At 42.3% G+C, this 61,507-nt stretch overlaps 2 long non-coding RNA genes across 3 annotated transcripts; one reads left to right on the forward strand and one right to left on the reverse strand.

Moving 5' to 3' along the window:
- Nucleotides 1-19,820: 19,820 nt before the first annotated feature.
- LOC132007476 (uncharacterized) lies at nt 19,821-42,073 on the reverse strand. The gene is made up of 4 exons (XR_009401367.1): nt 41,920-42,073; nt 36,973-37,013; nt 31,083-31,245; nt 19,821-19,874 (listed from the first exon to the last, which is right to left on the reverse strand). It is a non-coding gene; the product is annotated as an uncharacterized LOC132007476 (long non-coding RNA).
- LOC132007475 (uncharacterized) lies at nt 26,342-36,500 on the forward strand. Of its 2 annotated transcripts, none has more exons than XR_009401365.1 (3): nt 26,342-26,513; nt 26,966-27,117; nt 36,117-36,500. It is a non-coding gene; the product is annotated as an uncharacterized LOC132007475 (long non-coding RNA). The 2 variants fall into 2 exon arrangements; XR_009401366.1 differs by lacking the exon at nt 36,117-36,500 and adding an exon at nt 27,193-27,291.
- Nucleotides 42,074-61,507: the final 19,434 nt, after the last annotated feature.

A 61,507-nucleotide genomic window follows, 5' to 3' on the forward strand; every position in this document is an offset into this window, starting at 1 on the left:
ACAAATCCGTGGGACTGAGGGAGGCAAAAGGAAAGGGGGGGGGGGGGCAGGAGGGCGGGGCTCCCAGGAGAGGGAGGAGCCCCAGACACTTGGTACCAAGGAAGGGTTAAGAGTGGGACAGTGGGCTGGGGTGGGAGGGAGGGGGTAGCCTCTCTGGAGCTCTGGGATGCCAGAGGAAAGCTGCTCAATGGGGGATAAGAGGCAGAAGTGACCCACCAACAGTAACAATTAAACCTGGGATGCAGGAGGAAAAAGGCATTTTTTAAATGTTTTAATATCTAAGGAATGCCAAGTACTGTTCTTTACTTCTAGAACAGTTTTTTTAATAAAAGAAATGGTTATCAAACTTCAGAGTAAACACAGGTAAGAATGTAATAACTAGAAACACTCATATCCCTTAAGGATGACAGGAAACAAGAGTGTTTTAGAAGAGAATTTCTTTTTACTTTTTACAGTTCTAAACTTCCACACTTGTTTGGGCTCATCATGGCTAGAGAGGCCAGAATGATAATATAGTTGGCCTTTAAACAAGGCAGGGGGTAGGCGTACCAACCCCCATGCACTAGAAAATACATGTCTAACTTTTGGTCTTCTGCAACATAACTAGAAGTCTTATAGAGAGCAAACTCGGTTGATTAACATACATTTTGTACATGTATTATATTCTATATTCTTACAATAAACTAATCTAGAAAAAAAGTGCTATTAAGAAAATCATAGGAGGGAGCACCTGGGTGGCTCAGTCCTTAAGCGTCTGCCTTTGTCTCAGGTCTTGATCCCAGGGCCCTGGGATCAAGACCCCCATCAGGGGCGGGGGGGGGGGGGGGGTGCTGCTTCTCCCTCTCTCACTCCCTCTGCTTGCGTTCCCTCTCTGGCTGTGTCTCTCTCTGTCAAATAAATAAAATCTTTTTTAAAAAAAGAAAATCATAAGAGAGAATACGATTTAAGTACTACACTGTATTTATGGCGGGGGGGAAATCCATGTATAAGTGGACCAGCACAGTTCAAACCTGTGTTGTTTAAAAGTCAACTGTATATTCAGGAACAGCCAAGACAGAGTCTTTTTCTTTTTTTAAACCAAGAATATGTTTTGTTTTGTTTTGTTTTAAAAATTATTTATTTGACAGAGAGAGAGAGATCACAAGTAGGCAGAGAGAAAGGGAGAAGCAGGCTCCCTGCTGAGCAGAGAGCCTGATGAGGGGCTTGATTCCAGGACCCTGAGATCATGACCTGAGCCAAAGGCAGAGGCTTAACCCACTGAGCCACCCAGGTGCCCCAGCCAAGACAGAGTCTTTAAGTTTTGCTTTTTTACTTTTAAATCCAGCCTCAGTGCCCTGCATAAAGACAACTGAACAAACTCAGAACAAGGTGCTAGTTACCTGAGGGGAAGAGTTTCTTTCCTAAAGCAGGGGTTGGAAAACTAGCACCAGTTGTCTGGTTTTATTTGTCTTTTATTTTATTTTTGGAGAGAAAGAGAGCGTGGAGAGGGACGGAGAGAGAGAGAGAGAGAATCCCAAACAGGCTCCACGCTCAGTACAGAGTCCGATGCGGGCCTTGATCCCACAACCCTGAGATCATGACCTGAGCTGAAATCGAGAGTCAGAAATTTAACCAACTGAGCTACCCAGGTGCCTCAGTTATCTGGTTTTGTATGGCTCACGAGCTAAGAACGGGTTGTACTTTTTTTTTTTTTTTTAGTAGACTCCACACCACACATGGGGTTTGAACTCACAACCCTGTGATCAAGAGTCATGTGTTCTACTGACAGAGACAGCCAGGTGCCCAGGTTGTACTTTTTTTTTTTTTTTAAGTAGGCTCCTCGCTCAGCAAGGAGCCTAGCTCAGGACTCTAACTCACTGATCTGAGATCAAAGCCTGACCTGAAATCAAGAGTCAGATACTTGGGTTCCTGGGTGGCTCAGTAGGTTCACCAACTCACTCTTGATTTCAGCTCAGATCATGATCTCAGGGTCCTGGGATTGCGCCCCAGCTCAGGCTCTGCACTTAGCAGGGAGTCTACTTGAGATTTTCTCTACCCCTCCCCAAAATAAATAAATAAACCTTAAAAAAAAAAAAAGAGTCAGAGGCTTAACTGCCTGAGCCACTCAGGCGCCCCCTGGGTTGTACATTTTTTAATGGTTGAAAAATATGGCTTTCTATAGACTGAATAATATTTCAGGACATGTGAAAATTATATGAAATTCACATCCCAGTATTCATAAGATGAGTTTTACTGGAACACATCCAGGCCCCTTCACTTATGCATTGCCTATGGCTGTTTTCGAACTAGAAAGGCAGAGTTGAGTCATTGCTTAAGGTCTCTGGACATTTACAGGAAAAATTTACTGATCCCTGTTTTATAGTACGGAAACCTAATCTTTTCTTTTCTTTTCATTTTTGAGACCTAATATTTTCTTATACCTACAGCCAATTCATATGTTACCTAGGCAGGGGATATACACAGAATTCTATCCAACTTCTCTGAGCTTCAGAATTTTCATTGAGATTCTTGAGATCATATTTCAAAGATTGTGAACTTTAAAAATTACTTGGTGAGGGACTAACCAATGTAAACACTAAAGAATCACCTGTTTGGCTGATTTTTTTTTCTGGAAGTGAAGAAAGATCTTTGACAGTGTGAGAGGGAATCCTATTCCCTTGGCCACATTTTTTCTTGAGAAATTTCCTCTCCACTCCCCAGGAGGGAGTATGATGTAGTAACATTGGCGCTTCTCCCAGCTCCTCTCATTTTATCTTCTCTACAGAAGAAGTGATGGAAAGGAGAAGAAACTGATCATTCCTGATTTTTAACAATGTCTGTTTCTATCCCTCCCTGTCTCTTTCTGTCTCTCTCTATCTCTGTTTCCTTCTGTCTTTCCTGACCCCATGCCTCTCTTTCTCTTTCAACCTCTCTCCCCACCACCAAGACCCTTGAATTCTGTTGCCCTCAGGGAGGACTCGACTCTACCGGATTTCACATAGAAAGCACGCCGAGTTTGGGGCCACTCTCCATGTCCACTTGTAGGATTCGATGGGTGTAAGACAGCAGTGTCCTTGGGGCTTGTCAGGTAAAGGTCTGCTTTCTAGACTCTCTCTGAGCTGGAGAAGGACGTGGGTATGGAAAGTAAGAAGACTGCTTATGGTCCCAAACCAATCTGAATTTCCAATTCAACTCCAGGAAAAGGAAAGCTGATGTGGGCCACATGGACCCACCCAATTCACTGGAGTTCTTGGCCCCCTGCATGCTCTGTAAACCACTAATGACAATGAAATCCTACAAACTATTGTGTCCCATAAGCCAGGTTTTTTTAAAAAAGATTTTTATTTATTTATTTGACAGAGACAGCGCAAGAGAAAACACAGGGAGAATGGGAGAGGGAGAAGCAGGATCCCTGCTGAGCAAGGAGTCAGATGCGGGGCTCGATCCCAGGACCCTGAGACCATGACCTGAGCCTAAGGCAGATGCTTAACCTACTGAGCTACCCAGGCACCACCCCATAAACCAGTTTCGAGCATTGATGAATTTATATACTACGTCCACCCTAGTGTATGTGTATGTGTGTGTGTGTGTGTGTGCGAGCGCGCAAGAGAGAGAGAGAGAGAGAGAGAGAGAGAATGTGCCCTCTTCCTTCCTGTAGCAACTCCATCTTCTGAAGCAAAAGCTTGACAAATTGAGAACGTGCTTGTTCCCAAACAACAAATAGTTTGTTCTCAGTAGCCCTGCTGGCCTCTTAGGTAATCAGGTAGCTCACCTCTCTCCATGGTAGCCCTGGGAACAGCTGAACAGAAACATTAAAGAGCTTTCTATGCACTAGGCAAGTCCAATAGTTATGTCAGACAGACATAACAACAGTTGTCACCACTTGTTAACAATAGCAAGCTGTCGGGGCTCCAGTGGTGCAATCGGTTAGCGCGCGGTACTTATACAATAGCAAGCTGTCTAACCTTGAGAAAGCAGCTTCCTGCTTGGTTTCTCTGAACAGGATTTTGGATAAGAATGATCCTAACCAAAATAAATAAATAAATAAAAAGAATGATCCTAACCATATATTTTCATGGCCCATTTAAATTTCACCCATAATGGGGCACCTGGGTGGCTCAGTGGGTTAAGCTGCTGCCTTCGGCTCAGGTCATGATCTCAGGGTCCTGGGATCGAGTCCCGCATCGGGCTCTCTGCTCAGCAGGGAGCCTGCTTCCTTCTCTCTCTGCCTGCCTCTCAGTGTATTTGTGATTTCTCTCTGTCAAATAAATAAATAAAATCTTTAAAAAAAAAAAAAATTTCACCCATAATACTGGAGCATACTGTCAGAGCTTTATTCAGGTTTGAAGGAATAAGAAAAAAAATCAAATTTTAGGTCTTCAGCCCTTTGGTCACCACAGATTTGAGCAAGGATTATTATCAATGAAATGGATAGAATTTGGAAAATAAAGTTTTCAGAAGCTATTCAGGTTTCTGAAAAATAGAGCGTCCACTAAATGAGTCATGGTAGACTAGCTACTAAAACAAACAACTTGAAAAATCTCAGCGGGTTAACATAATAATGATTTATTTCTTGCTCCGGTCACCGTCCAGCAAGGGTCTGTGCAAAGGGTGGGTCTCTTCGTGTTCATTCAAGGAACTAGCAAGTAAGTCCTTCATCCCATGGGACCTCACAGTCTTCCACTAGATGGTCTACATCTGGCAGTTATAAAAAGAAAGAGAGAACTCAACAGAGCCAGAAAGAGAGAGAGAGAGCATGGAAGATGGCTTACACATGGGGCTTTATGGGCCGGGGCCAGAAGCGGCCCATATCACTTCTCCCTGCTTTCCATTGGTTATAACTGAGCCATGGGGTTGCAGCAAACTGCAAGGGAGTCTGGGAAATATAGTCGATGTACATAGCCAGGAAGAAGAAACGGGTTGGGGAACATCTACCTAGATTCTGATACAATGACCATGTAAAAATTTCAAACCTGTTGTAGACACTGTTGGTTCCTTGCCAAGATTCCTGTCACATGGGAGCAATGCACCCATCAGGGAGTGTTGTCGGTTAATGGCTCATAGCTGTTCCCTTCTTTAGAGACTTCTCCTCAGCCAAGCTGGAGCCACCTCATGGAGGTTATACCTCTATACCCCACCACCCCCCCACACAGACCGGCCCAGAGCCAAGGGCTGACTGAAATAAGGTATAATTTGCCTGAAGGTGAGACTACCTCTGTGGTACAAATTGTGCTCTGTAGTGCCTGTGGGATCAGACTGAAACAAGCCCTCAGCTGAGATGGCCTCCCTGCTTACCTCCTTCTCCAGTCCCCCTGCTGCTTCCTTCACTTCCCTTCTCCTGAGAGCATTCCCTCAATGAGGCACTTACGTAAGAATTCCCAACTCAGTTTCTGCACCCAGAGATCCCAAATCCCATCACAGGATTTTACATCACAGAGTTACACGACCCATGTCTCATGGAAAAAGCATGCACAGCGCAAGTCAATCTATAAATATTTAAGTGCTCTCAGAACAGTATGTATAGTCTTTTTTTTTTAAAGATTTTATTTATTTATCAGAGAGAGAGAGGGAGAGAGCGAGCACAGGCAGACAGAATGGCAGACAGAGGCAGAGGGAGAAGCAGGCTCCCCGCCCAGCAAGGAGCCCGATGTGGGACTCGATCCCAGGATGCCGGGATCATGACCTGAGCCGAAGGCAGCTGCCCAACCAACTGAGCCACCCAGGCGTCCCCAGTATGTATAGTCTTATTCTCCATAAACAAAGACCACTTTTCCTGCACTGCAAATCGAATCCTTTTATGGTGAATATGGATTATGGCCTCATTTTTCATTTTTCTTTCCTGCCCTTTCTACTTTAACTAAGTTGATGTGACTACTGGATCATCTCAGACCTGAGTCTCAGCCTTGCAAGGCCAGAAATGTGTTTATCGCTTTGTTGGAGGTATGGCAACACATAGGAGACAGCAGGTACACAAATCACAATTCCTATTAACCAATTTACATCCACAGCGATATCTGTTCTGTGAAACATAACTCCCCTCCTCTCCAGAGATAAATTTTAAATAAGAAAACTCTTTCTCAAATATAGAACCACAGAAGCAAAGGAACTAAAGAAAGACAATGAGCCTAAAACAACATGGTTCACAGCCAAAAATGTTTCCAAGTAGCATTTCAAGGACAAAGAGCACATCTGAGTCATCTGGTGCTCAGTAAGTAATTGATTTATTTTTTTTTCTTTATTTTAGAGAGAGAAGCAGCATGAGTGGAAGAGGCAAAGGGAGAGGGAGAGAGAGAGAGAGAGAAACTCTCAAGTAGACTCCGTGCTCAGTACTGAGCCCAACGTGGAGCTTCATACGAGAACCCTGAGATCATGACCTGAGTCAAAACCAAAAGTCAGACACTTAACAGACTGTGCCACCCAGGTGCCCATTGATTTATATTTTTTAAGATTGTATTTATTTGAGAGAGAGAGAGAAAGAGGGAGCACATGAGCTGGGGGAGGGGCAGAGAGAGGAGGAGCCTTCCCCACCCCTCAACCTGGCCTCAGAGCCTGACTCGGGGCTCCATTCCATGACCCTGAGATGATGACCTGAACCAAAACAAAGAGTTGGGTACTTAACCAACTGAACCACCCAGGCTCCCAATAATTGATTTAAATCAAGGGAGAAATCAGAACCACCCGGAAAGTACTAGAAATACAATGGAAAAGTATCCTTCTAAGATTTCCTCTCATGAGAGGTTTATGTTTCCTTTGCCTTTTCTAGTGGCAAATCTCCTCCTAGTTTATTTTTTTTTTAAAGATTTTATTTATTAATTTGACAGAGAGAAATCACAAGTAGACGGAGAGGCAGCCAGAGAGAGAGGGAAGCAGGCTCTCCGCTGAGCAGAGAGCCCGATGCGGGACTCGATCCCAGGACCCTGAGATCATGACCTGAGCCGAAGGCAGCGGCTTAACCCACTGAGCCACCCAGGCGCCCTCTCCTCCTAGTTTAAAACCTACTTTCATAACATGATTTTATTCTCAATTTCATGTCTTATTTACATTCTAACTCATGTCTTAAATTCTCTTCCTAGGAGTTCCAATCAGTCAGTAAAAGCTTACATTTTAGTTTAGCTATTTCCTCATGACTTCTGAGTAAGTACCATAATCTCAATAATAGTTTTCAAAATAATAATGTACATTTGGTTATGTCTTGGAAATGTTCCTTTCTACATCTACTCTCATTTACAGATTATATCAGACTCTGGTGGAAAAGATCAGTTTTATATGTAAGCCGCTGTCCAGGCAGCATGATTTCACGGTGCTTAAGATATGGAATGATAAGCGCACCTGGGTGGTTCAGTCAGTTGAGCATCTGACTCTCGATTTTAGCTCAGGTCATGATCTCAGGACTGTGAGATCGAGCCCTACATCCAGCTCCATGCTCAGCGGTGACTCTGTTTGGGATTCTCCCTCTCCCTCTGCCCCTCCCCTGCCCTCTCTCTGTCAAATAAATGAATAAATCTCTTTTAAAAAGATACAGAATTGTATCAGCCATCTATCGCTGCGTAACAGTAGCCTGACCAACAGACATTTATTATTTCACCGTTTCTGCGAATCAGGAATGCAGGAGTGACTTAGCTGAGTGGTTCTGGCTCACAGCCTCTCAGGAGGTTGCAGCCAAGCTGTTGGCCAGGGCCACTGTTATCCGAAGGCTGAACTGGAGCTGGAGAATTCACTTCCAAGATGGCACATTGGCCTCAGTTGCACCTATGTGGGTGTCTCCACAAGGCTGCCTGAGTGGCTTCTTCCAGAGCCAGGGATCTAAGACTACTTATGCAAACACAGTGTTTTTTATGACCTGGTCTTAGAAAGTGATGTACCACTTCTACCGTTCTACTTATTAGAAGCAAGTCACTAAGTCCAACTCACACTCAAAAAGAGGGGACTTGACCTCCAGCTTTTGAAAGATTGTCAAAGAACTTATGGACACATTTTAAACCACTACACAACTCTTCTCAGAACTGGTTTTAAACTACTCTCTTGTTCTTCACACAGTCCCTCTCAAATTTGCAAAGTACGTTTTAATATGGTTTTGAGTTCAAATTGAAATCAACCTATTTATAATCTTGCGATGAGAACAGGCAGGATTTTTAAATTCATATGCATTATTTTAGTTTATTAACTTTTTTGCAGCAATTTCAGATTCATAGAAAATTGCAAAAACGGAACAAAGAATTCCTATATATATCTCACTCAAATCCCCCAAATGTTTCCACATTTGGTTTATCCTTTCTTTCTCCATATGTATATTTTCTTAATAATTTGAGAATTCTTTGCAGATATAATTTCCCTTTACCCTTGAATAATTTAGTGTACATTTCATAAAAATAAGGATATTCTCTTTATAACCACTGTACAATTATCAAAATCAGAAAAGTAGCTAATCTACAAACTTTACTCAATTGTCACCAATTGTCTCACTAAAGACCATTACAGTAAAAGGGGAAAAAATTGTTTTTTCTCATCCAGGATCCAGTCCAGGATCACAAGTTGCATTTAACTGTCATGTCTCCTTGGTCTCCTTTCTTCTGGAGCAATTCCTCAGTCTTTGTCTTTCATGACCTTGACATTTTAGAAGACTTCCTCTTATTATCCCAGTTTGGGATCAGATAGTATTCAATTTCCTTACATACCTGCATCTTCATTCATATGTAAGCTCTGTAAATCATTCTAAGAAGCACAGAAAAATAAGCACCCCTAAATATTTTTAATCTATCAATGGTTTCTGAACCAACTGATAATTCTGAGAAGTAATAAATAAAGGGAGAGAATCAAATATTGATCTCGCCTTCCCTACCGAGCTGTACTACTAAGGAACCAAACAGTGGATGAGGTAGAATTACAGAAGAAATGACAAAATTAAAATATCAGTATTTTGCAACCCCTAATTAATAAATAAACTTTAAAAACCGATCATCAACAACTTGTAACATCACAAGAAGAGTGTGACATTATGTGCTTCTAGCTAGACATATGCAACATAACCTATGACATACAACTTGCCAAAAAAGCAAAACTGAATTTCATCAAGTCTAATGCAGCACCGCCCAATAGAAATAATAATTCAAGCCACTATGTATTTAAAATCTTCCAGTTGCCACATAAAAAGCAACCATAAAGTGGCTAACTGAATTTAAGTTTTTTAAAAATTACATAGCTAAAGGAAAATACAGCTTAATGTAAACATTAACATTCAAAATAAGTCATTCAATGGAAATATGTCCATGATACGTCCTGTGAATGAGGCAGACGGCAAAACAGTATGTATTACTTGATTCCCATTTCTGAAAGAAGAAAACTCTGTGCATTTCAATAGTAATTCTGGCGAGCAATTAATCCTGAGGAGTAAAAGAAATGAAGAACTTGAAAAAAAAAAAACCTTATGTAGACATATCAGGAACAAATCAGGAACACGGCAGGGATGTCCACTATCACCACTGCTATTCAACATAGTACTAGAAGCCCTAAAAGAAACAAAAAGAAAGAAAAGGCATCCGAATCAGCAAAGAAGTCAAACTCTCACTCTTTGCAGATGATAGGATTCTTTATATGGAACACCCAAAAGTCTCCACCCGAAAACTGCTAGAACTCATACAGAAATTCAGTAAAGTGTCAGGATATAAAATCACAGCACAGAAATCAGTTGCATTCCTATACACCAACAACGAGACAGAAGAAAGAGAAATTAAGGAGTTGATCCCATTTACAATTGCACTCAAGATTAATAAGATTTTATTTTAATAAGATTTTTATTTTTATTAATAAGATTAGTAAAGTAAATCTAACCAGAGAGGCAAAGAACCTGTACTCATAAAACTATAGAATACTCATGAAAGAAATTGAGGAAGACACAAAGAAATGGAAAAACGTTCCACGCTCATGGATTAGAAGAACAAATATTGTAAAAATGTCTATGCCATCAACTTTTTTCACAGAAATGGAACAAATAATCCTAAAATTTGTATGGAACCAGAAAAGACCCTGAATAGTCAGAGGAATGTTGAAAAAGAAAAAGCAAAGCTGGGTGCATCACAATTCCAGACTTCAAGCTCTATTTCAAAGCTGTAATCATCAAGACAGTGTGGTACTGGAACAAAAACAGACACATAGATCAATGGAACAGAATAGAGAGACAAGAAATGGACCTTCATCTCTATGGTCCGCTAATCTTTGACAAAGCAGGAAAGAATGTCCAATGGAAAAAAAGAAAGTCTCTTCAACAAATGGTGTTGGGGAAATTGGACAGCCACATGCAGAAGAATGAAACTGGACCATTTCCTTACACTACACTCAAAAATACACTCAAAATGGATGAAAGACCTCAATGTGAGACAGGAATCCATCCAAATCCTTGAGGAGAACACAGGCAGCAACCTCTTTGACCTCACCCGCAGCAACTTCTTCCTAGAAACATCACGAAAGGCAAGGGAAGCAAGGGCAAAAATAAACTACTGGGACTTCATCAAGATCAGAAGCTTTTGCACAGCAAAGGAAACAGCCAACAAAACCAAAAGACAACTGACAGAATGGGAGAAGATATTTGCAAATGACATATCAGATAAGCGGCTAGTATCCAAAATCTGTAAAGAACTTATCAAACTCAACACCCAAAGAACAAATAATCCAATCAGGAAATGGGCAGAAGATATGAACAGACATTTCTGCAAAGAAGACATCCAGATTGCCAACAGACACATGAAAAAATGCCCAACATCTCTTGGCATCAGGGAAATACAAATCAAAACCACAATGAGATACCACCTCACACCAGTCAGAATGGCTAAAATTAACAAGTCAGGTAACAACAGATGTCGGCGAGGATGCAAGAGAAAGGGGAACCCTCCTACACTGTTGGTGGGAATGCAAGCTGGTGCAGCCACTTTGGAAAACAGCATGGAGGTTCTTCAAAAAGTTGAAAATAGAGCTACCGTATGACCCAGCAATCTCACTACTGGGTTTTTACCCCAAAGATACAAAAATGTAGTGATCTGAAGGGACACGTGCACCCAAGTGTTTATACCAGCAATGTCCACAATAGCCAAACTATGGAAAAAGCCTAGATGTCCATCAACAGATGAGTAGATAAAGAAGATGTTACACACACACACACACACACACACACACACACACACACACGGAATATTATGCAGCCATCAAAAATTGAAATCTTGCCCTTTTTGCAACAATGTGAATGGAACTGGAGAGTATTATGCTAAGTGAAATAAGTCAGTCAGAGAAAGACAATTATCATATGGTCTCACTGATATGTGGAATTTGAAAAACAAGGCAGAGTATCATGAGGGAAGAGTGGAAAAAATGAAACTGGATTAAACCAGAGAGGGAGACAAACCATAAGAGACTCAAACCCAAGAAACAAACTGAGTGTTGCTGGAGTGGAAGGAGGTGGGAGGGATGGGGGTGCTGGGGGATGGACACTGGGGAGGGTCTGTGCTATGGTGAGTGCCGTGAATTGTGTAAGACTGTTGAATCACAAACCTGTACCCCTGAAACAAATAATATATTTTATGTTAATAAAAAATAATTTTAATTTTAAAATCTCTTAAAAATTTTAAAAACCATTATATAGACATATCACTAAATTAGATTATTTTCTATTATTACTCAATTTAAAGTTTTTTCCTCAAATTGTTTATGATTTAAATAATGCTGCATTAAACATAGTTTTCCATATTAAAAAAAATAATAAATAATAATGATAAAAGCAACTAGAAAGAAATAAGTGAATTTAAGTTTATTAGCATATTTAACCCAATGTAGTCAAAACATTATGTCAACATGAAATCAATATAAAAAGTATTAAAGAGATAGTTTACATTTCTTTTTTACGTTAAATCTTTGAAATCTGGTATGTAATTTACACTCACCACACATCCCAGTTTGGACTAGTGTTAAAGAAAATAATTACTCAGACACTTGTTAAAGATATTAAGGCAAATCTTCCTTACTCAGGTCATGGTCCCAGGGTCCTGGGATCGAGTCCTGCATCAGGCTCTCTGCTCAGAGGGGAGCCTACTTCCCCATCTCTCTCTCTGCCTGCCTCTCTGCCTACTTGTGATGTCTGTCAAACAAATAAATAAAAGTTTAATAAATAAAGAAATAATAAAATGTAAAAAGGTAGGGGGGACACCTGGGTGGCTCAGTCAATTAAGCATCTCCCTTCGCCTCAGGTCATGACCCTAGGGTCCTGGAATCAAGCCCCACGTCAGGGTCCTTGCTCAGCGGAGAGTCTCCTTCTCCTTCTCGCTCTATCCCTCCCTCCACCCTTCCCCCGGCCCTTGTGCTCTCTTGCTGTCGCTCTCAAATAAATACATATAACCTTCAAAAAAATTTTAAAAAAGAATGGGAGATATTCATGAAACTCACCCAGCTAGATTCTTTCTAAAAACAGGAGTAAGCAGGCCTCGAACAAAACCCAAAGCTGGAACCCAGTCAGGAAGAGGATTCAGAGGAGTCGGACTCAAGTTTGCTCAAGCAAAGACTCCTTGTCACTAGTCACAGCTCGAGGGCTCCATAACTGCACGTGGCCAGTAGCTGCCATATTGGACAGCGCTGCCCTAGACAGGGCTACCAACGTGGAGGAAACTCTGAGAGCAGAGGAGCAAGCAGCCAATGCAAGACAGTGGGGTTCTCTACAAGGCAGTTCAAGATCTTCAGCAAACAAGTTGCAAGGGTGGGGAGGAGACAGAGAAGGAATCCGTACCTGAAAAGAGATTTAAGATACATGTATAGATCCTGATTCAAACAAACTAAAACAAACGTATAGCACTTACGACGCAAATGGGAATTTGACCACAGACTGGATATTTTGTGATAGTAATTACTGTTTAATTTTTTCCAGATGTGGTAATAGTCTTGTGGTTAGGCTTAAAGAAAAAGAGTCCTTACCTTTGAAAGAAACACACTGAACTCTTTTTTTTTTAAGGTTTTTATTTATTTATTTGACAGACAGAGATCACAAGTAGGCAGAGAGGCAGGCAGAGAGAGAGGAGGAAGCAGGCTCCCTGCCAAGCAGAGAGCCCCGAGCTGAAGGCAGAGGCTTTAACCCACTGAGCCACCCAGGTCTCCACACACTGAACTCTTTATGGATGAAATTATGTGGGGTTTCAGATTCACTTCAAAGTTATAAGGGGCATCCATTTAATATAAAATATCCAAAATAGGCATATTAGGCATATCTTTAGAGACTGAAAGCAGATTAGTGTTTCCCAGGACTGGGAAGATAGGGGAATGAGGAGTGACTGCTTAATGGGTATGGGGTTTCCTTTTGGGGAGGGAATAAGATAGTGGTGACAGTCACACAAAATTATGAATTACTACACACATATCACTTAACTATACAGTTTAAAATGGTGGAAATGGGGACGCATGGGTGGCTCAGTGGGTTAAAGCCTCTGCCTGTGACTCAGCTCATGATTCCAGGGTTCTGGGATCGAGTCCCGCATTGGGCTCTCTGCTCAGCAGGGAGCTTGCTTCACCCCCTCCTCTCTGCCTGCCTCTCTGCCTACTTGTGATCTCTCTCTGTCAAATAAATAAATAAAATCTTTTTTAAAAAAATAAAAATAAAATGGTGGAAATGATCAATTTTATGTGAGATGAATGTTACCACATAAAAGAAAGAAAATATTGGAAAGAAAAATAAAACTATGGGGAGGGAAGTATGTGGCATCATATATGAAACAATGAGTTAAAGTTGATAATTGTTGAAAGTGGGTGATAGGTACATGAGGGTCATTTTATTATTCTCTTTATGCTTGCTTATGTCTAAAATTTCTCATAACAAAAAAATTTAAGGGACGCCTGGGTGGCTCAGTTGGTTGGACGACTGCCTTTGGCTCAGGTCATGATCCCAGAGTCCAGGGATCAAGTCCCGCATCCGGCTCCCAGCTCCATGGGGAGTCTGCTTCTCCCTCTGACCTTCTCCTCGCTCATGTTCTCTCTCACTGTGTCTCTCTCAAATAAATAAATAAAATCTTTAAAAAAAAATTAAAAACAAAGTTTTCAGCCATAAAGGAAATTTGAATATCAATGGAATATTTGATGATGTTGAAAGATATTGTTTATTGTTTATTTTTTAAGTGTGATAATAGGGTAATGGCATGATGGTTATAAGAAAAAAACCTCATCATTTATGGATGCATTCTGTATTATCTACAGGTGAAACGTTGAATTTGAACTAAAATCCTCAGGCACAAAAGAAAAAAGTAGGGAGGGGTTAGTTTTTTTTTTTTTTTTAAGATTTTATTTACTTATTTGACAGACAGAGATCACAAGTAGGCAGAGAGGCAGACAGAGAGTGAGGGGGGAAGCAGCCTCCCCACTAAGCAGAGAGCCCGATGTGGGGCTTGATCCCAGGACCCTGAGATCATGACCTGAGCCGAAGGCAGAGGATTAACCCACTGAGCCACCCAGGTGCCCCAGGAGGGGTTGGTTTAAAACAAGAATTGGAAAATGTTGACAGGTGTTTAAGCTGAGCAGTGGGTATGGTAGAGTCTGGATGATATCAATTTCTCTAATATTTTATGTTTGAAATTTTCCAAAATACAATATTTTAAAAGTATGTCAACCTGGGGCACCCAGCTGGTTCTGTCGGTGGAGCATGTGACTGTTGGTCTCAGGGTCATAGGTTCAAGCACCATGTTGGGTATAGAGAATACAAAAAAAAAAAAAAAAAAGCTATAAAAACAAAATATTTAAAAAATAAAATAAATGAAATGAAAGGTAAGTATGTCAACCCTTTTAGCACCGTTCAACCTTCCCATCTTACATCCCAATAGGTTAGCTCTCACCTGGACTCCTGTATCTAAGTGGTTTTGAACCTCAACATTAAATAGAAATGTTAAACAAAATAACAATATTAGATTGTGGTTTTCTCTTTGAAAACAGTGAAATATCAGGCAGCTCCTTAGAGTTTCTTGTTGTTTTAGAATGTGACTGCATGAAGTCACATACAAATCAAGCCTGTCATATCTGCCTTCCTTCTGCACTGGAACATAGAAGGAAATGTTCATTTTGAAGAGGATGTTTATTTCACGTGTGGTGTATTATCTTCACAAGACTCTACCCTTAACTCAAATGGGAACCAGGAGCAGGAGCACCCACTAATAAGCTGGGTTTTTTTTTTAAGCTTCAGAACCTCTTGGGGCAATACGTACTTGCAATGGGTTTCCATATTACTACACATGCCAACTCAGTAACTATGAAAACAACAACAGTGGATTTTTAAAAAGAGCTTATCGCCTCTGTAATTATTTCCATGTTGGAACCAGAGGACGGTCCTTGGATTGATAGAAAAAGGCCTTAATGCACAACGATGCTTTAATCCATGGCCTTGTGCAACAGAAAAATTGGAAACACTTTTGAGTTCATGAAAAGTCACCCTCAATTTTGACCTAAGCCAGCTGTCTCATTTAATCCAATGGTTATTAAAACACAGACACAGACACACACACACACAGACACACACACACACACACACAAATATTCTTTCAGGAGCTGGATTCCCACCTAGCAAAGCCTTAGCAGACTTCGGATCCTCTAGGAAAGCACTATTAGAGAATTTCACAACCCTGTTACATCCTCAGGGACGGTTCCTAACAACTGGCTTAAAATATGTATTGAGCCAAGAGTATGAGAGTGTATCTAATACATAGCATGACCCAGTAGGATGGCTATTATCATCAAAAAGACAGACAGTAACAGGTGTTGGAGAGAATGTAGAAACCAGAACCCTCAGACACTGCTCATGGCCAGAGCCAAGGGCTGTCACTTAACCAACTGAGCCACCCAGGTTAATTAGGTTAATTAGATTAATTCTGCAGTTAATTTTTTGAAGAGCTCAGACTTCATCGCTTTCTCAGTGTCCTAGCCGATGGGGTTAACATTGTAATTAAATCCTTTCAGAAGTTCCCAAACTGCACAAAGCGCTTTGTTCTCCTGGCCCGAGGCCTCATGTTTGCTCTCCTGCTCTAAGATGGGTGGTATTGGGGAGGCCTGGCTGGCTCAGTCCATTACGTGACAGCCTTTGACTCTGGTCATGATTCAGGGTCCTAGGATGGAAATGGAACCCTGGGTCCCTGGGCTCCCTGCTCATCGTGGAGTCGTCTTCTCCCTCTGCCCCCGTCCCCACCCATGCGCATGCGCACTCTCTCTCCTTCTCTAATAAATAAAAAATTCTTAAAAAAAAGAATTATGATAGGACCTAGCAATGTCACTCCTAGGTATATACCCAAGAGAAGTGAAAACATATGACCCCGTAAAACTTGTACATGAAGGTTTATAGCCGCATGATTCATAATATCCATAAAGTGGAAACAACCCATGATGCATGGCTGAATGAAATTCGGTAGAGGCACATAATGAAATATTCTTTGATAATAAAAAAGAATTAAGCACTGACACATGCTACAACGTGGGCGAAACTGGAAAACATTATGCTAAGTGAAAGAAGCCAGACACAAAGGCCAAGTATTATATTATTCTATTTATATGAAATGTCTAGAATGGGCAAATAGAGAGAGACAGAGTGGTTGCCTAGGGCTGGATCGGGGGAAGTTGCGGGGCAATACGGAGTGACTGTGAGCGGGTACGGGTTTCTTTTTGGAGTGATGAAAATGTTCTGGAATTAGTAGTGATGTCTGCACAAACTCATGATATGCTAAAACCTGCTGAATTTTACACTTCAAAGGGGTGAATGTTATGGTATGTGAAATATGGCTCAATAAAAAAAATGTTTAGAAATAATAGCATGGCACTAGCACCTCCCCATTATTTGCTGTACTTGTATGTTAGGAGCAAATGAAGAACAATGTGTAGTGGGTAAGATAACAATCTCGTTCCTCTTCTTTGTGGAAATCATGCTTGGAATTTAACCCCCACCCCTACCAACCCACACTGTCAAACAGGCAACACTTGCACTGGGAGCTACTGCTCTTTTGCATTTCATTACGTCATGCAAATTCCAGGAACACCTTGGACTATGTCAGTTCAAAGCCAACGGAAAGACGGCAGAGAGAGTGGTGGAGCTGAGCCTTCTCAAATGGTGCCCTTTCTAAATCTTGCCTCTCCCTGCCAGAGTCCCCAACAGAAATCTGCAGCTCTGGAGGGTAAGACCACACCAGGCGGCTCCATCTGGGTCTCTAGCGTTTTCCCAAGCTTCTAGAGTTTCTCTTTCCCACCCCGGGGTGGGGGGGCGGGTGGAGGGGGGCAGTAGTTTAATAGCCCAGGCAGGTCCCACATGACACAGTGGCTATGTTTTCAGAGTTTCTGAAACTGTATAAACTAGATTTTCATAAGGATCAATGAAACTTAAACAAAGTCAGGACAGGCTTAAAAAATAAATCTATACGAGGTGCCTGGCTGGCTCAGTAGGGGGAGCATGCAACTCTTGACTCAGGATCCTGGGTTCAAGCCCCACCTTGGGTGTAGAGATGACTATAATTAATTAATTAATTAATTTTTAAAGATTTATGCATCATCATATTAAATGACTATCTCCATTTCTTTGTTGGGTCATCCCTGAATTTCATAACTAGTTTAGTTAAAGCACAGGAGACATATAATACAAAGATTCTGTATTATAGACATACTTGTACATATCTGAATATTTATTTTTACCTATAATTCATCAGAGAAGAGCTTCCTGAACCCAGAAAATGGTTAGGTTCAGATCTTAGGTAGTGAAGTTAAATTAAAACTTTTTTTTTAATGTTGAAACTACACATCCAAAATATATGCAGTAAGCTAGGCTAACTCTAAGTGGGTTTTGTTGTTTCATTTTTTTCTTCTTGTTTTCCAATTTATTTTTTTAAATTGACATATAATATATTCATTTTAGGTATACAACATAATATTTCAATATTTGTATATATGCCGAAATGATCAGCACAATAAGTCTAGTTAGCATCTTTCACCATATAGTTACAAAAAATTTTTTTTCTTGTGACAAGAACTTCTAACATCTATTCTCTCAGCTCTTCCAAATACGCAATACGGTATTTTTTTTTAAGATTTTAATTATTTATTTGACAGACAGAGATCACAAGTAGGCAGAGAGAGAAAGGAGGAAGTAGGGTCCCCGCAGAGCAGAGAGCCTGATGCGGGGCTCGATCCCAGGACCCTGGGACCATGACCCAAGCCAAAGGCAGAGGCTTTAACCCACTGAGCCACCCAGGCGCCCCTTCAGTACTGTATTATTAACTATAGTCACAGCACAAGCAGTGGGAAGGGCAGAGGGAGAGGGAGAGAAAGAATCCTCAAGCAGACTCCCCAGTGAGTGCAAAGCCTGATGTGGGGCTCAATTCCAGGACCCTGAGATCATGACCTGAGCCCAGATCAAGAGTTGGCCACTTAACTGACTGAGTCACCCAGGCACCCCCCCCTTTTTTTATGTTATCCACATTTAAGTGAGATCATACAGTATTTCTCTTTCTCTTTTTTTTTTTTAAGACATCTATTTATTTATTTGACAGAGAGAGAGAGATCACAAGTAGGCAGAGAGAGAGGAGGAAGCAGGCTTCCCGCTGAGCAGAGAGCCCGATGCGGGGGTGGGGGGGGGCTCAATCCCAGGACCCTGAGACCATGACCTGAGCCGAAGGCAGAGGCCTTAACCCACTGAGCCACCCAGGTGCCCGTCTCTTTTTTTTTTTTAACTAGATAAAAAGTCTGTCTCAAATTAATTTATATAAGAATGAGACTGAGTATAAATTTGTAAAATGATAATTATAATTTTAAAAATAAAATCTTGCCCAAATTTCCATCAACAGAAGAATGGGTGAGCAAAATGTAATACATACATATATAATAGAATATTATTCATCTATTAAAAGAAAAGAAATCCTGACATACGCTACAGTATAGGTAGGTCACCCATCAAATAAATCAGACAGAGGAAGACAAATACTGTGCGATCTTACTTGTATGTGGGATCTAGATGCATTAAAAGTCATAGAAACAGGGGTACCTGGGTGGCTCAGTGGGTTAGGGCCTCTGCCTTCGGCTCAGGTCATGGTTCCAGGGTCCTGGGACCAAGCCCCACATCGGGTTCCCTGCTCAGCAGGGAGTCTGCTTCCCTTCCTCCGTCTCTGCCTGCCTCTCTGCCTACTTGTGATCTCTGTCTGTCAAATAAATAAATAAAATCTTTTAAAAAAAAGTCATAGAAACAGACTAGAATGATGATTGCCAGGGACTGAAGAGAGGGAGATATGGGGAGATGTTGGTCCAAGGGAACAAAGTTTCAGTTATAAGGTGAATAACTTCTAGAGATCTAATGTACAGTACAGCGACTATAGTTAACAATACTGTATTTTATACTCGAAAATGGCCAAGAGAGTAGATCTTGCAAGTTCCAACCTATGCACGGCTGATAATCTGGTAAATGGTCCTGTTGATGCCAATGGTTCTCCCTCCTACTGTCGAGGCTTTCCTGTTCCAACCACCTCCTTGGCCACCCCTCAAGTATTCCCTGGGAAGTACTGGCTGAGTGTGGTGCTCAGATCATTGGTGATACGTGGAATCCATAAAAAGGGTTCACACACAGTTCAGGAGTCTTGGGAAAAAAATAAAACAATTGTGTCCACATACATTTAATAAATTTGAATTTAAGATAAATTACGGTTTTCGCAGAAACTTCCATTATCATTCCCATCTTCAAGTTCGGGCATTCACCATAAACACTAAATCGACCAGCTAACATTCATTTGCCAGACTGCATTTGATCTCAGCTAATGTATTTTTATGTCATTTGCATACCATTACTTACATTTGTCCAATTTGCATTTTTTGCTGTAACCACAGTGCTTCATCATATTCCCAATTTGTAAAAACGAATCAGCGGTCTGTCGAAGCATGAAAGCAGTTAAGAAAAAGTTATCTAAACACCACAGTGCAAAATAACTTCATCAATGCAAACAGTGCCTAGAAAGTCAGTATGAATATTGAGCTCATTCTCCGTTGCTGGGCAAGAGAATTTCTAAGTGTGACGGGCAGACAAAAAAAGAATAGGAATAAGAAATGCAATCGTTACGTGAAAATTAGATTTTGTGTTTAGATCCCTGCGCTTTTGCCTGTTATGAAACTGTCAAATAGTGGCAGAAAGCCACCAAAGCCTTGAATATTTTTCATAAACAAAGCACAATGACCTCTCTGGTAAACCAGCTGAGATTTTCCAGAATAAGCTAAAAACTGTGCTTTCCAGGATGCTAAAGGTTCAAGCTGTATGACTGCCAAGAAGTTTGTAAAACCACTCACAAAGTTAATGGAAATGTTATGCTGGAAAGGAAAATGGAATGGCCTGTTGGCAAAATTCTCTGATCAAATGATGCTGTTGTACAGGTCCTAATATCAGTGGCTTTCTGTATGAACAAGCACTTATTATGGTGTTTATGAGAGCAGACATTTCACATTACAGCTCCGGTAAATTTGCTCTTGGCGTATGTAATGAGTGGATATGAGCCCAAAGGGCTCGGTGTTTCGTTGTTGTTTTTCTCAGCATACTCACGTTACAAAAGCGATTTTTCATTGAGGTAAAAATCACTGTGGAAGCAAGCAGTGATGAGGACTTTGCTAGGGGGGTCAGACTGGGGGCAAGTAACAGAAAAATAGTTGAAACTGCCTTAAGACGTAGAGCATTTATTTGGCTCACACGACTTAACTCAGGCAACACCATCCATCACAAGTAGTTTTGCCTCCATCCGTCCTCTCTGTCTTCTGCTCTGTTAGCTTCATTTCCAGGGTCCACAGTGTCTCCTAGCTGCTTCCCCTGCAGTGATCTCAACTTGAAGTTCAGTGGGACACTCTTCCAACAGCCCCAGCGAACATCTGCTTGAATCTCATCGGCTAAGTCTAACCAGTTCACACGCCCATTAATGAATCGGTGTCTTTGGCCAAGGGAGCGAAATGCTTTGGCCACACTTGAGTTACCATCTATTCCTGGAACTGGGGATAAACAGCTCCTCCTCCTCCTGTCACTAAAGCACAGAGCCTGAGATGCAAGAAAGGCTGGGCTTTCAGAAGAAAATCAGGGAATTATATGGGGAGGGTGATGCTAACTACAGTGTGTGAATAACAGGACAATTTCTTCATGCTCCTTATTCATTCCGGACAGCCGGATGTCAGCAATATGCTTCTTAATTCGGTATGGAAGTAATCTGACTACACTGCCATCCCCCACTACGCTGGGAAATGTAATAGACAGTATGTATAAGATGGCTCTTCCATATTAGAGTGCATTAAATTTCAAGAAAAAGATTCCCATATAAACATGACACTAAAGACCATTTCTGCATATTCAGCACTTGCTGCTTTCCAAGGTGTGATTCAGTGGTGCATTTCGTACACCTAGTCTGGAGTTCACACTCAAGATCCAAAACACTGTGATTTCTAAGGCTTAGCATAAAATATTGGACTTTTTCACGGTTTTTTATTATTTATTTATTTATTTATGAGAAAGCGTGACCACGAGCCATGGGAGAAACAGGTGGGGAAGGAGAGGGAGAGAGATAGAGAGAGAGAGAGAGAGAATCCCAAGCAAATTCCAGGCCAAGCAAGAAGCCCAACATGGGGCCTGATTCCACAACCCCAAGATCACAACCTGAACCACAACCGAGAGTCAGAGACTCAACCAACTAAGCCACCCAGGAGTCCCTAAAATAATGGACTTTAAAAAATCAGCCTCAATCACCAAGACTTTCACTTTCTCTCAACCTTTCATAAGTTTCTTCATTTGATGGGAAAAGAAACCACTGCTGTATTTGGGGAGTGTATTTTAGAATCACATGCATTTCTAGTTGAACAAGGCAAATACATATACATTGGGTTCCTCTTGAAACCCCACTAGAAAGACTGAAAGGAATTTTTTTTTTAAGATTTTATTTATTCACTTGACAGAGAGAGATCACAAGCAGGCAGAGAGGCAGGCAGAGAGAGAAGAGGAAGCAGGCTCCCCGCTGAGCAGAGAGCCCAATGTGGAGCTCGATCCCAGGACCCTGAGACCATGACCCAAGTCGAAGGCAGCGGCTCAACCCACAGAGCCACCCAGGCGCCCCTGAAAGGAATTTTTTTTAAGTAGGCTCCATGTCCAGCGTGGAGCCCAGTGCAGGACTTAAACTCTTGACCCTGAGATCAAGACCTGAGCTGAGATCAAGAGTCGAATGTTTAACCGCCTGACTCGCCCCTGTGCCCGGAAAAGAAATTTTTTAAGACACAAACTCACCAGGAAACAGAAAGCCCTAGAGAAGATGACAACAGAAAAGATATGACAACAAAAATTGTAAGAAAAAATTATTATTAAAGTATAGCTGATTTTTTAAAATGTTTTTATTATTGAAATATAATTGACATGACAGCAAAATTTGGAAATCTGTAAAGTGGTTGGCCACATGGCACATGATACAAGGAGAAAAAGCTAAGGGCCTGCAGAGTGGGAAACCAGTAATAAGTCAGCTGCCATATGTCACAGAACCTGCAGAAAAGCTTAGGAACAAGAAGAAGGCCCTCTGAGGGTGAGATGTGGGGTAAAGCCAAAAACAGAGTGGGTGAAAATTCTTTTAAAGGAACAGCTAGACCCCAGATCTTCACCCAACTCCTGCGTATTCCCAAATATAGAATAAATGTGTGTATATGTGCAATTTAAGAAACAAAACAAATGAGCAAAGGGAGGAAAGGAGAGAAAGAGAGAGACAAACCAAGAAACAGACTCATAACTATAGACAGCACAGAGATGGTCACCAGAGGGGAGGTGGGTGGGGGATGGGTGGAACAGGGGATGGGGAGGAAGGAGAGCACTTGGGATGAGAACTGGGTGATGTGTGGAAGTGCGGAATCACTGCATAGAACACCTGAAACTAATATTACATAGTCTGTTAACGAGTTGGAACTAAAAAAAAAAAAAAACTTAGAAAAAGAAAGAATGAATGTGTGTAAAAAATTTACTTAATTTATAATTAAGAAACCCGTGGCATAGGGGCACCTGGTTGGCTTAGTGGGTTGAAGCCTCTGCCTTCGGCTCAGGTCATGATCCCAGGGTCTTGGGATCGAGCCCCACATCGGACTCTCTGCTCAGCGGGGAGTCTGCTTCCCCCTCGCTCTCTGCCTACCTCTCTGCCTACTTGTGATCCCTATCTGTCAAATAAATAAATAAAAATCTTTAAAAAACAAAAACACAATATTTATTAAAAAAAAAAAAAGATGCTGTGAAGTGTGTAAACCTGGCGATTCACAGACCTGTACCCCTGGGGATAAAAATATATGTTTATAAAAAATAAAAAATTAAAAAAAAAAAAAAAGAAAACCCTAAAAGAAAAAAAAAAAAGAAACCCATGGCATAGCAAAGTCGGTTCAAAGGTCATTTGAGAAATAGAATATACATACTCAAGCAGGAACAGCATGCTGAAGTAAGTTTACTTGGCAATGAAACTGTTTATTTCCTATAAGACATTAAAATCATAATCTTTGGAGGTGTCATTTCTGCTAGGCATCTCTACTGAACAAAAATCTAAAAGCTTATATGGAAGTTTACAAAGCATGAAGCCTAATTAATAGAAATTAGTATGGCAAACAAAGGTACATACTCCCGGAGAATACAATTATCCTTGGGCAGATCGGCTGGACAGTGCTGCCATTTCACACTGAAAATATATTTGAGGGCACCTGGGTTGCTCAGCTGGTTAAGCATCTGATTTCGGCTCATGTCATGATCTCAGGGTCCTGGGATGGCCCCTGGTTGGGCTCCGAGCTCAGCAAGGAGTCTGCTTTTCCCTCTTCCTATCCCTCTGCTCTTCCCCCTGCTCCAGTGCTCTCACTCTTTCTCTCTCTCTCAAATAAATAAATGGAATTTTGAAAGAAAGAGAGAGAGAGAAAAACAAAGAAAGAAAGAGAGAGAAAGAAGGAAAGAAGAAAATACGTTCGGTCATTCTTTTACCTTGTTTATATGTTTTGGATAATTTTTCTCAAACATCATTTTTTTAAAGATTTTATTTATTTATTTCACAGAGAGATAGAGAGAGAGCACAGGTAAAGCAGAGCCGCAGGCAGAAGGAAAGAGAGAGGCAGGCTGTCTGCTGAGCAGGGAACCTGATGTGGGGCTCGATCCCAGGACCTTGGGATCATGACCTGAGCCGAAAGCAGAAGCACCCAGGAGCCCCACTTAAACATCATTTTTTGAAAAGATTCTATTTATTTATTTGAGAGAGCCAGAGAGAGCACAAGCAGGGGTTGCAGGAAGCAGAAGGAGAAGCAGGCTCCCTGCTGAGCAAGGAGCCCAATGCTGGACTCATCCCAGGACCCTGGGATCATGACCTGAGCCAAAGGCAGACGCTTAACTAAGCCACCCAAGTGTCCCTTGGATAATTTTTCTTCATAAGAGAAATAAACATCTCTTTGAAAAGCTGGAATTTGAATAATTTACAAGCATTCTCCATATTACAACAGTAAGAATAATAATAAGATCATTCTCACCAGTAATTTTAACCTTTTCCACTGTACTAGCTTCTTCCCCTTAGATCATTGGTTCTTAAAACCAAATGTGTGTTTAAAAAAATAAAGAAAAACAAATGTGTAAATCATAACCTGGGGTGTTTATTTCAAAAAAAAAGAAAAAATAAAACCTGAAGGGCTCCAGGGGAGCTCAGTTTGTTAAGCATCTGACTCTTGGGTTCATTTGGCTCAGGTCTTGATCTCTTGGCTCTGGAGATAGAGCCTCTAGTCAGGCTCCACACTCAGAGGCAAATTGCTTGGATAGTCTCTCCCTCTGTCCCTTCCTCCAGTCATAGATGCCCTCTCTCGCTCTCTCCCACTTTCAAATAAACAAATAAATCTTTAAAAAAAAAAAAAAAAGAAAGGAAGGAAGGAAGGAAGAAAGAAAGAAAGGAAAAGAAAAAAGCCCGGCACGTGGGTGGCTCAGTGGGCTAAGCCTCTGCCTTCGGCTCAGGTCATGATCTCAGAGTCCTGGGATCGAGCCCCGCATCAGGCTCTCTGCTCAGCGGGGAGCCTGCTTCCTCCTCTCTGCCTACTTGTGATCTCTCTCACTGTCAAATAAATAAATAATTTTTTTTAAAAAGGCCAGATTCAGGCCCACCAGAAATTCTGACCATATTTTAAGAAAACATGCCTTACTACATAAATGTAATCGGTGGATGGTTACAAGGAGGAACGGGTTTTGCCACTGGGCAGGGTCAAGGAACTCAAAACAAGCATCATGCCCATGGGCCTTCCTAGCTCTACCTACAATGACACTCCGGACCTCTTCTCCAGGCATATCCTTAATCCTCAAAGTCCCAAGGCCTCTTTCTTGCTTCCTTTTGCTCCTCCCGCAAATTGCTCAGCCTGCCCATCTCCCAAACCAGGGCAGTCCTAATCCCATCCTCAGTCAGGGTCACTCTGCCTGCCGCTCCCCCTGCTTGTGTTCGCTCTCTCTCTCTCAAATAAATAAATAAAATCCTTTTATTTAAAACTTTTAATTTAAATTTTTTATTAAAAATATTTTAAAAAATCATTTCTGAACTAAACAATAAAGTTAACACTTTTATTTTCCTAAGGTAAAGCTTCCTGGGGTAGGTAAGTCATGTTGCTGAAAACATTGGAACAGTTAAGGTGTATTAATATGGGTGGTAAACTGTGTGGGAATAGATTGTTTTCACCACCTCTAAAATGGGTTTCTGAGACTATTTTGGTGATTAAAAGCTAGACATTGTGTCTTTCCAGCTGTAAAAGTCTTTTTTTTTTAAATATTTTATTTATTTGACAGACAGAGATCACAAGTAGGCAGAGAGGCAGGGGAGGGGGGGGGGGGGAGCCGAGAGCCCGATGCAGGGCTCCATCCTAGGACCCTGGGATCATTACCTGAGCCAAAGGCAGAGGCTTTAACCCACTGAGCCACCCAGGCGCCCCACCAGCTGTAAAAATCTTTAAAATCTTCAAGGCAATGGACGCCTGTGGGTTAATGTGGTTAAGATTCAGTTTTATAAAGTAACCTGAAAGCACATTAACACACCTCTAACTTTTATCTTCCTACGTAAATATGTTCAAGCCTCTCGAATTTTTTTTAAAGATTTTTATTGAGAGAGAGAGAGCTCACACAAGCAGGGGGAAGGTCAGACGGTAAGAGAGAGAGGGAGAGAGAAAATCTCAAACAGAATCTGCACTGAGTGTGGGGCCCAACACAGGGCTCAATCTCCTAACTCCGAGATCATGACCTGAACTGAAATCAAACAGCTGGGCACTCAACCAACTGAGTCACCCAGGCGCCCTGAGCCTCTTGAATTTTTTTAAAAACAAATCTCTCCAGATAACATGGAGGCTCCTAGGACATTCATCATCTTCTGTGACTCCCACTGTGTTTGGCTTGGTGTCAACTTGGATACCAGCTCCTAGAGGGCAGGGAGGGTCTCGGCCACCTCTGCAGCCCCGCAGCTCTGGCAGTAGCTCCCGTGCATGGCAGATGGACACTGACTGCTTAGAGAACTGCATGAATAAACTAGGTAAGAGAGAGCAAAAAGCAAGCAAATATGAAAACCCCGGGGTGCCTGAATGGCTCGGTTGGTTAAGTGCCTGCCTTCAGCTCACGTCGTGATCCCAGGGTCCCAGGATCCACATGGAGTCCTGCGTAGGGCCCCCTGCTCAGCGAGGAGTCTGCTTCTCCCTCTCCACTCCCCCCAGCTTGTGCTCTCTCATGTTTACTCTCTCTCTTTCAAATAAATACATAAAATCTTTAAAAAAAAATTCCCAAATAAATAAAAGCAGTAACAATCTCCAAGTTTGAAATAGAGATCCACGATCACTGTTTCTCCTCGCCTTCCTCTGTCCCTTCGATCTGTCTTCTGCCTCCTCCCGTGCACTGCTTCTGCTAAGACGATGGATGACATCATAACTACTATCTCAACGGTCATTTCTTATTCCTTATCTTGTTTGCTTGATCTCCCTGTCCATCTAGAGTTGAGAAGAAGTCATCGGAGAGGATGAAAGATGATCCAGAAAGCATGGTATCCTGGACGTCTACGGAAGAATCTTAAGGAAGAAGTGATCAACGTTGTCAAATACTGCAGAGAGATGGGAACAAAAAAGTCATCCTGTGCTTTTTGGCTGGTAAGTGGTGATTTGTTGGGAGAGAGACTGTCGCCACTTGGGATTTAACACTTCCTCAGTGTTCTCCTTCTCCAGCAGTTTCCAGGGGTCCACTGTGGTTTGACTGCAAAGGTGAGCAGGGACCTATTATCCTCAAATCAAGGATGAAGGCTACTCCCGTTGATTCATTCCTAATTCTTGAAGTCTGTACTAATAGAACCTTGTTTCGAATTGTATTTGGAGATGTTCTTGTTTTGTCTTTTTCTCTCACTCTGTATTTTTTGTACAGCAATACGAAGGGCATGGACTTTCTCAAAGCTCCCACGAAGACTGCCAGAGCCACCCCTTGGTCACATAAAATAGGTTTATTAAACTTGTTGACTAAGGGAGAGCCCCAGGTTCACAGTTTCAGGAGTGACTTAAAAGAAGGAAGTTAGAGAAGTTACACACATATAGGGCTTTGGGGGCTGGGCTCAGATCTTCTAAGGCTGGTCTGGGCAAGGAATGAGCTGTGCATGTGCCAAGATTTGTAAACTATGTAAGTTTTGGAGCCTTGCAACATATGGGTTTGAATGGGCTGATGTTAAAACAATTAGAGAGGAAGCAATTTTTTTTTAATTAAAAAAATTTTTATTGGGGCGCCTCGGTGGCTCAGTTGGTTGGGCCTCTGCCTTTGGCTCAGGTCATGATCCCAGGGTCCTGGGATCGAGCCCCGCATAGGGTTCCCAGCTCAGCAGGGAGCCTGCTTCTCCCTCTTTTTCTGCCTGCCTCTCTGCCTACTTGTGCTCTCTATCTCTCCGTCAAATAAATAAATAAAATCTCTTTTGAAAAAGTTTGCATTTTTTATTTGAGACAAAGAGAGTGAGAACACGCAAGGAGGAGAGGCAGAGGGAGAGGGAGAAGCAGACTCTCTGCTGAGCAGGGAGCCCAATGTGGGACTGGATCCCAGGACCCCAGGATCATGACCTGAACTGAGAAGGCAGATAGTTAACCGAATGAGCCACCCAGGTGCCCGGAGCTTAAGCAGCTTTTGCTGTAAGTTTGTGGTTTGCCTTTCTGGGATAGACAGTTATGTTATCCATTATAGGACATGATGCTGTAACCAGTGCTCCATTATGACTTGGAAAGGACGTGCAGCCATCATTTGGTCTATTTCTAAGTTCGGTATATTGTTTTTCTTAACAGAAGTCAGAGCTATGCATCATCAGTCTGGGGGCAATGCGATAAGGTGCAGGGACGACTGCATGCCCTTGGTGGCCCAGTGCTCAGTGGAAAAGGATTTTCAAGCTGAGCCTGGGGTCTTAAAGATAGAATCCTGTGATCTATTACAACATTATTTTAGGGAGCTTCCTGTTCTATAGAAATTGGAAAGTTAAGGAGCGCCTGGGTGGCTCAGTGGTTAAGCTCTGCCTTCAGCTCGGGTCATGATCTCGGGGTCCTGGGATCGAGCCCCGCATCGGGCTCTCTGCTCGGCAGGGGGCCTGCTTCTCCCTCTCCCTCTGCCTGCTGCTTCCCCTGCTTGTGCTCACTCTCTGTCAAATAAATAAATAAAATCTTTAAAAAAAAAAAAAAGAAATTGGAAAGTTAAAAACTACATTTTGGGGAGCCTGGGTGGCTCAGTGGCTTAAGCCTCTGCCTTCGGCTCAGGTCATGATCTCAGGGTCCTGGGATCGAGCACTGCATCGGGCTCTCTGCTCAGCAGGGAGCGTGCTTCCTCCTCTCTCTCTGCCTGCCTCTCTGTCTACTAGTGATCTCTGTTAAATAAATAAATAAATAAAAATCTTTAAAAAACAAACAAAAAAACTCTACATTTTCCAGATCCTCCTGAAATTAGAGTTTCAGATGTGCTTTGGGTTCTGCCAATCAGATGTCCTTAGGCCAGTGGAGCATGAGGTATCCCTGTGCAGACATGGATCATGACCCCAGACCCTGAGCTGCCTGGGTTGTGCCCTTCTGGATCATGGTTGAGCTTGTCTTCCTTGGACTCCATGAGCCAAACAAGACCCTGACATCAAATCTCCTTTGTTACATTAAGTGAATCTTTGTTGAGCTTCTGCCACTTGGAACCATGAGTCCTTAATGAAATACTTATTTGCACAGAAAATTTTGTATTCAATTTCAGGCCCCCACAAATCCCAGATGAAAAAGCGCTACTGTAAAGACTTCACAATTTATCATTTTATTCTAAGTGTGTCTACACAAAACTGAAAATCTAGTAGAAAGCATATGAAATCCCTATCCATATATCTGTGGTCAAGTGATTACAAATCATCAATCTTTGGAAGTTTCAGAAAAATATTAAGTCTTTTTCTCCTTCCTTGATTGACCACAGTACCTAAAATCCACTCTTTTTTTTTTTAAAGATTTTATTAATTTATTTGACAGACAGAGATCACAAGTAGGCAGAGAGGCAGGCAGAGGGGGTGGGGGGGAGCAGGCTCCCTGCCAAGCAGAGTCCGATTCGGGGCTCGATCCCAGAACCCTGAGATCACGACCCAAGCCGAAGGCAGAGGCTTCAACCCACTGAGCCACCCAGGAAACCCCTAAAATCCACTCTTAAAAACGTATTTCTCGGGGTGCCTGGGTGGCTCAGTCGTTAAGCGTCTGCCTTCGGCTCAGGTCATGATCCCAGGGTTCTGGGATCGAGCCCCGCATCGGGCTCCCTGCTTGGCGGGAAGCTTGCTTCTCCCTTTCCCACTCCCCCTGCTTGTGTTCCCTCTCTTGCTATGTCTCTATCAAATAAATAAATAAAATCTTAAAAAAAAAACCACGTATTTCTCAGTGTTAAACTATGCCACTTTATTTATTGTTGGTGTTTTTTTTTTTTTTCAACAAATAGGTCCTAAAAAAAAAAAGGGGGGGGACACCTGGTTGGCTCGGTTGGTTAAGCGGCTGCCTTCAGCTCAGGTCATGATCCCAGCATCCTGGGATCAAGTCCCACATCAGGCTCCTTGCTCAGCAGGGAGCCTGCTTCTCCCTCTGCCTCTGCCTGCCACTCTGTCTGCCTGTGCTCACTCTCGCTCCTCTCTCTCTGACAAATAAATAAATAAAATCTTAAAAAAAAATAGGTCCTGCATCCCTTCTATACTACGCACTGCACTATATGAAGATAGAAATGATTCGGGCCCACACGGAGCCGTAAGTCAAGTGGGGGAGAAAGACAAGCAAGTAGGAGGGTCTCTTACTTAAATGTCTTGGATGTACCATTTGTTATTTATTAAACTAAATAAGAAATTTATTTACAAAATGTTCAATCAGTTTGGTATCGTTCTCTAAAGCTAAGTAGATACCATCCTGTGACCCAAAAATTCCACTGCTGGATAGAACCCCCCAAAATGGTGCATAGGTCTACCAAAAGACTTCCACGAGAATGTTTAAAGCAGCTTTATTCAGACTAGCCCCAAACTAGAAGCAGCCCAAATGTCCAGCAGCAGGACAGTGGATAAACAGAGTATAGTACGTTCATACAGCAATAAAAAGCGGGCAGATTCCTGTTACACCCAACTACATGGATGACTCTTGCCAACATAATCATGAGTGAAAGAATCCAGGCACTAAAAAGTGTATGCTGTATAATTCCATTTAAATGAAAGTCAAGAACATACAAAACTAATTGGTGGTGATAGAACTTGATAGAGTGGCATCTCTGGTTTGGGGGGGGGGGTATTGACTGGGAAGAGGGCACAAAGGAACCTTCTGGATTGCTGTAAACATTCTATATATTGATCTGAGTGATCTCTCCATAGGAGTTGGCATATGTCAAAATTCATAGATCTCTATACATAAGATTAGTGCATTTTATGAACTTCACTGTTGTTTCAGTTAGCTCTTGCTACGTAACAAACCAGCCCAACCCTTACTGGCTTAAAACAATGACAATTTTTTTTTTTTTTAATCACTCACAATGTTGTGGGTTGACTGGAAGGCTTCTCCTATGGGAGTTTCAGTCAGATGGTGGCGGAGGCTGGAGTCCTGTGGAGGCTCACCTGGGATCCGGGATACTGAGGTGACTGGACCTTGCTCCTTCTCCATGTAGATTCAGGCTCTCTCCTCTTCACATGGCCTCTCCACAGGGTCTCTCCAGTAGGGCAGCTACATACAGCAGCTGTGGGAGTATGCCACTCAGACCTCCCTTCAAGAGAGAACCTGCTGTGAGGAGCAGTAGAGTTAGCTAACAGCCTCTAGGGGTTATAACTTCGAGATCTACAACAACCTTCACATGGAGGCCCTGTGCTCCCTGGGCCTTTCCTAGCTAATGACTGGGTACAGTGAGGGTACTGGAGCTGGGCTTTTCCTGCCCATCACAGAATGTCTCTTATGGGCGATCTTTTCTCTGGGGCTCCGCATCAGGTTGGGCAAGAATTTCTCAGAGCTGCCCTGTTCCCCACCCAATCTTCCTGTTTGCATGCCTTGTTCCACAAGTGTCAGACCGACAGCACAATCTCAAAGTTTTCCCAGCCAGCTCCCATGTGCGCTCTCTCTCTCCCTTTTTTCCTTCACTAGCATTTCCCCCAAATCAGTTCCTTGCATCTCTAATTTAGTTTTAGTGTTTTCTTCTCAGAGGATCTGAAACGAGAGGGCTCCCAAAAACAAATATTCCAAGAGGAAGGAAGCAGAACATACCAGTGATCCTAAAGCCCAGCCTAGAGATGGCCCAGGGCCACCCACTTCTGCTAGTCTGTTGTTCGGCTCAGGTCACAGACCAGCCAGATTCATTGTGGGAAGGGAAGACCAGCCAGGGCTTGAATATTGGGTCCATTTATGAGGACTGGCTACCACAACTGTATCTATGTTCTCCCTCAATTTAACAAGCTTTAAAAAAAAAAAAAATCTTATCATTTGGAGAGGCTTTGAACTCTGGACCTGGAGATAGATTGTACACCAGGGAGACAGAGTATCAGGGAGAAAGACCTCTCCAGAACACCACCTGTGTTCCTGCCATATGGCAGTGTTGAAAGAGAGATTTGGAAGTGCTGCTGCCCATGTTTTGCTTCAGATGTAGGCTTAACCGTGACCTAGATGTATTCCATTAACAGGGGCCATTCATCTGTCAGCTCTGCCTGAGTACCTCCCAGTGACTGAGGCAGGATACACAAAGGATAGGTTAAGACAAGCAGTGGCTGATTTTGGCTGACTTCACCTACAAGTTCTTGTCATGAAATTTTCCAGTTTAATCATTATTCGAGTTTAATATAAACAGTAATCTGATCTAATTAAGTAGTTACATTGCATCAGATCTGGCAGTTAGAAAAGCAAAACACACTATTGTGCTTCCTGTAAAAACAGAGAGAGAGAGAAAAGTAAGTCCCAAAAGAGAGGATATTTTTTTCTTTTATTCATATATATTGTGCCTCACCAACAAATGCTTGTAGTCAAAGGACCAAGGAAAAGCTAGGAAACAAAATTAAAGTTGAGGCAAGAAAGGCAGCTTTTACTGAAATACCAAAGTGAGATTGAAACTCCAGAATCATCAGGTTCAGATAAGTAACCCATTTAGAAGATCCAGTGTAGAGCTCCAAGGTGGGCTGGTAAAGCACTACCTGAAGAATTCCAGCCTGAAAGAGAGAGTTCTGTACTGTGGGTTGTCTGGACAGACGTTTCTCTTGGATGGTGTGGAAGTGGGATGGGCTTTTACTTTTTATTTTATTTGTTTGTTTGTTTTAAAGATTTTATTTTGAAAGACGTATTTACTTGAGAGAGAGAAGGAGAGAGTGAGCAAGAGAGCACAAGGGGGGGGGGCTTCAGGGAGAGAGAGAAGGAGACTCCCTGCTGAGAAAGGAGACCCCCTCGGGGCTCAATTCCCAGACCCCCGGACCACGACTCCAGCAGAGCCAAAGGCAGATGCCTAACCAACTGAGCCACCCAGGCACCCCTTAAAGATTTTTTTTTTAGGATTTTATTTATTTACTTGACACACAGAGAGAGATAGAGAGAGCACAGCAGGGGGAACAGCAGGCAGAGGAGGCTTTCCACTGAGCAGGGAGCCTAATGCAGGACTCGATCCCATGACCCTGGGATCATGACCTGAGCCGAAGGCAGACACTTAACTGACTGAGCCATGCAGGCGCCCCGAGATTTTATTTTTAACTAATCTCTACACCCAATGTGGGGCTTGAACTCACAACCCCGAAATCAAGAGTCACACGCTCCTCTGACAGAGCCAGTAAGGTGACCCAGCTCTTATTTTTTTAAATTGAAGCGCATACAATTGACACAAAAAATGCATAGATCTTCGATATACAGGTCAGTGGCTTCTCACAATTATATACCCATGTAACCACCACCCTAATATATCTCTCATCCGGAATGTTTTCTTGTGTCTCTTTCCAGAGCAGCCCCATCCAGTCCCCAATCCCCCGCAATCACTTTCTGATTCTAATCACTATCAGTTTCACTGGTTCTGGAATTTGTTTACATGGAATCCAACGGAATGACTTCTTTCATTCAACATAATGTTGCTGTTGCCCTGTTTATTTCCTTTTCATTACTCAGTAGTATTCCATTATACAAGGACACCATTATGTGATAACCCACTTTCCTACTGCTGGATATCTGAGTGGTTTCCAGTCTGGAGCTCCTATGTATAAAGTCGCTACAAACAAGTTTTTGTTCAGTTTTTTGGGGTTTGGGGGGGGGGTTTGTGGACAAATGTTTTCGTGACTCACGAGAAAATACCTAAGAGTTGGATTCTTGGAGCCTAGAGTCGACCCATGTTTAACTTGATAAAAAAATGACAAAAAGGTCTCTAAAGTTGTACCATTTTACGCTCCTACCAGCAGTTCGAGAAGATTTCAGTCCACAGTCTTGCCAAGAGCCAGTGTTATCGGTCTTTTTTATTTTAGGCAGTGTAGTGATACCTCACTGAGGTTTTAATTCCGTTTCTGTAATGACTACTGATTTTGAGCATCATTTGTGTGCTTTTTGGACATTCTTCTATCTTCTTTGGTGAAGTGTCTGTTTTTAATGTCCTCAATCTGCCTTTTTTCACTGCCTACTTTATCCCCTTTCAAGAAGCAGTTATCGAGTTTGCAGTCTGAGAGAGCAATGTGATGAAACAGATGAATTCAAGCAGAACGTTTAGCCACTATAGCTTTTTATACCGATCCAGTTTCACTGTTAAAAAGCAAATACCCTTGCTCAAATAAATAGGTGTGACCTCTCCAAAGCAAAATGCTGACACGAGTGTTTCACTGCCAACTCTGGGGCTTATGTGTGTGTGTTCTAAATAAACAGCTTCACCACAAGCAGAGCTGGAGGCGATGGTCTAAGTGAACTCTGGCCTTGGGAGACATTGCTAATCTTGAGAATTTCAAGTCCCACGAAATGAGGCTGAGACAACAAACACACACACATATATATCCAATCAATGGCTCTTTAAAAGGCTTGAGAACGATTGGCATGAAATCAACCGCAGGGTCTCATTAAAGGACGAAGAGGAAAACTTCATTTTCACGCACAAAGTGTTTCAATAAAGAATCAAAATCTTACAGAAAGGAAGCCTTGGTTTTCTGAGGTAGGTTCACCCCCACTCATTTAAATTTTATGTTGGCTCTCGCCAGTGACAGCAGATCTTTCTGCTTAAGGGTTAATCAGTTTGAATGCTTGATTAGCCCATCTTTGTGAGGTGAAGACTTCTCATTTGGCACCTTTATGTGCTGTAAGGAACTTAATTTTACTGAGTATGACCATAAATGCGATGATGGTGTAGGAATCAATTATATCTCATTCCACTTAAAGTTGAGTCCCTGCAAATCTTTTCTTTTTTCCCGTGTACCTATTGCATTATGCTTACATGACAACATTTCAAAGGTTTGTGTTTTTTTTTGGTTCTACTAGTCTTATTATTGGACTTGTCTTTTGCTGTGCTCGTGAGTAGTGATGCCAGTTTGTTTATGGCGTGGTTTATCTTGAGTCCTTTAGTCACGTTATAGTGAATCATCTAGACCGATGCCTTTCAAACCCAGTGATCTTGTTAAAGTGCAGATTGTGAGTCAGTAGGTCTGGGCTGGGGCCAAGATTCTTCATTTCTAATGAGCTCCGAGGGAATGCCCTTTGGACTCGCCCAGTGATCCCCCTTTAGGAGCAAGAGGTCACAGAATAATCATCACCTTGTCAGTGTTCTGACTCACATTCAAATGTAATTTAGCCTTACAAATTTTTAGCTATACCAATACCATATTATGTCAGATGATGTACTTTGGCTATTATCTCTTGTCCCCAGACCCATGCACATTCTGTTTGTGAATAAACTCCTGTTTTTGTTTTTGTTTTTTAGATTTTATTTATTTATTTGACAGAGAAAGATCACAGTAGACAGAGAGGCAGGCAGAGAGAGAGAGAGAGAGGGAAGCAGGCTCCCTGCTGAGCAGAGAGCCCGATGCGGGGCTCCATCCCAGGACCCCGAGATCATGACCTGAGCCGAAGGCAGCGGCTTAACCCACTGAGCCACCCAGGCGCCCTAAACTCCTGTTTTCTTTGAGGCTGTAATTCAACCTTGGTTGTTCTACTCCCTTTGCTAAATATCCACTTTCCCAAGATCCCTTGCATCTGAGGATGGCCATGTGACCCAACACTGGCCACTGGGAAAAGTGTTCTAGGAGTCTTCTGGGAAAGACTGTATTTTCCTGCAGAAGAAGACCATGACACGAGGAACGTCCACTACAACTCCTGACCTTGAAAGGGGTGAAACCCGTTTTCCCCCTCTAAACCAAATTAAATCTCAATAGCCAAGCATTTTGCTGACACGGGCTGTATTGGTTTCCTAGGGCTACAGATAACGAATTATCACAAACTTGGTAGCTTCGAACAATAGAATTTATTTCCTCACAGCCTGGAGGCCGGAAGTCCAAAATCAATGTGTTGCCAGGGTTGGTTTCTCTCTCCTAGCTTCTGGAGGCTGCTGGCAGTCCTTGGCATTTCTTGGCTTAAAGATGCATTTCTCCAATCTCTGCCTCCAACCTCATGTGGTTCTCTGCTCTACGTATCTTTCTACATCTTCTCCTTTACTGTCCTTCGTACAGGTACCTGTCGTCAGATCTTGACCCCACACTAATCCACGATCCTCTTGAGATGCGTACCTTCGTGACATCTGCAAAGGCCCTTATTACAAATAATGTCACATTCTGAAGATTCAAGCAGACATATCTTTTGGAGGACCTCATTCAACTCATTACACATGCCTAATCTGTCTTTCAGAGGGAGACTCTCATTTAACTTAGACGTGAACCCTGGGGCTTGGGAAATCCAGAGTCATTGTCCAAGTTTTTCTGTCCCTACCAAAGCAGGCGGTTCCTCTGGCAGATCCATTTACTCCTTGCCAAGCTCAACTCTGGGGATCTTCACAGTGATTCCTAAGGCACACCATGGCCTATCCTCAAATATCCCTGTGGTCTCCCTGTCAGAGAAAGAAAACACCCTCGCTCCACCGCCACACTCACTCCTGTGTCCTCACAGGATTTCTGGCCATGTAATTTGTGGAACTCAGTGCAAAATGAAAATACAGTGTCCCCTGTTCAAAAATATGAAGAATTTCAAAACAATAACAGCACAGGGCCCTGTGTGACTACATGGGTCACTCACACATGAAGCCAACCCTGACTCCCAGTCTCCAAGAAGCCAACCATACTATTGAGTTTGGTCGAATCCATCAAAATTCTCCCTTCTAGGAAACATAGACACTCTCATCTCCTTTAAGAGGCCTAGAGACTAGAGCTCAGGATGCAAGTCCTGACTGGATATAATAGATATGAGAAGGTTTCTTAGTGGTCATCTTTCTGACAAGCCCACAGCATAATAATGCAATAAGATACAAATCAGTACACAAATTTCTATGTCAGTAACTCACTCTGTTACAAAAGAATGATTAAATATAGCTACCTTTACATGTTCTGAGGATCCTGGAAAACATCAGTGTGGGTCTAGAAGTGAAAAACAAAGAACATAACAAAATAAAAACAAAAAGTAACCACCTACCAAAATATCACATTCCTTTACCTTCTTAGACCAACTACATGACTTTTTTTTTTTTAAAGTTCTTAAACGTTCTATGAAATAGGGAAGTTACTGGCCAGATTCTTCTGGTTTAAGAACTGTCACCAAAGAAAATGTTAGCCTTGCAAAGCCAACCACAAGCTGAAATGCAAAATGAAATGACAGCTAAGCAATTTAGGGTATTAAAAATAGAAATTTTAACGAGTATAATAGCATCACCCTGTTTCCTGGGTTCTCCATTTTCATTTCTTTCAGAAACACAAGTATGAAAAATACTGAGGCTGTTAAAAATTTTTTGAGATGATTGATTTTCTGGATTCAAGTGTTGTTAAAACTTTCAATGGGTATCCACCCCAAAGGAGATTGACAAGATTTTCTCTTTTTTCCACCTAAGTAATTATTTCTACATCTAATATGTCATGTCAAGCCACTTTTTATTTCTGTGAGGGCCGCCGAGCTATAATTTCTGGTTTCAGAATAAGTAATAGCAGATTTTCCCCACATAGTTGCTATGAAATTTTCAGAATTTCAAGTTTGCTGTTTTACAAAGTAAACAAAACAAAACATATATAATTTGAAAACATGTTTGAATTAGTCTCTTAATAATGCACATCCTGCGATTGTATATAAATACGATGAAATAAAAGTAAACTTCTATCCCATGAAAAATGCAAATATAAATATTTATATGAAAAACAATTAATTCCATTTGTGATTATGTTATTGTTTATTATTACTATTGTTATGTTATGTTGTGTATTATGTGTAGGGAGTAAATATATATGTATGTAACCATATACCTATAGTAAATATATACATATATAATATGAGAAATGCCTGATTTTACTCGTGATTGTAATAACATGTACATTTTGTACACTTCACTAACCTCTCCCTATTTCCTCCACCCTCTATACCCTGGCAACCACTTTTCTATAGTCTATTTGTATGAATTTTCTTTTAAGATTCCACTTAAGAGGGGCGCCTGGGTGGCTCAGTGGATTAAGCCGCTGCCTTCGGCTCAGGTCATGATCTCAGTGTCCTGGGATCGAGCCCCACATCAGGCTCTTTGCTCAGCGGGAGCCTGCTTCCTCCTCTCTCTCTGCCTACTTGTGATCTTTCTCTCTGTCAAATAAATTAATAAAATCTTTAAAAAAAAAAAAAAATTAAATAAAACAAAAAAAAAAAAAAGATTCCACTTAAGATTGAGACCATGTAGAATCACTTCCTCTGGCTTGTATCACTCAGCATAATGTCCTCAAGGGGCATCACGTTGTCAGAAGTGGCTGAATAATACTCCGTTGTGTGTATATACACCACATCTTCTTTATCCATTCATCTGCTAATGGACACTTAGGTTGTTTCCATATCTTGGCTATTGCAGATAATGCCGCAATGAACAGGGGAGCACAGATATCTTGTCAATATCTTGTTTTCACTTCCTTTGCATATGTACCCAGAAGTGGGATTGCTGGATCATATGGTAGTTCTATTTATAATTTTAGGAGGAAACTTAATTCTGTTTTTCATTGTGGCTGCACCAATTTACATCCTTAACAGTGCATAAAGATTCTTTTTTCTCCACACCCTACCCAACACTTGTATTTTATTTTTAAATAAATACTTTGAAGCATTTAAATATTCTATATTTAAATATTGTATTTATAAATTCAAGTGTTATATCTATACTTTTTCATTTTTTTAGTAACCATTTTTTTAGTAACCTTTTAACTTGGGGCTTAAACTCATGACCCCAAGATCAAGAGGCACATGCTGTACCAACTGAGTCAGCCGGGTGCTCCTTTATCTATATATTTAAATATTATATATAAGATATAAATATTTTAAACATTTAAATATTCAATAAATACTTTTATTTTTTCTTTTCTTTTTTTTAAGATTTTATTTATTCATTTGACAGAGAGAGAGAGAGACACACAGCAAGAGAGAGAACACAGCAGGTGGAGTGGGAGGGGGAGAAGCAGTCTTCCCGCTGAGCAGGGAGCCCAATGTGGGGCTGGATCCTAGGACCCTGGGAGCATGACCTGAGCCGAAGGCACGTGCTTAACAACTGAGCCACCAGGTGCCCCTTTTCTTTTCTTTTTTTTAAGTAACCTCCATGCCCAATGTGGACCTAAACTCATGACCCGGAGATGAAGAGTCACATTCTCCACTGACTGAGCCATTCACGTGCCCCCAAATAAATATATATTTTTTAAAATTAGAGAGTGGGGGGAGTAGGGGCAGAGAGAGAGAGAGAATCTTTTTTAAATTAACATATAATGTAATTATTTGCCCCAGGGGAACAGGTCTGTGAATCATCAGGCTTAGACACTTCACAGCACTCACCATAGCACATACCCTCCCCAATGTCCATCACCCAGCCACCTAATCCCTACCCCCCTACCCCTAGCAACCCTCAGTTCCTGAGATTAAGAGGCTCTTTGTCTCCAGAGAGGGAGAATCTTAAGTAGGCTCCACACCCAGCACGGAGCCCCATGCAGGCCGGTGTTGTGTAGGCTCAATCTCACAACCCTGAGATCATGACCTGAGCTGAAATCAAGAGTCTGTCGCTTTAATGACTGAGCCACCCAGGCGCCCCCCAAAATAAACACTTTTCAATAAATATTTTAAAATAAATAATCTCTTGTCTTTTTGGTGATAGCCATTCTAACAGGTGAAAGGTGATATCTCATTGTGGTTTTAATTTGTATTTCCCTGAGGATTAGAGATGCTGAGTACCTTTTTGTGTATCTGCTGGCCATTTGTACGTGTCCTAAAAATGTACATTAAAACAATTTATCCGGGACACTTGGGTGGCTCAGATGGTTAAGCATCTGCCTTCGGCTCAGGCCATGATCTCGGGGACCTGGGATCGAGCCCCATATTGAGCTCTTTGATCAGCGAGGAGTCTGCTTGTCCCTTTCCCTCTGCCCCTCCCCCTGCTCATTCTCTCTCTCGCTCACTCTTGCTCACACACTCTCTCTCTCAAATAAATAAATAAAATATTTAAAAACAAAACAAACCCAATTTATCTAAACATTTGTCAGTCAAGAAGAGTCTATAAAGCTACCAAAGCATTAATTCGAGGTTTTAGGGATTGTAATCCAGAAGACACAGAGTGGCCCCAAATCATTGAAAGTGTGCTCTGAATAGTGAGCAGAGAGCGCAGGTGTACAAAGCAAAATTCACAGTTATATAACATGTTTTGAAAGAATTATGACCTGTGCTGGCTGAGTTTAAACTGACTATCTAATAGATGACTGGCTATTTAGCTAACAGGTGTTACATTATCTCTATTTCAGTACAAGGTAGGAGGATGTGTTCCAGGAGATGGTACACTTGCAACTGATAAAAGTCAGAAGTTTATAGTGTTCTGAGAATTGAAACAGGAGAGTTTATAGTGTTCTGAGAATTGAAACAGGAGAATTGAAAAGAAACAAGTAGCACAGGCTCTGCTTGCTCAATGTCCTTTTGACTCTTTTTTGTATGACTCTTTTCGAAATGCTTACTTCATTTTGAATCTGCTTTCACCCATTTATTATCCAATAATGGCAGAGAAATATGAAAAAGATATGATCTCTACCTTTGAGGCTCTTAGAGTCTACAAAAAGGGAGACAAGCATGTTAACAAATGCACACTAAAGTTACCTAGGTGCAGAATTAGAAATCTTCATGTGGCTCTGAGGGTTCCAAAGAAGGGCAAGGTAGGCTTAGTTAAGGTGGTACACCTTGTTCTGTCTTGACAGATGATCAAAAATCAGTGGCAGACTAGTGTCTGTGACTCAGAGTGGGTACCTGTATCCCCATTGAAGCAGTAAGAGCAATGATGTAGGGTTGTGATGGGTCGACATGGATGAAACTGGAGGGGATTACGCTAAGTGAACAAAGTCAATCGCTCATATGGTTTCACTCATATGTGGAACATTAAGAATAGCGCAGAGGATCATAGGGGAAGGGAGGGAAAGCTGAATGGGAAGAAATCAGAGAGACAGAAAAACCATGAGAGACTCTTGACTCTAGGAAACAAACTAAGGGTTGTGGAAGCGGAGGTGAGTGATAGGATGGGGTACCTGGGTGATGGGTATTGAGGAGGGCCTGTGTTGTGATGAGCACTGGGTGTTACATACAACTAATGAATCATGGAACACTACATCAGAAATAATGATGTACTCTATGTTGGCTAATTGAATTTAAATAAATTTAAAAAAGAAAAAGATATTGGGAGGTTCAGATAGGGATGATGTGGTGTCTGGCTAAACTGACTTAGGGTTCTTGCTAAAACTAGATTTTATAAGAAAGTGCCCAGATGGGGCTAGAAGAAGTTTCAGGAGGCTGACCAAAGTTTGGTCTAACAAAAAATCTTTGTCAGCATCACCAGGGAATTTAGGCCACAATATTGTTCAAATACACAGATGAGTACCCTAAGTCTTGGAGATTTTAGGAAACCTGCTCAAGAGTTTCGTGGATATTGGGTGGCCCTTGGCCAGTTCATTTGGAACAACACGTGACTCTTGATCTCAGGGTAGTGAGTTAAGCCCCACATAAGGTGTAGAGATTACATATATATATATATATATATATATATATATATATATATATAAATTAACTTCAAAAAAAACTTGTATGGCTATACAAACATCAGAGAATGTAAATGGAATATCAGGGCAGGATGAACTGGGTTCATAGAGCAGTTCATAGAGCAAAAGTCAAATGAAACAAAGAGAAGTCTAGTGAATACATCATCACAAAATTTTTCTTGTATATTTCAGGTATAACCATTTCTCACATGTCTACTGCTGCCACCCGAGTCCAAACCACAGTCACACTCACCTGGGCTGCCACAGTATTCTGACTAGTTCCCCTGATCCCGCCCACGCTCCTCTACAGGTTGTGTTCCACTTGTCCTCTACATATTTCAGCGATCTTCATGGTCCTTTTATTCATTTGGTAGACAAGGAAACTTGCGTAGATAATTCTAGTTGACTTCATCTCACAACTCTTCGGTCCTCCCAGCCCCTAAGCAAGAGGAAAAAATAACCTCAAAGTACATGAACCCAAGTTGACCCATTCCCCACCAGTTCATGGGAAAGTCAGCCTGACCATTGTTTCAGCCACCTCAAAGAGTCTCACCCACTTTCTTTGCTCAATTCCCAGCCTGCCAGATGGGGGGAAAATGCTCCATTTTGTTTTTTATTTCATAAATCTCGAGTATCTTTTTTGAAACAGGTGCTGTCCTACTTACTAGAGAACAGGATGGTGAACAAGACACCATCTTGTAAGCTCATATTCTGGTGCTTATATTCTAATAAAGGATATTGAAAAAACAAGTAAATAAACAAGAAAAGAGAAAGTTCACACAGTGCAATAAGCGCTAGGAAGAAAGCAGAGTGTTGCGTTGGATTAGAAAATAATAAGGTGGGGGCCAGCTTAGACTGAGTGGTTGGCAAAGGTCCCCCTGGGCAAATGACATAAAGTCTGAAACTCAAAGGAAGAGAAGGAGGGGTGGGGTTGGTGTGTGGGAAGTCGGAAAGAGAACAGTAAGTTCAAAGACCCTGAGGTGGAACCAAAATTGGCAAGTTCAGTAAACTGAAAGAAGAGCAGAATGTTCTCAGTACACATTGAGCATGAAATGTGCCTGAGAGGTAGACAGGAATCCAATTATGTAAGGCCTTGGTGACTATGGTAAGAAGTTTGTATTTTATTCAAGGTATGATGGGAAAGTACTGAAGAGTTAAGCAGGAAAGAGAAATAATTAAATATCCCTTGATAGTTTGTGGGAAGTGGATTAGAATGGTTAAGGATGACAGTGGGAAGATGAGGTAGGAGCTCTAGTCAGGTGAGTGATAATGGTGGTTGGGACTAGACTGCTGGCCATAAAGATGGAAAGGACTGGATGGATCTGAAGATATATTTTGGAGGTAGAACCAAATCAAATGAAAATTATTTTTAAAAATCCACTTTTTAAAAAAAATATTTTATTTATTTATTTGACACAGAGAGATCTCAAGTAGGCAGAGAGAAAGAGGAGGAAGCAGGCTCCCTGCTGAGCAGAGAGCCTGATTCGGGACTCCATCCCAGGGCCCTGAGATCATGACCTGAGCTGAAGGCAAAGGCTTTAACCCACTGAGCACCCAGGTGTCCCAACTGCTGATGCTTGTAGGAAGTACAATCCCGAAAGACTTTAAGCTTTCTGGTTGGACAATCAACTGGTTGGTGTTGACTTTTAATGAAATCAAGACAACCGAACAGGACACAAGGTAAAGGCTATACACAGGAATTAAAATTTCTGGACACATTAAGTTTCAGATCGGCTTAGTCTTCTTGACTCTGGACAAGGTAAACACAAAATGGTCCTTGGTGAAAATATATGTGACCTAAATTGGCACAACGACAAATTGGGAACTAACAGGGGGGAAAAAAAGAAGGATATCTGTAAAAGATGTTCAGAAAAGAAAACCACGCAGAACTGTTGTGCTTCTTAGAGAATCTATCTGAAACTTTCAAATAATAACCCTATGAGGCAGGTATAGAATTATTGCTCTCATACAGATGAGTAAACAAAAGGAAAGGAAGCTTAAGAAAACTCATCCAAACTACACAGGTAAGGGGAGGGGCTAGGATTATGTAAATTGTAATAATTTATGGTAAATGTAGGAAAATATTACCTTATTTTTCTATGACCTTGTATCAAACAGTACGTTACTGGACCCAGGTCCAAACCAGTCCTTCTACATTGGGGCTGATGATGCCGGGGCTTGGGACTCTGTAAACCACATGTCTGCCAGCAGGGGGAGTGAGAGAGTCAGAGAGACTGTAAGGTTGGAAAAGGAGGAGGCTTGCTCCTCCCGAAAGCTCCCTACACACTGGCAGCCACAGTCCTTCCCACAGAAGCATCTGAATCCCACTGGCAGTTCTTCCAACATTTGGACAGCTAGCGTCATTGTTGCTATAGCTCAGCGCAAAGATAGCAGCCCCAGTTAGCCGCACCCCTCCCCCGAACTCTGGTTCTCAGTCCCTTCCTCCAATTTTCTAAGGGTTCTTTTTTTTTTTTAAGATTTTATTTACTTTTTTCTTTTTACTGTTTTTTTTTTAAAGATTTTATTTATTCATTTGACAGAGAGAGATCACAAGTAGGCAGAGAGGCAGGCAGAGAGAGAGAGAGGAGGAAGCAGGCTCCCTGCTGAGCAGAGAGCCTGATGCGGGACTCGATCCCAGGACCCTGAGATCATGACCTGAGCCGAAGGCAGCGGCTTAACCCACTGAGCCACCCAGGCACCCTTTACTGTTTTTTTAAAGATTTTATTTACTTATTTGACAAAGATCCCAAGTAGGCAGAGAGGGAGGGGGAAGCAGGCTCCCTGCTGAGTAGAGAGACTGATGCCCCAGCTCGATCCCACGACCGTGAGACCATGACCTGAGCTGAAGGCAGAGGCTTTAACCCACTGAACCACCCAGGTGCCCCTACTTATTTATTTTAAGTAACTCTGCACCTAACGTGGGGCCAGAACATGACCCCAAGATCAAAAGTCGCATGCTCCACAGACTGAGCCAGCCAGGAGCCCCTCAGAGTTTTAATAATGCCAGCTTCTTCCTTTTGTTCACTCATCCATGATGCCTTAGAGTCCTCTCTTTATCTTTCACAGTTAACATTTGTTTATGTTAAATTCTCTTTTCAAATTATTACCTATTATTTATTTTAGAATGGAACACAGAATTAAAGGATGTCCCTTTAACAGTGACTTTCCTGGATTCTCTCTCTTTTTTAATTTAAATTCAATTAGCCAACATAGAGTCCATCTCCCATTTTTTGATGTAGTATTCAATGATTCATCAGCTGTGTACAACACCCAGGGCTCATCACATCCCATGCCCTCCTTAAAGCTAAAGAGATAATTACAAGTTTTCCAGTAAATGTATTGAATAAAAGCACTTTTTTGCCCAGTGGATAGAATACAACTCAATTGGATTCTGTGCATAAGGAGAGCTTTCTTTCAGGAGACTGGGGTTTTTTTTGTTTTTTTTTTGCCTCCAGAACTTATTTATTTTGCATGACTACCCTGTATCCTTTGACCAACACCCCCCCAAGGTCCCGCTCCTCCTAGCCCCTGGCAACCACCCTTTTGTTCTCTGCTTCTACATGTCTGACTCTTTTAGATTGCATATATTAAGTGAGATCATGCCATCTTTTGTTTAAACAAACGATGTGGTTTCTGTCTCTTAACTGACCCTGGTTGATACAGGTTTGAAAAATGAAAATTACCAGCCAATGTCCTTTCTGAACACGATGCTAAATCCTAAATAAAATTTTAGTAAACTCAGAAGCAAAACGGTTAGAGGACCAGCCTGTGGGTATGAAATAGATCATCCTGGTGGAGCAGGCCTAATTAGCTAAACCATTCATTTGATATTCTCTTATGGAATACCAGCCATAGGCAAGATGCTCAGGAACAGGCCACGAGTCTGGGAGAAAATACTTGTAAATCATATATCAGATGAAGAATTCGTATCTAGGACATATAAATAACTCTTGTAACTCAGTAGTAAGTCTAATAACCCAATTTTTAAATTGAGTGGGGCACCTTGGTGGCACAGTGGGTTAAGCATCTGACTTAGTTTCTTTCTGGGTCATGATCTCAGGGTCATGGGGTTGAGTCCCAAGATGGGCTTCGCAATCAGCATGGAGTCTGCTTGAGATTCTCCCCCTCCCTCTGCCCCTCCCCCTCAGGCTCTCTCTCTCTAAAAAATAAATCTTTTAAAAAATAATCAAAAATGGACAGAGGGTTTGAATAGACATTTCACCAAAGAAGATAAATGACCTTTCTTCCTCATCCATCTCAGCATACAGTGTACTATTTCACAGTATGACATTTTTTTGTCATTTAAATTACCATATTCTTTATTATATAACCTTAACAATTGAGTCGATCTGTTTAAAATATAAATCTACTCAAGTTAATTATAAACAAGTTTTCAAAAATGTATTATATTTATAACAAATGTAAATAGAATAAAGATAGGCTATTCAATATAAAAAAAAAGGAAAAGATAAATGAATAACCAATAAGCACATGAAAAGATGCTTAACATTGTTAAGGAAAACAAAATTAAAACTACAAGGATATAACACTTCACACACCTAAGAATGGCTATAATCAAAAAGACAGACAATTTATAGCAGCAATGGCCACAGTCGCCAAACTGTGGAAAGAACCAAGATGCCCTTCAATGGACGAATGGATAAGGAAGGTGTGGTCCATATACACTATGGAACATTATGCCTCCATCAGAAAGGATGAATACCCAACTTTTGTAGCAACATGGACGGGACTGGAAGAGATGATGCTGAGTGAAATAAGTCAAGCAGAGAGAGTCAATTATCATATGGTTTCACTTATTTGTGCAGCATAACAACACGGAGGACATGGGGAGATGGAGAGGAGAAGGGAGTTGAGGGAAATTGGAAGGGGAGATGAACCATGAGAGACTATGGACTCTGAAAAACAATCTGAGGGTCTTGAAGGGGCGGGGGGTGGGAGGTTGGGGGAACCAGGTGGTGGGTATTAGGGAGGGCACTGATTGCATGGAGCACTGGGTGTGGTGCAAAAACAATGAGTACTGTTATGCTGAAAAGAAATTTTTAAAAAATGACTATTAAAAGTTATTAAAAAAAAAGACAGACAATAACAAGTGTTGGTGAGATTGTTGAGAAACTGGAACTCCCACAGAATCCTCGTGGGAATGTAAAATGGTGCAGCTGCTCTGAAAAACAATTTGGCAGTTTATTAAAAAGTTAAACATAAATTTACCATATGACCCAGCAATTCCATCCCTAGCTGTGTACCCAAGAGAAATTAAAATATGTCTATACCAAGACGTGTATTCAACTGCTCATAGGAGCAGTTTTTAAAGATTTTATTTTTAAGTAATCCCTAGACCCAACATGGGGCTCAAGCTCACAACCCCAAGATCAAGAGTCGCGTGTTTCACTAAGTCAACCAGGCACCCACATAGCAGCATTATAATAATAGCCCCCAATTTGGGAAAAAAAAAAAAAAACCCAATGTCCACCAACCAGTGAATAAATAGAAAAAATGCAGTACGGTTCATTCTGATGCAGAGTTCATTGAGGAAAGCTGGATGAATGATTGGTTCTTTCCCTTTATTTACCAGCTTTATTTATTTTTTTTATTTAAGAATTTATTTTTAAGTAATTTCTACATCCAAGGGGTCTTAAACTCACAATCCCAAGACCAAGAGTCACACTCTCCATCCTCTGAGCCAGCCAGGAGTCCCTATTTACTGTTTTAAAAATAATCATTTGATTTTCTAACATGCACCAAAGATGACCAAGGAATTTCTCAGCATCATATTTTTTAAAGTAATCATGATGAATTTATTGATTGATGAGTACTTGATGTGTTTAGTTTCTACTGATAGCTTTCAAGTTGATACATACTCATGTAAAATACAGAAAAGAAAAAGAAAGGCATCGGTAATCAAATGCACCAGAAGCAACCTCTATGAACATTTTGATGTATTTTTTTTTCAGTCCTTTTTCTATCCATAGAATTTTACTGGGTGTGAACATACTAGATTCCAAATATTTCGGCATTTCTCCAACACAAAGATGAACGCTGCCACGTGCCATAGCTCTAAAGACAGCTTAAAGACCTGTTTTTGGTACTCTCAGAGCTCGGCACACCGGTCCTGCTGTCTTTTTAAATTAATTGATATATTTATTTGGGAAAGAGAGAGAGCATGTGGGCAGGGGGAGGGAGAGAGAGAGTCTTAAGCAGACTCCCCACTGAGCACAGAGCCCCACAAGGGGCTTGATGGCAGGACACTGAGATCATGACCTGAGCCTAAATCAAGAGTGGACCGCTTAACGGACAGAGCCACCCGGGTGCCCCAATGGTCCTGTTGTCTTAACAATAGTACACAGTGATTTCTCCATGAATCCTGTGATACAAGAGTCTGCAGTATAGCAAGGAAGACAACACAAATACAGTAACTATAATTCAAGGTAAAAACTATTGGGTGGCATGGAACAAAAATTATATGGGAGTCGAAAGGAAGGAGAGATGCCTTCTGCTGATGAAGTATCCTTCCCATGATACTGCCTTCCCAAGTGAAGTCACCTCTGTCCTGTGGCTGGCATCTCTTATTATGTTACTATGATTATCCAAAAAAGAAATGAAGGACTCTAGATCAGTTCTTCCCCATAACTATGTTAAAATCACATGGGTACTTTTAAAACTCTTAGGGCTGTACCACAGAACCAATTGTGTCAAATTCTGGGAGGAGGGACCTAAGCATGGATACTTTTTTTTTTTTAAGATTTTATGTATTTATTTGACAGACAGAGATCACAGTAGGCAGAGAGAGAGGAGGAAGCAGGCTCCCCGCCGAGCAGAGAGCCCAATGCGGGGCTCGATCCCAGCATCCTGAGATCACGACCTGAGCCTAAGGCAGAGGCTTTAACCCACTGAGCCACCCAGGTGCCCCAGCATCGATACTTTTTTAAAAACTCCCCAGATGGTATGTGCAGCCAAGGTTGAGAACTGATACTTATTGTATCCAAAGCCCTCTGCCAAATTCTGGGCAGTGCTATAGAAAAATATAAAATACTTACCTGCATATGACCGCACTTCACATTTTAATGACAGGCTATTGTTAGAGAAATTTTCCTTGTGCATTTCTGTCCATTCTAGCAATTAAAGTAAGACACTTCAGTTATTTGGACTCCTAACTACTTGTACCTTATCAATTGCCCACTCTGACAGAACTAGTGGACCTAACATGTAAATGGGAACGGCAAGTTCAAAGCTATCAAAAAGGTAATGGCTTATCCTCCCCCATGTTGTTGCAGAAAGATGACTCTTTGATAGCATTTGTGTTTATTTTGAAAGCTAAGAATTGATACCTGCTGTAAAGAATGATTCCCATCTCCATTCTCTTCATCTAGATGTCTAAAATTGGAGCCGCCATTTATTTATTTATTTATTTTTAACGATTTTACTCATTTATTTATTTGATAGAGAGAGAGAGCACAAGCAGGGGGAGCAGCAGAGGGAGAGAGAGAAGCAGGCTCCCCTCTGAGCAGGGAGCCCGACTCAGGACTGTATCCCAGGGTGCTGAGATCATGACTTGAGCTGAAGGCAGACACTTAACCAACTAATCCACCCAGGTACCCCCACCTTTTATTTACGTTTTTAAAGATTTTATTTATTTATTTATTTATTTGAGAGAGAAAGAAAGAGAGCACACACGCAAGTGCGCAGAGGGCAGAGGGAGCAGAAGAAGCAGTCCCAATGTGGGACTCTCTCCCAGGACCCTGAGGTCATGACCTGAGCCAAAGGCAGACACTTAACTGACTGAGCCAACCAGGCACCCCTAAAATTGGAGACTTTTAAAAATTGTTTTACTGTGGAGCGCCTGGGTGGCTCAGTCGGTTGGGCATCCACCTTTGGCTCAGGTCATGATCGCAGATCCTGGGATCAAGCCCCACATTGGGCTCCCCGTTCAGAGAATCTGCTTCTCTCTCTCCCCCTGCCGCTCCCTCTGCTTGCGTTCTCTCTCTCTCTGTCAAATAAATTAATAAAATCTTTTTAAAAATTGCTTTATTGTGAAGTAATTTCAAATTCACAGAAAAGTTGCAAAAATAGTACAAAGAAATCCCATATTCATATTTGGCCATATTTCCTTTATCATTCTCTAGATAGACAGACAGACAGATGGGATAGATGGTAGTAGATAGACGGTAGGCTGAGGTAGATAGACACAGACAGATCATTTTAATCCTTAGTAGAATAAGTTTATTGCTCTTTTACCCACTAAATGCTTCATAGCGTATTTCTCAATAATAAAAAACATTCTCTCATATAACCACAGTTCAGTCACAAGAATCAGGAACTTTAATATTGACATGCTATTATCCAATCTACAGTTCATAGTCACATTTTCCCCACTGTCCCAAGATTATCCTTCAAAGCACTCTTCTCCTGTCCAGGACCCAATCCGGAGTACTATGCATATCTCTCCACACAGTTCCTGTCAGCTCCTCAGCCTTCTTTGCCTTTCTTTTTTTTTTTTTAAGATTTTATTTATTTATTTGACAGACACAGATCACAAGTAGGCAGAAGCAGGCAGAGAGGGGGAAGCAGGCTCCCCGCTGAGCAGAGAGCCTGATGTGGGCCTCAATCCCAGGACCCTGAGACCATGACCTCACGTTATGACGTGACTGGCCTATATCCTCTTCACAACCATCAATGACAAGAAAGGCAGAAAAGGGGCGCCTGGGTGGCTTAATGGGTTAAAGCCTCTGCCTTCGGCTCAGGTCATGATCTCAGGGTCTTGCCAGCTTTCTCTACCGTCAAGCTACTAATTTGGCCTTTCTAATGTCATTTTGGAGGACTTGCCAAACTCGGACTAGGAGTGAGTGAGGCATTTGAGGCACAAAATGCAAGGAGGGGACACTCTCAGGCACTCGTGAGCTTTAGCTCAGCGCCTCATAAAGAAATAGTATTTTCCCATTTTGAAAACGTCTTTTCGCTTTAGCAATTCACCTGCTGTTTCTTATCGGGTTCAGGAGGAAATCTCGCAAACTTAACGTGTTATCAGATTTGAAAAATAAAATTGAGATCAAATTCTGCCAACAGATTTAGTCCACCTGAGAAGAGGAAGCAGGAAGCGCCATCCAGGTGGGCGCGGGGTGGGGGGGCGAGGCGCGCGGGGTAGGGGGGGGACGCGGGGAACAGCAAAAGTAAAGCAGCTGGGAAAGGCGATGCTGGGCAAAAGGTCAGTGGAGCTCGGGGCGGTGAGCACAGCTCAGGATTACTGTGCAGGCCTCTTAACTGGACCCCAGATGGACTGGAGTCCATCTCTGTCCCCCTTCAGTCCCTCTCAACGCAGAACCTTTCAGTGTCATCGTGTCAGTCGTCCCCGCTCCCAGACTCAAAGGCTAGTGGCTCATCAGGTAGCCCCCATCCACCTTTCTTTTTTCTTAAAATTTTTATTTAAATTCAATTTAGGTGACATACAGCGTCTTATTAGTTTCAGGGGTAGAATCTAGTGATTCGTCAGTATCACTCCCAGGGCTCACGCCGTCAAGTGCCCTCCTTCATGCCCATCCCCCAGTCACCCTCCCCCCCCTCCAGCAGCCCTCTGTGCTTCCTGGAGTTCAGAGCCTCTCATGGTTTGCCTCTCTCTCTGGTTTTATCTTATTTTATTTTTCCTTCCCTTCCTCTCTGTTCATCTGTTTTGTTTCTTAAATTCCACCTAGGAGTGAGATCATATGGTATTTGTCTTTCCTCCGACTGACTGATTTCACTTAGCATAATGTCACCCTCTAGTTCCATCCACGCCTCAGCCACCTTTCTGACCTCTTCTCCCACCTTGGCCAGAGCTCACTGGAGCTGCTCTGCTAGAACAAAGCAAGCTCACTCCATTCGGCCTCAGGGACTTTGCAATAGTTTCCTGGCCAGGGACACTGCGTCCCAGATAGCTCCGCAGCTCTGGCTCTGCTGTCCCCTCATTCAGAGGCCTGCTTAACCTCTTCAGTGAGGCCTTCTCTGACCACCCCCAGAGCTCCTCCCTGCTCGCTCCAGCTCCCTATCACCCTTGTCTGCTTTACTTTTCTGCAAAGCACTTCCAACCATCTGATGTGCAAACGTGCATTTCTGTGCATTTCTTTGTTTTAGCTCGTTCAGCCCATTAGCAGGTGAACTCCCCTCGGGTGCACGTCTTTGTCAGCTGTGCTCACTTCTGGATCCCCAGTGCCTAGAACATGCCTGGTACATAAGAGCTCAGTGACCGTGTGTGAGTACGTGCGTGTGTGCGTGCGAGAGTGCCAGAGAGAGGGAGAAACAGAGAGAGAAAGGGAAAAGATATCTAGTAAGGCTGGTGGGTAGGTTGGAACTCTGTGCAGCTCTTTAACAGGGTGGATCTCTCAGGAAGCTCATGAGGCTTAAGGTCCTAGCAACGTGTCTCCGTGTCCATACGCTTAAATTTGCAAAACCAAAATGTATAAGCTGAAATCAATTTAAAACGTTGTCTCCTGGGGCGCCTGTGTGGCTCAGTTGGTTGAGCAACTGCCTTCGGCTCAGGTCATGATCCTGGACTTCCAGGATCGAGTCCCACATCGGGCTCCCAGCTCCTTGGGGAGTCTGCTTCTCCCTCTGACCTCCTCGTTTCTCATGCTCTCTCTCACTCATTCTCCCTCAAATAAATAAATAAAATCTTTAAAATAAATAAAAATAAAAATAAAACGTTGTCTCCTTGCATTCCAGTGTCCCCTCTCACACTTCCTGCGGGAGCTTTGTCCTGCATCAGTTTAGCTAAGCTGGCACCATGTTCTCTCCCCTCTGTGGTTCCAAGTTAGCACCGGCCACTAGACACGTTTTCGTGGGAGGCAGGTGTGAATTTGCAGCCCCATTTTTGCAGCTCTGAAGGTTAGCCCAGGGTGCCAGGCTCCGTGGCAGCTTGCCTGCAGTGTCGCTGATCTGACGCCCCCACACTTAGATGGGACTGGGCAGCACTCAAGCCCACAGCTCCCTCAGCGTCTCCCAGATGTCCTCCTCCTTCCCAGCTGCTCTCCCGATGACCTACAGCGATTTCGGGATGGACCACAGACACAGCGGCAGCAGCCCACGCAGCCTTGTCCACCGGCTCCCACAGCTGCCAAAGATCTGACCCCAGAATGAGTCTCTTACTATATATCACCCGTGGCAGGTCGGCTTCCTCCATGAACCCTGACCCATACATTTCCCATCATGCTCAGGGGCATTGGCGTGGCCACAGGCTTTTGGGGGCCCGCCCAGCTAAGGGGAAGTTGAGTTGGAGACTCATTTTGCTAGGGTTCAGAGACACGAGTTTACACGGTTTACAACTGCTTCCATGAGGGGTTAGGGCACTAAGAGCCACCCACATGGGAATGGTTCCCAGGAATATTCCCCTGGCCTACTGCGGAGGGCCCAGAGGGCACATGGCAATTTGATTGTGTCTTATAGCACCTGGCACCAGAAGTACGTGGCTAGGGGGTGCTGGATAAGAAACAAGATTTAAAATGTCCAGAGCCTGGGGGGCCTCCAGCTAGGTCAGTAGAGCACGTGACTCTTGATTCAGGGTGGTTCGAGCCCCACAAGTTCAAGCCCCACACTGGGTGTGGAGCCTACTTTAAAAAAAAAAAAAGATAAAATGTCCATAGTCAGAAGCATGTCTCTGGAAAGTTCTTCCAATCATATCATGTGATTCTTTTTTTCAGATTTTGTGGTGCTTCTGGTGTTTGTCAGCTTTTTAACCTTTGCAATTTTCTGTGATTTCTTTTCTCATTCCAAATAATTATTCACTTTTGTAGCTAATATTATACTATTAAGTTTGTATTATTGTTCTTTTTTTTTAAGATTTTTTTTTATTTGACAGAGAGAGAGAGAGATCACAAGTAGGCAGAGAGAAAGCAAGGGAAGCAGACTCCCTGCCTAGCAGAGAGCCCGATGTGGGGCTCCATCCCAGGACCCTGGGATCATGACCTGAGCTGAAGGCAGAAGCTTTAACCCACAGAGCCACCCAGGTGCCCCTGTATTATTGTTCTTTAAGAGGGCCCCCAAACTGCATCATCTTCAGGACCCATGAGACCTGGAGCATCTCCTGCTCTTAACCATCAAGTTGGAGTAGTTAGCTTTTATCCTGGAGGCAATAGGGAACCATCACAGGATTGTGGCTGAAGAATGGAATAATCAGATCTGTACCAAGCTGTGGTATGCTGAAGCAGGGTCATATTGGCTCGTGAGAGGTTAACTGTTAAATTTTCAGAATTTTTACGAAGTGGTTGACGTCGTATCAGTAGCTTAAAATCAGCAGCAGCCACCGTGGGGGCATTTATCCACAGAAATTGGCAAAGGCTGCAAATCAGGCCCTCCTCCAGCCCTGCCCCTGGAGAGCTTGTTGTTAACCATACCAATACACCACTGATAACCAAGTGATTTTCTTGGTCATATAGCTTTATGAGAAAATACGCCTATAATTATTTTACTCTCAAGTGTAATTGATCAAGATGGGGGTTGGGGCAGAACAAAGGAATGAAGGTGTCACAAAGCAGTACTTAAGAGCTTTGAGTACCTGAAGATAAAGAAAGGAAAAGGATGAGAAACCCTCAAGACAAACAAAAGGGCACCCACTCCCAGCTTTGCCTGAGATCAGTCTTGCTGATCTTCGGTTCTATGGGGCGTGGGTCATTACTGCAATGGAGACCTTTGAGTGTGTGTGTTGCATGTTCTGTCTTAGTCACTCGGGGAAGCACTGGTTATGACATATGCAACTGAATATTTTAAACTGTACTTAGAGCCAGTATAGAATGTCATTGCCTTTGCCTCTGTGGGGATTTCAAAATGTATATTAAAATAAATTTAAATGTAAATATTTTTACTGATATTCTAAAATCACAGACCATATTTCATCTAGTCTAACATGTCATGATTATAAGCTACACCACTGTTTTAGGTCTAACTAAGAAAAATTGCTGCCAACTGCCCATTAGACAAAATCTGGTGAAAAAAATGTGTCTCAAAATCAGGAAAATATGAAATAGCCCTTAGAGATCTTCTGGGCTAAAAGTGTCCTTCGAGAAGTGAGGAAATTCTAGCCCGGGAAAGGCATACTATCTACTTAAGGTCGTAGGCTTAGTTAGTAGTCAGAGCTGAACAGGGAAAACCCAGTTATCCCTCTGCCTAGGTCAGAGCTCACAGTGAGAGTTTCATTTGCCAGAGGTAGTGCTAGTGGTTAGTCTGGAGGTTTCTTCCAACTCTAAGAACATGATATGCAAAAATATACAAGTCATCCTCAAATAAATCAGAAAATATTATATGGAACAGAATGATAACATTTACTAAAGAGGCCCCGTATTAAGCATTGGTTCCCATTACAGATGTCTACTGTTTGTAATAGTGTCTAGCTGATCTATTTATTGACACATTGTAGGCTCTCAAAAAATAGTAGATGGGTATATCTGGCTCCATGACTATCTCTGACTTTGGACCATTTGCTTCAACTCTCCGGAGTCTGTTTCTTCGTTCATTAAATGGACATAGTAATATCCGTCTCTTAGGTGTGTAGTAAGTCAAGTCAGGTGGGTGTGTAAGTGTGCCTGGCACAGTAGCTGGCCAAGGGTGAGAACATCAATGTTAGTTTCCTCTAGGTCTTAAGTTACTGTTGTTAGATACAAAATTATGTAAATGTCAGTACAGGAAGCCATTCAGAAAAACCAATATTCCTATGGAGTCTAGTACTCTAGACTTGCATGGTCGAATATGGTAGCCACTAGCAACATGTGGCTATTTAAATTTATAATTAAAATTAAAAATTCAGGGGCGCCTGGGTGGCTCAGTGGGTTAGGCCGCTGCCTTCGGCTCGGGTCGTGATCTCGGGGTCCTGGGATCGAGTCCTGCTCCGGGCTCTCTGCTCGGCAGGGAGCCTGCTTCCCTCTCTCTCTCTCTCTCTCTCTGCCTGCCTCTCCATCTCTGTCAAATAAATAAATAAAATCTTAAAAAAAAAAATTAAAAATTCATGTCCTCAGTCACATCAGCCAGATTTCAAGGGTTCAGTATCTACATGTGGCTAGTGGCTGATGGACCGGAAGCACAGATGCGGAACATTTCCATCACCGCCGAAAGTTCTGGTGGACTGCACTGCTCTATGCTAACAAGCGTACAATGCTACCCATGGCTCTTTTCTCAATCCGAGTCAGGATCGTCCCAACTTTTTTACACCTAACTTCACTTGATGAATGTATTTGTGCGCCCTCCTGTGGCTAGAGATGAAAACTAGTCTGTGTTTGAGGTGGATTATTTGCAAAAGGGTTAGTTTAGAAAGCTTTAGTAATCTGACCACTAGAAAGAAAGGTAACATAGAACAGCTACATGGATTTTGAAAACTCTAGAGACTACCAAAGAAAATCTGTTTGAGGAGGTCTGATCGCCTAATGATATTATTCCTAAATATCATAGAATATTTATTTAAACACTCCCTGTTTAAACGAAGGACAGTACTTTATATATAACTGTTCGAAAGTGAGGAGATACAAGCAGGATTATTCGATGAATGATTCCCAAGAATTCTCTATGGGGCAGCCGGCAACAGACTGGAACCTAAGGGTCCTCCTGTGTGGGTGGAGGGCTCTGGGTGCTAAACTGACTCTCTTCCCGCTGGACGAAGGGGACTCCTGTTTCTGGGAGCGGGGCAGGGGGTCCTTCCCCGCACCTCCTTACACAGCTAGTACCTAGGCTCAGCCTGCTTCGTGTCTAATCCCAAAAGTTTTTCCCCTACCTCCACATTTGCCATGCCAGACTGTCCTCACGCTTGCACAATGGGAAGGGAGAGCTGTGGCGGCGGGGTGAGCCCTCCCCTGGAGCGCTGGGGACCAGAGTTCAGCAGCCCCGCACAAGCACCCGGTCCACAGGATGCACAGAATGTGCGGGAATGTGCAGGGCCTGAGCAGCCACTGATCCTTCTGCCCAGGGTTTCCAGTCTCACTAGTGAGTCTTCTGATGGGGACAAAAAGCTAAACTCTTTGTAAAGGTTTATTTTTTTCTTTTTTTAAAGATCATTTTTTGGGGCATCTGGATGGCTCAGCCGTTAAGCGCCTGCCTTCGGCAGGTAATGATGCCATCGAACCCCATGTGGGGCTCCCTGCTCTGCAGGGAATCTGCTGCTCCCTCTCCCACCGCCCCCTGCTGTGTTCCCTCTTCCACTGTGTCTCTGTTAAATAAATAAAATCTTTAAAAAAGAAAAAAATAAGGCTTTTCTTTTTCTTAAGTGAATCTCTACACCCAGTGTGGGGATCCAACTCAACCCCAAGATTAAGAGTCCCATGCTGCTCTACTGACTGAGCCAGCCAGGCATCCCAAGGTTTGTTTTTTCAAAGACAATATTAATATGTAATTTCCCCTCCCCCCCAAAATCAGAGAGCTTCTGGGTTGGTGAGCAGGAGGAAGTGGTGTGAAGGTTGTCCACTGGAAACCCCATATCCCTTTCCATCTGGTTGCTCCTGTGTTATATCCTTTTTTTTAAAAAAAAGATTTTATTTATTTGACAGACAGAGATCACAAGTAGGCAGAGAGGCAGGCAGAGAAAGAGGAGGAACCAAGCTCCCCACTGAGCAGAGAGCCCAATGCAGGGCTCCATTCCAGGACCATGAGATCATGACCTGAGCCAAAGGCAGAGGCTTTAACCCACTGAGCCACCCAGGCGCCCCTGCATTATATCCTTTTATAATAAAGCAGCAACCTAAAACAGATTCTTTCTATACTCAACCTACAGTTCCAGGTTATAGACAAGCATGGAAAACTCTCTAATTGATTGTATGAGAACACTACAACCCTGAAATCTTGAAGAATACACTGGCAAAAAAGAAAACAGAAGGCGCTAGATGAAAAACTATAAATAAAACAATAGCAAATAAAATTCAGTAAGACGTTAATAGGATCCAGGCACCTGGGCAGCTCAGCTGAGCCTCTATTTTCCGATCGTGATCCTGGGGTCTTGGGATCAAGTCCCCCACGGTGCTCCCTGCTTGGAGGGAAGCCTGCATCTCCCTCTCCCACTGCCTGCCTCTCTGCCTGCTTGTGCTGTCTCTCTACCGAATGGATAAATAAAAGCTTGAAAAGATACATTAATAGAATGATTCACCATGACCACGTAGGATTTTGCCAAGGAATGCAAAAACTTGTTTTTCAAATCATTTTATTAAAAAATAAGTAAAATGTTACGGGTTCCAAAAAAAAAAAAATACAGAGAAGTATAAAGAAATCAAAGATATCTGGAATTTGGACACTCAAGGGGAATCACCTACTAACATAGCTAAATATAAGATTGCACTACATATCGAGGTATTTCTCCCTGCACACTAGTTTACGTAGCTTTAACAGGCACGCAGCAAGCAGCGCAGGTGCCAAAGAGCTGTGGCCTCCCGGGGTGGGGCATGCAGTTAGGCGCAGCTTCACCTCACTGAGCATGCTCTGCGGAGAGCGTTAAGTTGAACCAGCGCAGAGACTTCCACTCAGGGCAGCCCGCCCTGCGCTTTAGCAGCTACGTGTGCACTGTGGTCGGTGCATTGTCTCTGAGAGTAAGTGCCAAGTCACATCCCTCCCAGTGCAGCTGCAACTCATCAATCAGGGTTTTCACAAACAATGTTTTTGAAAACCAGGTACAGGCTGACCCGCTAACATTCCACGTTTATCTTAAGCTCACGACATTGTAGGAAGCAAATACACGTTCTGTTGCTTTTGCTTTTCTTTTTCTAAAATAGCTTTATTGAGATATAACTAACATACTGTAGGATTCATTTAAAATGTACAATTGGCTGACTTTTAATACATCTACAGGTTTATGTAAGTATTGCCACAATCTAGTATTTACTTATTTCTTTTTATTTCTTTCTTATTTTTTTAAAAAGATTTTACTTGTTTATTTGACAGAGATCACAAGTAGACAGAGAGGCAGGCAGAGAGAGAGAGAGGGAAGCAGGCTCCCTGCTGAGCAGACACACACCCCCCCCCATGCGGGACTCGATCCCAGGACCCTAAGATCATGACCTGAGCCGTAGGCAGTGGCTTAACCCACTGAGCCACCCAGGCGCCCTACTTATTTCTTTTTAAAGACTATTTTTTTAAGTAATCTCCACACCGGACATGGGACTTGGACTTACAACCCAGAGATCAAGCATCTCATGCTCCCCCGACTCATCCAGCGGAGTCCCCTTCAATCTAATTTTACAATATTTTTTTTTAAAGATTTTATTTATTTATTTATTTGACAGAGAGAAATCACAAGTAGACGGAGAGGCAGGCAGAGAGAGAGAGACAGGGAAGCAGGCTCCCTGCCCGATGCGGGACTCGATCCCAGGACCCTGAGATCATGACCTGAGCCGAAGGCAGTGGCTCAACCCACTGAGCCACCCAGGCGCCCCACAATATTTTTATACTTCATAAAATCTTCCCCATTTCCACCCAAACCTTCCGGATTTAGGCAGTCAATAACCTACTTTGTGCGTCTAATGGATTTGCCTACTCTAGACATTTCATATAAACAGAATCATATAATATGTGGATTTTATGCTTCGTTTCTCTCACTTAGCATATATTTTCAGGGTTCAGCCATGGTGTCAGTGTCAGATACAGAGATACTTAGTTTTTATTGCCAAATAAGATTCTACTGCATGGATATACCACATTTTATATATCCATTCATCGGTTGATGGACATTTGGGTTGTTTTTCCACTTTTTGGTTAGTATGAACAAGGCTGCTATGAATATTTGTGTACAACTTTTTGTGTGACTATATGTTTTCATTTCTCTCCGGGACATATTGAGGAGTGGAATTGCTGGGTCATATAGTAACTCTGTGTTTAATTTTGCCAAACTGGTTTTTTTTTAAGATTTTATTTATTTATTTGACAGAGATCACAAGTAGGCAGAAAACCAGGCAGAGGGGGGAAGCAGGCTCCCCACCAAGCAGAGAGCCCCACAAACAGAGAGCCCAGTGCGGGGCTCAATCCCAGGACCCCGGGACCATGACCTGAGCTGAAGGCAGAGGCTTAACTCACTGAGCCACCCAGGCGCCACCCCTGCCAAACTGTTTTTCCAAAGCAGCTGCACCATTTTACATTCCCACCAGCAATGTAAATGGGTTCCAGTTCCTTCATCTCCTCACCGATACTTGTTATTACGCCTCTTTTTTATTACAGCCATTCTTGTGGGTGTGGAGTAGCATCTCACTGTGGTTTTATTTATATTTCCCTCTTCATGCACTTGTTGGTGACGGTGTTCAGAACATGCTACCTCCGTTTACTTATTCATAACTTTTCTGTCTTATCATTTTCCCACGTTTGTTCATTCTTCATCAAACCTAGCATGAAAGCACTTCAATTTACCTGCTTCATCAGGTCTTCATTTCCTTATGAAAGCACTTGAGTGACATAAAGCTTATGTTAAATAAATTTGTATGCTTTTCTCTTGTCAATCTGTCTTTTGTTACAGGGGTCCCAGTACAGAATCTAGAAGGGCAGAGGGAAAATATTTTTTCTTCCCCTACATCAGCCATTTGTATATCTTTTTAAATTTTATTTATTTATTTATTTATTGTTAGCGAGGGGGAGGAGCCAAGGGGGGGAGAAGAAAGAGAATCTCAAGCAGGCTCCACACCCAGTGCTGAGCCCGAAGAAGGGCTTGATCCCAGGACCCTGAGATCATGACCTGAACTGAAGTCAAATGCTTAATCAACTGAGCCACACAGGCGCCCCTCCTTTGCCCATTTTTTAAAAGATTTCATTTATTGGGGCGCCTGGGTGGCTCAGTGGGTTAAAGCCTCTGCCTTTGGCTCAGGTCATGATCCCAGGGTCCTGGGATCGAGTCCCGCATCAGGCTCTCTGCTCAGCAGGGAGCCTGCTTCCCTCTTTCTCCCTCTGCCTCTCTCTCTGCCTACTTGCGATCTCTGTCTTTCAAATAAATAAATAAAATATTTTTAAAAAATTTAAAAAATTTATTTATTTGACAGAGAGAGAGATCACAAGTAGGCAGAGAGGCAAGCAGAGAGAGGGGGGAAGCAGGCTCCCTGTGGATCCCAGGACCCTGAGATCATGACCTGAGCCAAAAGCAGAGGCTTACCCCTCTGAGCCACGCAGGTGCCCTGCCCATTTTTTAAATTGGGTTTTCGTTTATTATTGAGTTGTAAGGGTCCTTTATATATTCTATATACATTCCTTTGTCAGATATATAATTTCCAAAAATGTTTTCACATTCTGTGGGTTGTCTTTTGGGTATCTTTATGGTATGATTAGCAGCACAGATGCTTTGATTTTGATGAAGCCCAGTTAATCTTTCCTCATTTTGTACTTTTGGTGTGTCATAGCTAAGAAATTGCCTAGCTCAAGGTCACAAAGATTCAGCCCTATAATTTACTCTGAGAGTTCTGCAGGGTGAGTCCTCCAACTTCTTTCATGATTGTTTTGGCTTTTGCAGGTCCCTTGACCTTCCAACTGAATTTGAGGGTCAGCTTATCAATTTTACAAAGAAGTTAGCTGAGATTGGGCTAGGAATTGCACTGAATCTAGAGATCACTCATCCTGTTTCATAACCTGCTTTTTTCCCCCAGTTAAATATATTGAGAGCATCTTTCCATTTCAATAATTATAGTATGTCATATTTCCTCTTATGTAATAATTCAACAGATATTTATTAAACACTTACAAGACATGAAGTTTTCTGGTTGCTGGTTATACTGAGATGAATCAGACACATATCCCATCTGTGAAAAGGAGCTTTCTACCTAGAAAGGAAAATAAGACATGAACATAAATAACTCTAACCTAAGTATAAGAAAGAGATAAAAAGCTTCCAAAAATAAAGTTATTTACAGAAATTAGAAAGG

Source organism: Mustela nigripes, chromosome X, assembly GCF_022355385.1.
Source record: "Mustela nigripes isolate SB6536 chromosome X, MUSNIG.SB6536, whole genome shotgun sequence".
Taxonomy (NCBI): domain Eukaryota; kingdom Metazoa; phylum Chordata; class Mammalia; order Carnivora; family Mustelidae; genus Mustela; species Mustela nigripes.